Below are 72,089 nucleotides of genomic sequence, written 5' to 3' on the forward strand. Positions count from 1 at the left end.
TTTAATTAATTATTCGTGGACTAGTAACAGGCTTAAAGTGTGGCAATGGATGTGTGCATGTCTAGGATTGGATCCGTGAAGAGCTTGGTACTTAAGCAGTCCAACCGACTCACCTTCTCTTTTCTGGCTTCCTACTTGGTGCACATCTTCCATTCACTTTAACCTAAAATAGAACATTCTTTAAACCCTAAGAAAAGATTTTTTATAAAACATAACTTATTTAGTAACATTTCCATGTGACACGCTAAATTCGGCCGTAACGTCTGGGCTGGGTTTGGGGCGTTACATTTAGTTTAGGGTGTTACACTTAACCCTATTTCGGCGACGGATACGGGTTAAGGGTATTATAGAGGTCCTAAATTTTTTGTGGATACTCCACAGCTTGTGTGAGCAGAATCGTGTAGCTTACATTTCGGCCCACAGCTCTTGTGAGCAGGCCTATTTCACAGCTCATGTGAGCAATGATCTAAAGGAAAGGAAATGTTACAGTTATATGTTTAGCACACTTCGTGTGAACTATCCCGCGTATCTGATGATATTCTAAATGGTTCAACGGGCATGAAAAGTCAAGGAATGGTAAATATTCAAATGACTTATGTCATGAATCTATGAAAAGGAATGAAATGATAATGTTCAATGAAAGTATCTTTATGTTCATGAAATTGATGATTTCAAATGATGTTGTTCACGTATATGACTTAACTTATGTTATTTCAAGCGATTTATGAGTTGATGCTCTAACATGTGTTGTAGATAATGCTTAGGCTTGTGTCAAGTTTATGATTGGATTATATCATGCTTAATCTTAATGAAATACATTGAAATAGTACGTGTTCAAATGGTAATATGCTTATGTTCATGAAAAGGTGATATAAATCAAAAGATGTAATTTCTTATGAAATGGTTTATCATGGAGTTGATTCCAAAAGAGTTATGTTTAAATGCATTAGCTTGTGGTTACGATTGATGTTTATGCTTATGTCTTGTGTGTTATGCAAATGAAATGGGTGAGAAAAGGTAATGAAATGGTAAGTAAGTAAATGGAATGGTTCATTGTTTTAAGAAAAGGTTGATGATTATGTAATACAAATTATAAGACCTTATTATGTTATGAATGGAAAGTATTTGGGATGTTAATTGACCTACTCATTTGTGAGTTGATAGTTATATAGTTTGATAAATCTTGTGGCATTGGTATAGCTTTATATACCATATTTCAAATGTTTCCGATTTAGTCCCGAATTGTTTCTAAAGTGTTTCTAGGGCCTCGAACGCTCGATTAAGGGAAGTTATGCATGTGTATGAATGAACTTTGCTATGTTTAATGAAATGATTGGAAATGTATGTTTTTATGTCACGGTTTTACGGTAATGCTCTGTAACCCTATTCCGGTAATGGATACGGGTTAAGGGTATTACAAGTTACATATATGCGATAATTAATATCGATAGCATGTGAAAGATCATGCGAGCTAGCTAATGATTGCCACAATTTAGTGTGGCAAATTAAAGTCTTTTCAACATTTAACGATCTTGTTTTCTATCCACTTTAGATTATTTTGTTACATTTTCCAATTCTATTAGCTTATGTTTAATTTTAGCAAAATAAGCATTTTTATGCATATTTTGGCAATGTAATGACCTATTGGCCAATGCAAGCCTAGGGAAGGACTAACAAGTTGATTTAGTGTGCAGAGCACTGTTTCCAGGCTAAGAAACAAAGAACGACTCCAGCTTCGCGACACCAGCATGTGGTGTTATAACACCACACTTCAAAGCCAAAGAAATCACCTACAAGGTTCAATGTCGCGACACTGGAGCGACGATATGCAGAAATAGGTCAAAGGTGTTTGCATATGCACAACATATTTTATCTAGCCTATGGCTAGTATTTGACCTAGCTAGGGAATGAGACATTATTATATATATCCATATTTAGGTTAAGTTTAAGGAGGTCGTTGTTTAGATTGTTACTCTGCTGAAAATAGAGAGAATTTATTCTCAACTATTAAATAAAGTTTTCTAATTTTCGGTTTCTATTTGAGAAGAGAATTTTCATTTTCATCCAAAAGAAAAGAAAACTATTTCTAGTTCTATGTTTTGATTCGATTTTTTCAAGCCCACACTCAAAGTAATTCGTGGTACGAGAATAATAGAAAAGATCATTTGGTTGAAAGTCAGGAATAACAAGGATTCGTCTATCCAAAAACATAGGTATGATTTTGGTTTAAGGTTTATTGCAATAAATAACACAAATTAAATTGATTTTCAAAATTTTTAATTTTCGTTGTGCAATAAAATTGTTTTTAAACCATAATTTTTCCAACATAACACCTATCACATCATGCACCACAAAATAGCCATCGTGAAACAATATCACCGAGTGACATGTTGTGACTAGTTGTCTTCTTTGAAGAAAAACTTCTTTTTATATCGCATGATAATACCTACAACATGGCTGCCTAAGCATCATAATGATTACAAGATAATTCTTTCTACTTTCTAGAAGTCTCCTTAATGAAATCCACATGACAATCCTACCATGGGATAGTTAAATAGTCATGTCATCATAAGATACCATTGATGGAGGTCGTAGGTCTTGCTTAGAGACTTTCTCCCACTTAATCTTTAAAAAACATGCAAAGATTTTAATGTCCAATTTTAATCATGAATGGCTAATAAATGTATAACAAGTATATGCAACATTTTTTCTCTGAACTATTAGGCATGCTTATCTTACATATGCATGGACATACATTTGCATTCAAATAAATATCATCATGCTATCATAAATAAAAGCATAAAACTTAAAAGAAACTGACAAGCCAAAATTTCCATTATTCCATCCTAGAAGAATAATTAAATTACAAAAGTCACCCCAATGGAGATTTTAGGCCTTTAGTTTGCCATTATGGGCTTCCCTTGTAGGATCAGTTTACGTCGCTATTGTTTTACCACCATTGTCATCGTGTCGTCGCTGTTAGGCTGCCACTGACCATCGCCGAAACGTCGTTGGCCATCGTTGGACTATTTTTGGCCTTTCTCGTCGGCCACTACCGTCAACCATCACCATCGTCAGTCCTCTTCCATCAACCATTGCCGCCAGCAATCATCGGACTACCTTCACCCATCACCAGACCATAGCCAACTACCATCGTCTGCCATCGATCACAATAGTCAGCCTCTATCGCTGGCCACTACCATCGACCATCATTGTCGAACCACCGATAGCCTACTTTGCCAAATAACAGTCAGTCTTTCACCAGTTGGTTGGTTCAGGTTTGCATCGTTTTGATCAGCTTGGATGCATTTCGATTCTCCAGGTTTTGCCAAAAATATTGGTTACATAAGACTTATGTTCATTTTCGGCTCACATAAATTATTCTAAAATAATAATATAAATTAAATCTTGTCTAGGGATGATAGTCCACGATCTAATCACATATTTGAAAAATAATGATAATTACATTCAAATATCTAGGAATCACAACTTTGGCAAAATTACTTTATCATATAAATAACTGTTAAATATGACTCATATTTTAAGTCAAATTTGAGAAATAATTTTTCAGTTAAACTCTGTTTATTTGTTTCAATCAAACACTGATTAGTTTAGATTTTTTTTTATTATTTGACCTATGAATTTAGCCTATAAATAGGCTCTTTTACAACCTTAGAAAGTACACCCATTAGATATTAGAACTCATAACACATTTAGTCAAATTTGTGTTTACGTTTTAAGGGTTCTTTGTTTTCAGGTTTTCGGGGTTTAGTTTTTATCTCCATCTTTTGTACTCTTCGTTCTTTTGCTATTATAGTAAAATTACCTTTTTCCGTGGTTTTTTATCCTCTTTGGAGGGGTTTTTCCACGTTAAATTTGTGTGTTCAATTTCTCAATTTATTCCACTATTTTTTTTACGTGTTGCTTAATCGGGTCGATCTTAACAAGTGGTATCAAAGCTAGTTCAATTTTCATAGATCAGCTCATTCAGATATGGCAACAACAAGGTTTGAAATTGAGAAGTTCGATGGTGAGACAAATTTCAATCTGTGGCAAGTTCGGATGATGGCAATTCTAGTTCAATCCGGTTTGAAAAAGGTTGTTAACGGGAAAAAGCCTGAGAATCTAAATAAAATAGAATGGGAAGAGCTTGATGAAAAGGATTTGTCTGCAATCTAGTTGTGCCTCACGATACAGTATTGCAGGAGGTATTAATGGGGAAAACCTTATCCGTTTTGTAGAAAAGGTTAGAAACTCTTTATACGACTAAGTCTTTGGCTAATCGTTTAGTGTTGAAACAACATCTATTTACGTTTTGCATGAACGAAGGTGAACTTATTAGAGATCACATCAGTCAATTCATTACTCTTTTAAATGATTTAAAGAATGTTGAGGTTCATATTGATAATGAAGATTAGGCTATGCTATTATTGTGCTCTTTACCCCTTCATACAAGTCTTTCAGGGAGACCCTGATTTATAGCAGAGACAAACTCTCGTTTGAAAATGTAAAGGTTCATTTGTTGAGTAGAGACAAACTCGACAATGAGTTTCATTTGGATAGCAAGACAGATAGGCCAACTTCTATTTTGGTAGCATCAAAGAAATGAGACAAAAGGTGTCACTATTGTAAAAAGTTAGGTCACGTCAAAGCAGATTGTTATAAACTGCGAAGTAAAAGAACTGCTGAGAGTAACGAGGAAGATGTAGTTGGTGCTAATTTGGCTAATGAAAACGGTGATGATTTCTTGTTAGTGCCAATGAGCGATAACTCCAAGCTTACGTCCGAGTGGATCCTAGATTCGGGATGTTCTTTCCACATGTGTCCCAATAGAGAATGGTTCTCCACATACAGTTCGGTTGAAGGTGGAGTTGTGCGCATGGGAAATGATTTATCTAGTAAGGTAATTGGTATTGGTACTGTTAAAATTAGGATACAGGATGGGACGATTATGTCACTCTCAGATGACGGATATATACCTGATTTACGAAAGAATCTCATCTCATTGAGTATTTTACACTTGAAAGGGTGCAAAATCAACATCAAGTCGAGCGGCATTAAAGTATTTCGTGGAGCTCTCGTTTTGTTAAAAGGTAAAAGAACCGACAATCTTTATATTCTGGAAGGTTCTACAGTGACCGGTGAAATCGAACATCCCTCGTCCGTTATGGAGTCGAAATCAACTCGTTTGGAACAGAGGCAACTTGGTTATAGGAGGGAAAAATGTGTAACCGTTTCGTTGAAGAGAGGTTCTCTTTTGGATGCAAGTTTTAAAAAGTTAAGGCACTATGTTCGTGAAAATCAGACTTGTATTAGTTTTGATTTGGTAGTGTACAAGTCGAAGGCTAGAAGTCTTCCAGTTTCTAAGCACAAATTCAACTCAGTTAACTCCCTGTATAGTTCAAGATAGGCTATGGCGGGCTTTGGAAAAGATGGCATTGTGGAAATATTAGTCAAGGTAGAGATTTGTTAAATATGACTCCTATTTTTAGTCAAATTTGAGAAATAATCTTTCAGTTAAACTCTGTTTATTTGTTTCAATCAAACACTGATTAGTTTAGATTATTTTTTTTATTATTTGACCTATGAATTTAACCTATAAATAGGCTCTTTTACAACCTTAGAAAATACACCCATTAGATATTAGAACTCATAACACATTTAGTCAAATTTGTGTTTACATTTTGAGGGTTCTTTGTTTTCGAGTTTTCGAGGTTTAGTTTTTATCTCCATCTTTTGTAATCTTCTTTCTTTTACGATTATAGTAAAATTACCTTTGCCAATGGTTTTTTATCCTCCTTGGAGGGGTTTTTCCACGTTAAATTTGTGTGTTAAATTTCTCAATTTATTCCACTATTTTTTTTACTTGTTGCTTAATCGGGTCGATCCTAACAATAACAAAATAATAATGCACATTCATTCACATACACATCCTTAAAGATACTAATAGTGACAAGAATGCTTCATCTTATCAAAAATTAATCACACATGAAAAGAGAGAAGATTCCGGTATCAATTTATGCTATAAACATAGCACAACCTAAACCTGGCTTTGATATCAATTGTTGGAAAAAATTCAGTTTGAAAATGGTTTTCTTGCATAATAGAAAAATAAAATTATAAAAATCGAGCCAATTTATGATATTTATATACTTTTTCCTGAAATCACATTTGTGTTTTGGGCTAGATGGATCCTTGTCGTTCCTGACTTTCAATTAAATGACATTCCTCGCTATTCTCATACCACGAACTGCTCTGAGTGTAGGCTCGAACACATTTGAATCAAACACAAAACCTAAAAATATTTTCTTTACTTTTAGTGGGAAAGTAAAACTTTCTCTCTTATAGAAACCGGTAAAATTGGTATTATCAGAAAATAAAATTTATACTTTGAAATAAATTCTTACTATTTTCAAGCAAAATAGAAACATTTCAAAGTTGTAGATAACTTGTTGTATTTTTAACCCTGTCGATGCCATCTATTTAGAGGGAGAGGGAGTGAAACCCTAGTTGAATTAGTAGAATGCATTTAATGCCTAGTTGTGTAACAACCTGAAGTTTATGGGTATCAAAAAAGTTTATTTTCGGGTATCCATTTTCGTAAAACAGCTTCGTAAATATTTATTAGAAATATTTACAAAGTTAGTAGAGTGGTTAATTAGATTTGGTTAAGTGAATTAGTTAGAACTGAGTTTAATTTGGTGCAAGGACTAGATTGAATATAGGGTGGAATTTGAATTATATAATCAAGAAAAGTTGAAGGACTAAATTAGCAAATAAACCATAAATGTAACACCCCGTACCCGAGACCGTTGCCGGAGTCGAACACGAGGTATTTACGGACTTATTTCATTTATTTTCACAGTCCATTTTAAAAATTTCCAGACAAGCTGGCTAACTGCGTCACTGTTACCTTAAAAATCATATCTTGAGTTCCAAAACTCGAAAACCAGTTTCATAAATTTTACCTGAAACTAGACTCATATATCCATCTACAAATTTTTTCTAGAATTTTTTGTCAAGCCAATTAGTACAGTTTATTAGTTAAAGTCTCCCCTGTTTCAGGGTTCAGCTGCTCTGACCTTCATGCACTACGACTTATATATCTCCCTGTACAGGGCTTCTAATTATATGGAATGACTTCTAATTATCTCTGGTTAATTTATAGTGATTTCCAAATTCAGATCAGGGGATCCATAAATCGCTCTGGCCCTGTTCCACGAAAACTTAAATATCTCTTAAAATACGACTCATATGATCGTTTAGTTTTTTCCATATGAAAGTAGAATCATCAAGGTTCGATTACATAATTTATTCACTATTTAATTCCATTCCTACTATTTTTAGTGATTTTTCAAATCTACACCACTGCTGCTGTCAGCATCTGTTTTTAAGGTAAACTTTACCTATTTCATGGTTTTCCATGAATCAACTAGAACTTGTCATACAAAGCACCAAAATGATCATGATTAACCATTCCGATGGCTAATCGTTACCAAACATTTCCATACCTCTCAATGAAAAACATACAAAACGATTGTAATGCTATGCTCAAAGTATATATAAGCCATTTTCGCATGGCTATCCAAATTTATACAAAACCAAAGGGTACATGACCAACAACAAAAAGGGTAGTCCTATACATGCCATTTTCAGAGTTCAACCAAAAGTGTACCAAAAGGGCTTTGATAGTGTGGACGACTTCGACTTCGACAATCCCGAGTCCGATAGCTGACGAACCAAAATCTATAAAACAGAGATTCAAAGAACGGAGTAAGCATTTAATGCTTAGTAAGTTTTGAGCAATGAAATTAGGCACAACTGATGTATAGCATTCATATAACTAAACGGATAATTTCATATACACATATTCTCAAAAATCAGTCCTACTTCACATTTCCAACCCTTATATTCACACATAAGGGATTAACTTAACCAAAGGCCGGAAGCTCATTAATCGACTGAGCGAATAATATTTAAAAGGAATAAACTACTCCAATGCATATACGAAACGTACCTCATCGCTGGGATTTTACGAGCGTATTAATTGAAATTATTACAGCAAGATCGCTCATTCCCAAACCAAGTACCTTCGGAATTTAGCCGGATATAGCTACTTGCTCAAATGCCTTCGGGACTTAGCCCGGTTATAGTAACTCGCACAAATGCCTTCGGGACTTAGCCCGGTTATAGTAACTCGCACAAATGCCTTCGGGACTTAGCCCGGATATAGTCACTAGCACAAATGCCTTCGGGACTTAGCCCGGTTATCATCCGAATATCCATGCACATATCAATAAATCATGACACATCTATATTTCATTTTCATAACTAGAATTCAAACACAAGTCACTTATCAAGCATTATCATTTTCGGCTCCATAATTACATACAAAGAGCATGATTTTGATTTACTTAAAACATGATCTAATAGAATCATAATCTAAGATCCATTACTCAAAAACTTACCTCGGATGTTGTCGAACGATTTCGGCGGCTATTCGATCACTTTTTCCTTTCCCTTATCCAACTTTGGTCCTCTAAGCTCTTGAGCTAATTCAAACAAATTTAACTTATTAAAGTCTCATTATGCTAGCTTATGGCCGAATATGACAAGGAGTTCGATAGGTCATATGGCCACCTTTAGCTCAAATACAAAATGGTCATACGCATTTTTAATCACATTGAGCAATTTAATACAATTAATCTAACATTTCCTCATGTGCACCTTGATGACCGAATACACACATCATTAACCTAATATCAATTGACTAAACACTTTAACAAATTCTCCTTGAGCCGATTATCTAAGTCAAGATAAAAGCATCAATGTGCTTGCCTCTAACCGAATACATGCAACACCAATCTACCACATGTGGCCGAATATGCATGTCTATGTTGAGGCCAATTATATGCTTAATACTTCCTACAAATATGGTTACTTGTATTGACTACATACCATTTGTTTCAAGTTCAAAACTCGGCTAATACACATATATACACTAGTAATCAAATACTAACATTTGTACTTCATCTTAATAGCTAGCTTAGCAAACCTTAATTTAACACATAATTCATACATATCACATTCCAAGCATTCACTCAATTCTATCACTTAAAACACACATATTACTCAATAACTTCCTAGTTTAAATTCGACAACAACACCAATTCACTAGATGATTTGTTATTATTATTGTTCATTTATTCAAACTACTTACAATTTCCTTAAACTATCACAATTAACAACCATCTATCACTTCCATTTTCTACCATGGCCGAATGTTATAACCCAAGCCACACATATTGTTCCTCAAGGCCCTTCAATGACCACATTCGGCACCTCCTTAAGAACAACCCAAATTTCAACCTTCAAGAAAGAAGAAAAAAATATATGTACTAAGAGCTTCAAACTACTTGGCCGAATATCAAACCTCCTAACAATCAAAACTTAAGCCATGGAATGATTAGAACTTGAACTAACCACCTTCTTTATACAAAATTTTCCAAGAATTTCAAGGTACTTACCTCTTCCTAATCCTCATCCAAACCGAACATGAAGCAAGAGAACTCCTTTCTTCTTCCTTTGATTTTTCGATCAAGAAGAACAAAGAGGATGAAGCCTTTTTTTTTCTTTTTCTTCTTCTAGGTACGGCAAAATGGGGGAGCAAGGATGAAACAACTTTGGTTTCTCCTCTCACTCCCCTCATATTTTATTGTTCTTCCCACAACATGTTATCACAAATTGTTTTTAATGTGTTTTACCCATCACATTTTGTCTATCCTCAATGTCATGGCCGGCCACTACTAATTAAATGGGGGAAATTGACATGCAAGTCCACCCCTTTGATTACATGCACTAATAGATCCTTATAGATTAACCTATCACATTTCAAAACGGTCACACATAAGTCCTATTAACTAAATTCACATGCAATTAACTAAATCAAAGCTTAAAACTTTCACACATTCATATTCACATATTTTAGACAATAATTATCATATTCAAATAATTTGGTGACTCGGTTTAGCGGTCCCGAAACCGCTTTCCGACTAGGGCCACTTTAGGGCTGTCACAATAAAGGATTTAAGTGACAAATGTATGAAAAATATTGTTCCATGTGTATGTATAATATACATATATTTATACTTAATACTTAAGTATATAGTATAATAATATATTAATATAATAATATAATAATATAATATAATAATACATAAAGTAAATAAAAGAAACAAAAGATAGAAAAAGAAACAGAATTTGAAACGAAAAACAGAGGAAAGAAAGAAGAAAAAGAAAGGGAGAAATTAGGTTTTTGAGATTTTAAGTTCAATTGGTAAGTTAATTTATTCCCTTTTTTTATAATTTTGATGTTTTTGGAATTCTAGAACAAAATACTACTTGATTTATGTTGAAATTTTGAAATTCAGTAGATTTTTAGATGTTGTTTATGTTGAGCAGTTTGAAAAATTAGGGGTTAAATTGATAGATTTCAAGTTAGAATTGAGAAAAAGATTGAATTGTAAAATACATCATAAGTTTTATGTAATAGGGACTAAATTGAAATAAATTTGAAATTAAGATTTTATGATGAAATTAGAGAATTGAAATTAGTTTTAAGTGATAGTTGAATGAAAAATAAAGAATAAAATTATGAAGAAAATAAAGTTAGATTTGAATAAGGATTGAACTGGAATTTAGGAAAAAGTTGTGTATAAATTGAAATGTTTAATATGAAATTGTAGTGTATTGATAAATTTTAATTGTTTTAATTCCGTAGCTAACGTTGAGCCAGAGGCCTCGATTAGGAAAGGAAAAGAGAAAGTCAACGAGGAGTAATTTGGGAGATTACGGTTTGTATTTCTATAATCCGAACTTAATAATTATTTATTGTATTTATTAATGATATGTATGGCAAGTGAAAATTGAGGTAAGTGTTGATATTGTGATATTTGAATTGGAATTGTGAATATGTATGGATTATTGAATTGAAATGTATATTGATTGAAATTTTAAAGAAAATTGAAGACCCTATTAACAATGTCGGGCTAAGCCGGATATAGTTGGTATGCCATAGGATTGGAAGAGTTCAGGGATACTTCGACTTCGAATTGATGAGGTACTATGTGTCGTATTATTATTGCTTCAGATAAATCTGATGAGGTACTGAGTACCGTATTGTTTTACTTCGGCATAGCCGATGAGGCACTGGGTGCCGTACTGGTGTGTTTTGGTTGGATCCGCGTATCTGTTTGAGATTGAGTCGTGTTAATAGGGATATATGAATGAATTGACTGGATGATTGATATTGAATAATATTGAAAAAGAAATGAATATTAAAATTTAAATTGAAATTGAGAAATTTATTGTGAACTGCTATTGAATGGCAATTGTGAGATTGAAATAGAAGATAAGATTATTGAAAGTGATATGGATGATGAGTTTATGAAATTGATTATTTATTGAATGATTTTTGTTATGTATGATTATGTATATAAACATTATAATTTTTTGCTTAATAAATATTTGGATTATAGAAATACCACTGAGTTTATACTTAGCATACTATTTGTTTCCGTGAACAGGTTAGGTAAAGTCAGATCGTTGAATCAGCATCCAAAGCCGATCCCGAACTTAAACACGTGGTGAGGTATTTTCTCTTTTGAAAATGGCATGTACCTAGGTTGTCTTTTGATGTCATTTTGATATGTGAATATTGATAATGTATAAGATGATATTGGTTGATCTATATATACAAATATATGACTTATAATATGGTCATTTACATGGTTTTAATTTAAATTGGTTGAGTAGTATTTAAATGAATTGTATAGATAATTTATGTTAGATACCTATGAATATATATGAGTTAGATCATTATATTGATAATTTTGACCTGTTTTAAATGTATTTAATTTATGTTAGATAATTTATGTTAGATACCTATGAATATATATGAGTTAGATCATTATATTGATAGTTTTGACCTGTTTTAAATGTATTTAATTGTGTTTTGGACTGGTTGAAAGATTGGATTTTGAGTTGTTTATTGTACAAAGTTTGCAAGGTTGGTAAACTTGTTGTATAAGGTTCATTTTGAATCCACACGACCTAGCACACGGGCGTGTGACCAGACCGTGTGAGATACATGACTTACACATGGGTGTGTGGTTAGGCTGTGTGTCCCTTGCAACTTAAAATTTTAGAAACGAATGCTCAGGTATTGCCACACGGGCATGTGTCTCAATAGTGTGAGGTACATGGCCTAGCATACGGGCGTGTGGCTTGGTCGTGTGAGGTAAGTCAGAGAGTTACACGGGGTAGGACACTGCCTGAAGCACGGGATTATTTTAGGGTCACACGGGCGTGTCCTTAAACCACACAGGCGTGTGAGCCCTGTACATAGGAAAAATTTTGAAATTTCGCAAAAAAAAATCTTGAGTTTCCGATTAAGTCCCAATTCATTTTAAATACTCATATTGGGCCTTGAGAGCCCATAAAAGGGATAATATGATTATTTTATGATGTGTTGGCTATTTAACTTGTTTATTGTTCATAATAGATCTGAATAGTCTGGTAATGCCCTATAACCTTGTTCCGGTAATGGATAAGGGTTAAGGGGTGTTACAAGTTGATAGAAAAACAATCCCCTAGTTGAATTAAGAGAGAGAAATGCGACAACCCTAGTTTAAAATACTAGGGTTTGTTGTACCATTATATTCAATATGAGGGACTTTGGGCCTCTCTTATATCGGGTCCAATTATAAGTGCTTCCTAAACTTTTAATCCAGCACTTTATAATTAAATCCAACCCAGTACATGTTTTTATATTTTTTAAAATAAACATTATAAATTAATTTAAATTAATTAATTTTTCAATTAAATAATTTTCTCAACTCAATTCTGATTTCGTTAAAATCATGATAACTTTAACGTTAAAAAATCTATGAGAAAATATATTTAAGTTTTCTACATTCAACGGATTCACAATGACCAATTCATTTAATTCCATTTTCAAACTTCATTTCCAAATGTTATTCATTTCTTTAACTTTATCGTTTTTACCATCTTTGTTCATTTAATTCAACATGCAATTCATTTCTAGTTTCAACGAGCTAGCAGAGGGATCAATTGAACATATGTGATTAGGGCTCAAATGATTTATAATTAAGTTACAACTTTTCGCTTATTAATTATAAACTCATTTATTCACAAAGTCATTCTACTATAGTATCGTAGCAAAGCTCTCCCAAATGACATACCATTACGAAAGCTACTCGATCAGTGTTCGCCTAATGAACTTGTCATAAGTGTGTTATCCTTATAGGATATCTTTAATCTCTTTGGGATAAATTTTTTCTCCCAATATGATCTCATTTTATCTCATGGTAACCGTTACATCTTCCTTCATGAAAAGTCAACTGCTATCAAATAGTAATTAAGTCATTCATCACAAAGACAAACAACCCGTGGTCATGTTTTCTTTTCATCTATCATGTAATGCCAATGAGAGGATATCATTTACCCATGTCTTAGACTATAAATTTCATTGTTGTGAATGATGCTACATACTGCAGAAATCGTATACCCAACGTACCAACTTTCGGTTACTTATCTATTCAAACTCAGACTTTTACTTACATCAAAGTATACGAGTCACACATACATAACTCATCATCCACTTAGGATTAAGTTATGTCACACTATGAAAATTACAGATGAATAAATTTAAAAACGGGTTCAAAATTTATTCTGCTTGAGTCCAATCCGATGTACTGTTAATCTAGTTAGTCATGTCTATATCTCTATCTTTTGGGAGTCATTCGATGAACTTAATAGACGATATATTAGTCTTTTAATTAGTTTGCTCATTTTCAATTAGACTAAGGACATGTTTAGGTTCGTCTACTATTATAAATTGTCTTTCTGTATTACAATCCAACCATGTAATATTGTTTAGTATTAGTTAAATATTATACAACCAATGAGCTAATATTTGCTTCTATTTTGCTTTACATGCTAAAACTACATGAGACATTATACAAATGATATTAATGTAATTCATGAATAATTTTATTAACCAATTTGCTTGAAAAAACTACAAGTGTACAAACGAATATACTACACTTAGGGCACCATACCCAATAGACTTTTCTCTTGTGTTTGAAGCTTGGATATCTCTCTCTCGAGTCTTAAAGTGTTCTTGAATAGTATTTATACCAAGGAACAAGTTTGTGGATGTTTATGGTCATTGGGGATGAAAACTAGACATTGGAAGCATTAATTTTGGGCTAAAAAAGTGTCACTGCAGTCTAGGTTTCAATACTTGACAAAATGTCTCGAGACATGGTTGAAAATAGTCATTATATAACTGTTGACAAGTTATGTCTCGAGACATATATTCAAATATCTTTAAACCTACTAGCCAATGTCTCTAGATATGCAACCCCTAAATTAGAATTTTGCTTCGAAGTTTCACGTATTGAGACATATAGTCGTATGTCTTGAGACTTGCATGCCAAAGTCCCTTAAAAACATTTTAAACACTTATATTAACCCAAAAACATTTAGATAAATTAAAATACATCTAAAAGATGATTTTGTGCATATTGCAAGTCTTTGAAGATGCTTTGAAAATGTTTGATAAAATTTTTAATCATATTTTTACCAAATGACTTAGGAAATATAATACATATAAAATTTATCTTAAATTCTATTATATCAAAAGCTTGGGACATTAAAGGTAGCACTTTACTTGTAGTAAAATTAACTTCTAGGGTAAAGTACAAAAGTAGTCACTAAATTATGTCTTTAGTTCTATTTTGGTCACCCAACAATTAATTTTTCAATTTAGTCACTCAACTTTTCAAAATCAAATATTTTAATCACTCTCTCATTAGTTGTCGTTAGATGAGTGACAAAAAGCTGATATGGGCCTTTTTTGCTTAATAACCAATTTAGCCATTTAATGTTTATAAAATTTTATTAATTTACTTCTAATTCTAAAAAATTTAAAAAATCATTTTATGATAAAAAAATATAAAAATGGTTTAAAAATCTAAAAATTATAAAAAATAAAAAAACATATGTATTGAATTTTTTTTTAAATGTATCAAATGGTTAAAAAAAGAGAGTACGAAATAGATTGATAGTATTAGAGAGAGACCACGTAAAACATCCCTATGGGACATGGAATTGACAAATTTGTCTCCTTTGGTTGGTGACCACATTGAAAGTTTTAAAAGTTGGTTGACTCTTGCAGGAGAATTTACCCTTCTTAATATTTTGTCAAAAAAAAATCCAATTAAATTCAGTCAATCGTGCTGGTGAATGCCCATCAATCCAATTAAGCCGTTAACATCAATCAGTTTAACTTACAACTCCACAAAACCGTTTAAAACACGAAACATCATCTTAAATATCTCCTTCTTTCTGTTTGGTTCCCGAGAAAATAAAAACCTCAGCAATTTCAAAATCACCCCCCAAAGTTCTCTCCGCCGCCAAACACAGTCTGTTCTGTTTAAGATGACTTTAGTTCTAAACCATAGCGTCACCTCTTCCTTCTCTAATTTCTTCAAAATCTCAAGCCTTAAAAATCACCCACGAACCTACTATGGTAAGTTACAGATTAATTACTAGTTTAATTTGTTGAAATTATCGAATTTTAAGCTCTATAACTTATTTAGTTTTGTTTTTCAGGTAAATATACTATGGCAATTAATAAACCAACAGGAAGTAAGGATCTTTGCAATGAAATTGAGTCTTTGAAATTTACTTCTCTTGTAAATACTATAGCAGGTAAATCACTGTCTTCTTCCATTAGAAGAAATGCTAATCCTATATTATGATTTTTTTCTAATATTTTATTAAGCTATAAGTTACTTTGAGTTCTGGGTTTTTTTTTTTCATCTTTTTAGTTTTCATTTCTTTGTTCTTTAGTGGCAAATTTGGTTGCAATTGACTCTGCAAAGGCTTTAAGTGAAGATAATATTTTGGTGAGTTCAATGATTACGTCTATTTGTTATCTTGTCAAGTTCAATTTTCTTCAATCTAGTGTCTTGAAACTTTGTTTATTTTGGATTCTGGTATGTGCCATCATAAATATGTTCAATTTTTTAAATGTATTTTCCAAAGAGACCTTAGAGAGTCATATCCTCGTATTTATCCGTAGGATATTATTTAAAAAAAAATGAGGAATTGAATTAATATGTATCCTTTGATTTTGAGCATGTATCTCAAAGTTATATGTTCGGATAATGCAAGGAACTTGAGTTATTTGCCTTGGAAGTAGGAAGGAGCTGCTTCACTTTACACTTTGGCTGATGGAAGTTCTGGAGATTGGTTTGGAGGTCTACTATATTCAGCTGGCCAACAAGCTAATGAAGCCGTTCAGGGCCAATTATCAGCTCTCAGTTTTACTAGGTTCTTCTCCATGTTTTTCCCTTTGAATCTGTAGCTCTTTTGTGGTTGATGTTCGGTAACGTGTCATTTTCTTTTTCCCTGGCTTTTGCAGTTTGGCTGTTATTTTTGGGGCTGGTCTTGTAACAAGCCTTTCACCATGTACACTAAGTGTTCTGCCATTAACACTTGGATACATTGGTAAGTAATATGCATACTTTGCCTTAATCTCAATGCATGGTTTAAAATGAATTGATGCGGTTACTTTCTTGTATGTCCCTCTCGATTTTATGCTCTTCTGAGTCTGCTTCAAACCTTCCAGGTGCATTTGGTTCAGGCAAGGGCAGAACTGAGGTGATACTTGCTATGTGATTCATCTTCTTTGCTGCATGCATCTGCTAGATTTCTAGATAGAACCTTTTGTTTTTCATTGAAGCATTGGCAGTTGCAATGAATATTTTTGTAAGTCAATTGTAATTGCAAGCTCCTATCATTAGAAAACAGGTAAAGCTGTCAATAAAATTTTAGCTTGCAGATGACCTAAAATTTAAAACCAAAAGTTACATATCTTGATCAAAGTTGAGTTTTCAGCAGTACTGATGCAGCCTGTTCCATATTTTCTTTACATTTATTTTCTATGTTGCTCCAACTCTTAATTTTTTTTTTGAAGTGTTCAAATCAGACATTCATGTTTGGAATATATCCAGACATGGTATGGTGATATAACCCTCCAAAAGAGCTAAGAAAAATTTTAAAAATACCCGTGTCGGGGACATACCATGTCTATGCAGCTAAGTCCTATGTTGCTTCGACCCTTCATTTCTCTTGAAACTCCCATGTCCAATACATTATCCAAACACATGGAAATTTTTAAAGAAATGGAAAACAGATACCCGTATCCAACACTCACCTTTAAGTTTTACCAATATAGGCTAAATCTGATTGAAGCATACACAGGTCCTCCCTTTCTTGTACATGAGATACAGAATCACAAACACAATCATGGAAGTAATAAGTGTTTATTCTCAAATGACTCTGGGTTCTATTTCTGTCAGGTAATTGTAAATTCAATGGCTTTCTCACTAGGATTAGCGACTACATTAGCACTCCTGGGTATAGGAGCCTCCTTTGCTGGGAAGGCATATGGACAGATAGGGCAAGGGTTGCCACTGGCTGCTTCTGGTTTGGCTGTTATCATGGGTCTTAATCTACTTGAGGTATTGAATCAAACTACTAATGTTGTTATTTGGTTTATGCAGTTTTTCCCGGGTTAAATGTTTTGTTGATGGTAATTTGTCATCAATCATATAGTTTCTCTTGTTCATATGATTAGAATTATTACACTTTGCCTTTGAAGTTCATATTTTGTATCAGTGTGTATGAAACTCCTATATTCCTGTTCCTCATATTGTCATTTGTGCTCGTGTCTGTGTCTTTTAGATGTTTTTCCATTCCATCTAGTTCTTCGGAAGATCGGAATCAGCTCTTACAAGTTACTTGATGCCTTAAAATTTCTGTCTGGATTAGAAATCTACAACTTTAGATAGCTTCTAATACTATGCAGAACGGCTAACCAGATTAGCAATGTCTTATTCAACCTTGTACGGTTGTACCTGAGTTTCTTCCACTCAGACGTTCGCAATCTAATTCCTGTTCTTCTGCTCCAAACAAAACTTACAGGTCATCGAGTTACAACTTCCCTCTTTCTTTAGCAATTTTGACCCTCGCACTGCAGCTGCCAACTTGCCATCAGGTAAACGACTCAATTATTTTACCCTACTAAAAGAAAATTAATTATATGCATGAACCTGTAAAAGGTTTCAAAGTGTTAATTTTGAACTTGTTTTATATTTTAGGTGTGCAAGCGTATTTAGCTGGGCTTACATTCGCATTAGCTGCCTCACCTTGCAGCACACCAGTGCTGGCCACTTTGCTGGGATACGTAGCCACATCCAAGGTAAACTCGACAATAAAGAGACTACGTAGCTGTTGTTGAGTCTATAGAAGAATGAAATCTCTTTTTATTTGGCATAAATCCAATATGTAATGTGTTACACCTGTACAATAGGATCCAGTAATAGGAGGCAGCTTACTCTTGACATATACAGCCGGCTATGTTGCTCCTCTACTTCTTGCCGCTTCTTTTGCTGGAGCATTGCAGGTAGACATGATGCCATTCATTTTGAAATCAGAGCTGAATCTTGTTGGCTGTTTGTTAAAGGCTAGCATACATCCGTTGCTTGTACTACGGAAAAATCAGTCATAAGTCAAAAATAATTGCAGCCACCTTATCTTACTCCGACTTTTGCTTCTAAAATACTTCCTTCAATTGTTTTTAACTCGAAAATTCAACTTACTATATATGTACTGGCAGAATCTGTTGTCGTTCAGGAAATTCTCAGCATGGATCAACCCGGTGAGGTATGCTCAAAAATGTTCTTGACCACTATTTTTTGTCAAGTAATATTACTCTGCCGTGGTGAAGCATCTACGTCTTATTTCTACTTCATAATTGCTCTTAGATTTGCTGTATATTCGGTGTGACAGACTGTTAATACTTGGTTTCTTTTGCAGTGGTGCGCTTCTACTCGGTGGGGGTGTATATACTTTCTTGGATAGGCTTTTCCCAGCTACTACGATGGCCATGTAAAGGAATGTCATTCTCTGTGATCAAAATAAACACGAGGTAAAATTGAACTACAAACAATTATACATAAATGTTGGATCAACGTTATCAGTATTTCATGTTCTTTCTCTTTTACAGATCATTTGATTTTATAATGAATCTCTCTTTTACAAATATAGGTAATTAGGCATCATTTGATATTTTATATATTGTGGTTTTGATTATGCTAAGAAGCTGTAAGGCTTGATATTGCCATTGAATTGCTTATAAAGCCATAGCATGTTCTAAATAAGTACGAAAAAGGATGGTAATTAGAGGGGTTGGTCTCTTGCAGTAGGAGTCTCAAGTATCAAAAGATCTGTTATATATTTATTTAAAATTTTATCCACATACAAAATAATTATATATATTGTTAGAGCATATCATGTTGATATCGTGCTGGTAACTTTTTTTTTTAAATAAAAAGATGATTAATGTGAATATCGAAATGCAAAATAATGTTGTCCAAAGAAACTTGTTTGAATGAGAACAATTAAAACAATTCAATCTATACTCGTATATTTATTAAATGCTTGGCAAGCAGCTATTCATACAAATAAAGCCATCACTCAGATATGGAGAAATAAAAAGAAAATATAAAAAAATGGGAAAAAAAACTGAAATTGCTACATCTACAAATAGTTTACAATTGTGCCCTGGTAGAGGTAAATTCCCTGTAAAATAACTTTTTGTTTTTTGGTTTAGTATGACAAAAACAAAAGCCAAAATCATCACCTGGCTGTCCCAACTCAGCGTTTCGTAAACATCCCCTGTGTCAATGATGAAAAATCATAATCCTTTCCTGCTTGTGAAGAATTCGTTGATGAAACTGGGGAAGCCGATTGAGGCTTGCTTGCTCCATTAGTTGCAACACCGCTTGCTGGGGTACCTTGCCCCAATGCATAAAAGCTGCAATAAAAAGACATGGCAAAAGTTACGATCATGGAATATGGAGCAAAATCTAAGTGTAAAAACTAATGATTCATCAAATAGTTATTTATTAGAACATGTTCATGGCATGGGATTCTCCGAATACAATTATAAACCTACGTGTAATGCATAACCCAGAATTCGTGGCAATGTAGACCAGTATTACAGGAGAAACTCATCAATAAAACAAAGAATAAAGAGATTAAATATGTACCTGGATGAAGCAACATTGTTTCCTGTTTGTTGAGTCTGGCCTATTTGCATTGTCTAAAGCAGCGTATAAAAAAAAGGGAAAAAAAATAAGAAACTAGCAAGATATATTTCTTTAAAGAAACTATTGCAACTATAGTAGGAAATCTACCTGCATGAGTTTCTGCAGATCAGCCTGTGCACCAACTGGCATCATCATTCCAGGTATTTGATAACCAATGTTAGGCCAAGCTTGAGTGGGTACACTAGTGCTGGTGGATGGAGGTTGTTGCATATTTCCAGCAGCAGCCGCCATGAGGAGGGACTGTTGATGCGCTAGCAAAGCTAGTTGTTGTTGAGTGGGTAAGCTTGTGGTGGTTGATGGAGGCTGTTGACCGTTTCCAGGAGCAGCTTTAGCTGCAGCAGCCATAAGAAGGGACTGTTGCTGTGCTAACATAGCTAGTTGTTGTTGAGTGGGTATCATGGTGCCATTGGATGGAGACTGTTGAGCATTTCCAGAAGCAGATTTAGCTGCAGCAGCCATGAGAAGGGACTGTTGCTGAGCTAGCGCAGCTAGTTGTTGTTGATGCATTGCAAAAGGCGACGGCATGTTGGACTGAAATTGATTGAACCATAAGATAACAACATAAGACCCCACTAAAGAAAAAGAGAAAAAAATCATGTTCAAAGTTCAAACGCATGACAAGGGGGAAATGTTAAGGAATAATCTGATTAGCTCCAACCAGCAAATGGCGAAGCAGTATAGGCTTCTGTTTTGCACTAACTGTTCCTAAGATGCGAGAAAACAATGTTGAAAACATACATTTTCGAAAAGGCTCATAATATCATCTTTTATGTCTTTTTGTGGCTTCTCTGTGACTTGGTTGGTTGTTATTGGAGGCGAATCATTAAATAACTTCTCAATTCCAGTAGCAGACCGAGTATTCTTCTCACCAGCTTTTGGTGGATCATTTTGGCCAGTTGCAGAAGTGTCTCCAGCAGCTACAAAAATTATCATTTGTCAAAACCAGCAGCAATAATAAAATGATACCACCATAACTTTCAATACCAAGGTGGTTGGCACTTGGTAGAAAGATGTTAACATAATAAAGATAAAAGGTAAGGCAATTCCAATAACCAAAAACTATGGGGAAATTCAGGACATACACTGGAAACCTGCCCAATCATTATCATCAGTGGAAGCTGCCCCAGAACCAGAAGCATTTTCACTTGAAGCATCATCCATGGACATCATGTTGAAGAGGTCCATAGCATACTCAAATTTAGGAGGCGTGACAGGGGGAGGAGTTGTTGCCTCAACTGGTACCGCAACAACCGTTTCAGGCTCCCGGACAGGTGTAACCTTTTAGATCAGCACAACAGTACAAAAGTAAAATACTTGTTAGAACATTAAAGAGAGTAAATTACCAGAAGAAATATGATATAACGAGAAGAAAGAAAGCGAGTTGAACAATATGCAAAACGATATCAAGACCGTAGTTCTAATTCATACTATTTGTTTGCATTCTTTACGCATGGCAATTTTTTTATACTTTCACTCTTAACATTACTAGCTCTTAGCTATTCACATAAAATGCATCAAGAAAAACATGAATGATTGTGGTTTTCTAGACGAGTTAGAAATGAGAGTACATAACCAGCAAAAGAACTTAATACCTGATTAGGTCCCTTAGGAGGAACAGGAAGACTAATTCTTGTTGCAGGAAGGTTTTCTTTTCTGCTAGATGCTTGACTGGTTCTCCTTTCCTCGAATGAATTATCAGAATTACTAACATGCCCATGACCACTTTTTTCTGTGGGTCTCTGCCAATGCGAAGTAGCTCTTTCATCTAACCCTCTAGGTGGTGATTTGGATCTTCTATTTCTAGGAATCCATCTCTTTTCCTCATACCTATAAAAATATACAACAATATTGGAATAGTACAAAAATGCTCTTCACTAAAACTAAATACTACCCAAAAAAAGAGAAGAAGAACCAATGGCTACTTTGCACGGATGAAGTTCTCGATTCCAACTCTATCATAATGAGGGGGCAGCTCAGCTTCCCAGTAACTGTTTGCCTTCTCATTTCCCATCGCTGTATAATAAGACAAGCCATAGTCATATGAGTATGCTCTACTCCATCAATATCAATCAGAATCATACAGTTTCATGACCTAACAAGAAAGCTTACATTGAATAAAAGCAACCTGCTCAGGGAGCCATGTGTCCAGGGTAGCAGATCGAACCTGCAGCAGGAGACAATAAGATGCAAACATGCTCTGGGGAAACATAAAGCTTAGTCTGTTCACTGATTCTACAGAAACAGCCAGTCAGTTCAAAAAGTTAATTCCTAACCTCTCTAATCCTTTATAGTCTAAGATATTATCATAAAAATTATGCCAAGAATATATGTCAAGTGCATTTCTGAGGTACCAAGTTTTGTTTCTAAGAATGTAATTACACCAATCCAATCACTGGTGACAAACCAAAATGTACATGTGAATTAAGTATAGAAACTGAGACAGTGTCAGCAATTCAATGAGCTTTTCTGAGTCAGGAAGAACTGAAGTATGCATTCCAGACTCCAGAGATAAGAAAATCACCTTTGATATGTGCACCCCGAGACTTCTGTGGATCCCAGAACATTGCATGCATATAAAGACACCTAAATTCACACTAGCCCATCTCGGACCTCTGCAGAGAAATAAGAGACAATTATTAGAACCTGTGATAAAAATGAATGGTATCACGGCCGACTGATGCCCAATACAAAGTATCCCTTTTGTTAAGACAGTGTCTATTTTGGGTACTCCCTTATTTGATATTATGATATCCCAATAATCTTTCTTGATTTTCTTGTTACATACTTGGATTTGCAGTCAGCACATTCCTTATTCTCCGGAATTTTTAGAAGACCTTCCAAAATCTACATATGAGATCAAAAGATAAGAACTTTAATCCAGATAAGATAACAGGCTGACTGATCATCAAATATGCAATAACCAAAACCATCCATTAAATGAGTCTATCATACCATATAGGTTAACATATATGCAAAAGAATTGAAAGTACAGGACAATATGTATATATAATATATAATATATACATATACATACACGTACACATATGCATATACATGCAAAGAATACGGAGGAATTTAGCGCCCTCCAAGATCTAATTTATAGGCCTCTTTGCCACATAGGAAGATTGCATAAAATTGTTCCCGATGTCCAAAGATCAACCTTTGGAAAGTTTTAAAAATACGAACAAATCAATCATATTCAGCAAATTTGACGAAGATATTAGAAAGGAAATGCATAATTAGGCAAAATTGATTTAAGAAAACCCAAGTTCAGATCTGCGAAAACAGCAAAGCATAATATATGATACTATTTAAAATGCAATTTTTTAGTGAAGAAATTCCATTGATCACAATGAATATGATCACCATTTCATTGATAAAAAACAATTTTTTAAATCAGCTCGTACTCGCCATTCGACATTCGATTCGATCAAATCCATTAAACAAATAAATTCAAATCAAATAACCAACAAATTCAGAAGAAATAAAAGAAAAATCAGGTAAAAAGCAACAACGGAAAATGATACAACAAACACAGATCGAACCAATACAAGAAGGTCAAAAATGGTAAAATTAGGATCACCTTTCGGTGTTTCTCATTGAGTTCCTTTGAAACGTGGGCCTTCTCGTTCATGTTTCAAGAAAATTAAAAGGAAAAAGAAAATCTATGGCGCGCGCGCGTGCGTGAGAGAGAGAGAGAGAGAGAGAGAGAGAGAGGATGGCAATTACGAAGAGTCGAACATAAAGCAGAAAGGGTAATTTCGAAAGAAAGATAAGGTCAATTCGGTCTTTTTCCAGGCCTCTCTTTCTCTCTTTCTTTCCCTCTCTCTCCCCTTCCGGTTTTCTTCCTCCTCGGACTTTTTATGCGATTCAAAAGAAAATGAAAGCAGAATGATAATAAAAAAATTAAATGAAAAAAAAATGGTCTCCGCTCCTTTGACCTTTATTTTAATATTTTATAATATTATCTTATTTATTAATTTCCGGGGAATTTTCGGTTTCGAATTTTCGGGCCCCTATATTTTCTCTTTGGTTTTTCACGCGCGTGCGAGGAGTTGTTGCTTTGGTTGGCGCCGCGGAGTTTTACATTTACGGTTACCTCGTACGTGTGAATGCGTTGCCTGCCTTTCCGTTCTTTAATTTCGATTTTTGTTTTTAGTGAGTATTTTTATCTTAGAGATATTTTCGCATATTTAATACGCTTTTATTCAATAATTTTACTATTTTAAGCATCCTTCACGTCTAAAGATAGTTATCCTAGTTTTGTTTTTCTTAAATAAAATATTTGATATATTAATAATATTATTATTTTTAATTTCACTAATAATGTATTAAATAATTTTTCTAAATTTATTATCCATAATTTAAATTATTACTTGGATTAGCTAATTTAAAAAAATTTAAAAAAATTTTCTCAAATAGTATCGCACCCCGTGATATGATGAAAAAAAATTATCTATATAATTAGCATAGACCTTATGATATCTGAATTTATGGTCTAAATAATTTGTAGTTTTAAATATAAAAAAATTATATATTTAATTTAAAGAAAAACTTAGGATAAGCTATATCCTTTTTACAATACATAAACTAAGTAAAAGTTAATATATAATATATAAATTTTATAAAAAATTGATAAATTATCCAAAAATTTCATAACATAACTTATAAATAATATAATTTTTACCATAAATTTAGGAAACCTTTTTTTTTATAAATAAGATATGATAAAAAAATTATAATATTTTTTATGAATAAATATATTATTTTTATAATATATAACATGAACGAATATATAAGTTATATTCATATTTAGCCATAACTTTTTATAAATAAATTTATTATAATACTTTTATAACATGTCAAATATTTTAGGTCATAACTTTAAAAAGTTTTTAGGATTTAAATAATAATATTATTTTTGTTATAACTTTATAAAATATACAAATTATTTGTATTATGTAATTTTTTAGGATTTATAATATAAAATTTGTTTTGTCATAATCATCCAAAACATTAATACATGTTTATGTTTATAATATAATTTGTATAACTTGTATAGGAATAATTTTTTAAAATTAAATTTGAGTATAATTACCCATCCCTCTTTTTGAGAATTAAAAAGGGAGTTTTAATTATACTGAATTCGATAGAATCTATCAATTACAATGGTCACTCAAATATATTACGATTGTGTAATTACATCCCACCCAATTAATAAATGATTTTCCAAGCATTACCTTAATAAATTATTAAATTTTAAACAATTTTTAAGATATTTAATAAATATTATTTATTTATCTTTACCACAAAAATTAACACTTACAAAAAAAAATCGGGAATCTGATCGATTTGTTCCCTAAATTCTTTTTGAAAAGATTCCCTAAATTTAAATGATAATTTTTTTTAACCTTGTTATAATTCCACGAAACGCTGCGTTTAATTCAGTATGCGTACGTTATTTCACGGAATAACTCTCCCCACCTCCCCAACGTTGCCTCCTTTCCTTCGTGTGAGAACCTCTGTAAGTTCCCCTTTTTTGTTCCCCTTGTTTTGTAATTTCAACTATGTTTGTATTATAAAATGAAAAGTAATTAAATCCTGCATCCAATTTAGGTCTAATTATTAAGTATTTGGAGACACTTACGTAATAGGGTACTTTTAAAAAAAAATTTATTGGTTCCGTTTTTCCTCTTTTCTTTCGGAAATATTTTCAATTATCATCGTTATAAGAATGACACAGAAGAATATTGAGAAATCTAGTTCACATTAAGTAATTATTTTCCATAATTTTCTTGAATTTTGAAGCAAAATGGAATTTTTTTAGTTGCAAAGACTGCAGTCTAGGGATAGGGTTAGAAATTGTAGATTTTGGTATTGGGACCTTCTTCATTAATCAACTGGTTAAATCCAAGTTCAGAATTGGAAGTATTTGTTATAACCCGAATTTGATTTTTTATACTTGTTGGTGGGTTGGTTTGTTTAGTTCTTGTTCATCATGGAAAGTTTCGAACAAGTAAAGGGAAATGGTGGTGTTATTGATCAAACTATGGAGGACGCAGGGGCCACTAATCCCAGAGTTCTGTGGAAGCAAATGGGGTACGAAGAGAAGACCGTGGCTGTTCACGAAGAAATGAAAAGGATGAACCGACTTCCTGCGACTAGTTCTTATGTTACTCACCGCATGCGTGTTCTTAATAAAATTCTTCAACTCTTGTCTATTCAGGTAATCAAATATGTTGGCTTGATTGGTTTTGTGCCGATGCTTGAAAATTATAAAGTTGAGTTTGGAAGTTGCTTGATAGTTTTGTGAAAGAGAGGGATTTGATGATTTATTGCCTTTTTGTTTATACCAGAGAACTGCTTCACAAGAAGAAGAGTTGGAGTTGCTCTTTGCTGGGTTGTCCTTATGAACTGGCACAATGGTAAGCTTTTGAACTCGATATCTACTTCGTCCATAAAGATGGTTTTTGTATTTTCTGTTCTTAAATGATTAGTGTTAGCTTATGTGGAATTGGAGGTGGGACTCGAATAAGCCACTGATTAATCTGCATATGGTAATGCTCATTAAGTGGTAGCTTACGACTAGTTATGATGCATTATAAGATGTAATGACCATTACCCAATGTGGACTGATCAGTAGCTTTTAAAAAGATACGATGCATGATAAGATGTAATGCTAATTACATCTTGTACTGCATCATAACTTGTAAGTTACCAATTAATCTGCATAGGGTAATGCTCATTATTTCTTACAATGATCATAACTTGTTTGGAAGTTACTGCTTAATCCACATAGGATAATGCTCATTACATCTTATAATGCACCATAACTTTTCTAAGCTACCATTAATCCCGCCTGCCACTAGATTAATGAGTTATAGCTAACTAATGCCAGTTGTTGTTATATGCATTTTGTTGCTGGAGTAATTGTCTGAAACTGTTAAATGTTTCCTTTGTGGATTGATTAACATCATGGCAAAGCGTTAAATCAAGGATCTTTTTCTGCAGACAACTTTTCCCAAATGTTTTATACCGTGTAAAGTATATCTCTTAGTCTAATGTCTAATCACTGGTGCTTTGCAGATATGTCTTGTAAACCTTCCAATCACATGCTTTTTGGTATGTTTGGTAAGAGAAAAGGCTTTGTCGCCTTGTTTTTGTCTAATAACCTTTTGCATGTGTTACATTCTAAAGATATAAAAAATCTTAGTTACTTCAGAATCAATGTTGAGTCAGGTAGATTTTTAGGTTCTTTATAACTGGATTTTCTTTTCGAGGCTGGGCATGGGCTCAGGTTAAGAAAAGGGTTTCTCCTTGCATTGACTTTGGCTTTTTTCTATGTCATATTAACGCTTTACTTAGGCGGTGAATTCCGCAAAGATCACCTACCATTATTTTCTTTCTGATACAAAAATAAGCAGTTGCAGTTCTTCCAACTTCAATTTGAACCATTTGATGCTTTATAAAGTTACAACTTCTGCAGTCAATGGTAGAGCATTGTTTGGTGATTTGAACTGATGTACTTAAAGAAAGCAGGGAAATGAGATTTTCGAAGCACTGATGAATGCAAAGGGTTCCTCTGGGCAAAGGTTTGGATCTATATTGAGCTGACTTCTTTTTCTTGAAGTACTCAAGTCTGATACTTTTTCGGATATGAATACAAGGATATGATTGTCCAAGGATCATAAAACTGTTACAAGAATTGAACATGCTTGGACGCTCACATGTGAGTCCTAGAAACATAAGTTTGGATGAGTAAATACTGAATATGGTACTTCTAATAGGTGCTTCAAATATGGGGTTGAATGTGAATTAATGGGAGAATTGTTAACACCACTGCATGCAATTGTGTAACAATTGTTCATTGAGGGTTTTAATATCACAAATATTACAATCATGATTCTTAACATCCTTAGCGTGTAAGGTTGGGTTTGAGTGCAAGTAACTCCACTCATCTCCCATTCCCATATTAAAAGGTGGGGCTATTTTTTTTCCTCCGACTTCGATCAATTATTTATATGTGCATGCACGAGTCAAATTTTATTTTATTTATTTCTTTAATGCATAAAAAAATTACTAAATATATAATTATTTTAAAATTTTAATTAAAACATATACAAATAGTTGTAAAATTAAAATAAGACATTTTAAATTATTTAAGATGATGGGTCCAAAAATTTCAGTATGTTATAATTGAATTTGTTAGTCATTTAGTGAAAGAGTATATATAAAACACCTAAATCAAATAACAAAAGCCTTTGGTGTTAAAATAGCCACCGGGGGTGTCTCTTGCAACTGAGTGTTGGTGATGACTGCTCGATAAGTTATTGGTGGGATCACGCCAATAACCTTTGGCTCGCAGTTTTCTCTCCCTTTTGAGGGAGATTTTTTTTTCCTTTTCTTTTTATGTTTCTGATTCTGGGCTTTTAGCCATCCGACTAATGTCGAATCCAAACTTTGATTTGGGGATGGTTGGTATTATCGTTGTGTGCCTTTGGGCTCTCTTTTCGCCCTCAGGCATTTTTAAAGACCGTACTGTATTGTAATATGTTTGATATTTGGTCACCTCATTATGGGAAAATATGATTGACCCATTTCTTTTAAAAGGACCTGTTAAAAAATAATATCGAGGACCATTTGATAGGTGTAAATATGTTATTCATCATATTCAAGCTTACATTGTTAATAAAAAGAAACTCAAATAAAATTTTTTGAAATTTGCGGACATTTGATGCAGTTAAAAGTTACACGTACACTGCTAGAGCTAGTAGTCAAGTCAAGCAAATGAATAAAAAATAAGGGTAAATTACACCAACAGTCACCAAACTTTGGGGTAAATGACAGAACAGTCACCTAGGTTTCATTTCAGTCACTTAATTTTCAAAAAGTAACAAAACAGTCCTTTTTGCCGTTTTCTGTCACAGACGTCACAGTAAAGTGACGTGGCAGGTGACGGAGTCCTAGCTGTCAACCTTAAGTCTAGCTGGCCGGTTACTAACACTTTAATAATAGTACTAGCACCATTTTAGGGTTTGGAAAAAAAAAAGAAGAAGAAGAGAAGCAGGAAGAGAAGAAGAAGAAGGAGAAGAGGAAAAATGGATATGCCTGAAGTGATTCCGGTGTGCTTTTGTGGAGACCCAGCCAAATTAAGCATGTCTTGGTCTAATGACAACCCAGGTAGGAGGTTTTTTGGGTGTAACAAATTCGGCAGTCGATTTCGAAAACCATGTCGATTTTTCAGCTGGTTTGATCCACCATTGACGCCCCGTTCAAGAATGGCGTTGTTGGGTCTTCTGAAAAAAACTGAGGACATTAGAGGATGCAAGGAAGAGGGAGAGAAGAACCTGGTTTTTTGGTGCTTGTAATTGTTACTATTTTGCTATTTTCAAAACTTTAAAAATCATTTTATGTTAATTGAAAACTAGCTTATGTTTTGTAATTTTGTTGCTGGTAAATTGTTGCTTATGGTGGTATAGATGGCTGTTGTTATACATGGCTAACCATCTCATATTGTTTACAAACACTTGAATGAAATGGAAATTTTTTGTTGATTACAAATTGTGTTGGAATATTTTTGTTGCTGAACATGTGTTAAAAATGGCTGCTGGTATACATAGCTAACCAACTCATGTTGTTGTTTACAAATTGCTTAACATTTGGTATACATGGCTGCTGGTTAGAAAAGATAACAATTGATATACAAATTTAACAGTTGGTATACATGGCTGCTAGTTAGAAAAGATAACAGTTGGATAACAAATAGCATGATAAATTGCTCATATATTAAGGCCAATATGCCAAACTGTAAACTGTTTACAAAAGGAATGAGGGGCAAAATATTGCCAAATTTTCCTACAATTCATTACAATTGAACAGATTTGAATTATAGGAAAATTTACAAAAAGATTCAGTGACTATGCCTAAGTTTATCAACAGTAGCAATCATAGGCAAATTTCTCAAAAAATTATCTGTCTAAGTTAATAATCAGTAGCAGGCAAATTTACACAGTTTTAAAAGGTTAACAAAATGCAGTCTGTTCACATCATCATCAATGGTCTGTCATGGATGACTCTTGAGTAGAAGGCATCCATCTAATAGTGGTTGTGGTTGATTTTCTTTTTAATGGGAGCTTTTGTCTTGAGGCAGCTTCTTGATGAGTTGGGGCAGTAGGTAATTGAGTTGGGGCACCTTGTTGAGTTGGGGTACCCTCTTGCTGACTTAGGGTAGCCTCTTGCTGGGTTCGGACACCAACTTGATGTCTTTTAACCTACAAGAATAAAAGAAATGTGAAAAATAAACAAATTCATAGATAAAAGTATATTATAAGTTAAGGCAAATTACTTATTGGAATGTTTTGGCTAACTTCCCCTTTGCAACTCCTCTTATTATGGCCTATTATTTTGCATTTACTGCACCTCATCTCCACCCCTCTCTTGCTCAACCTTTCTGTTGTTTGTGGTTCATTAGGTTCTTTCCTTCTCACTTTAGTAGGTCTGTTAGGTGGCCTTCTTAGTAGAGGAGGTAGTATTGATAGCATGTTTGACCAGTGAGCAGTGAGCAGGGTTTTTCTTCTTCAACCAGTCATAAGCATGGTGATTGGTTTTTCTCAGTTCATCCATGGCATTATCGAACTCTCTTGTAGTGCTTGCTTTTGCAGCTTTCCAAAGAAAATCTTTCAGCTCCTTTATTTGGAAACCAGCATTCTTGATATTAGAATGTAGGTGTCTAACACAGTGCCTTGTTTCTGCATTAGGAAACAACATACATATTGCTTCCAAAAGTCCCTACAATTTGGAAAAAAATAATTTAATTCTTTGACAAACCTTAAATAGAAACAACATAAAAATATATATATAAATAGAGTTTTACCTTTTGTTTGTCAGACATGAAAGATATGTGGTACGAGCTCACAATTTCCAAGTCCATTGCAAGCAACTCCAAGAACCAAAGCCATGATGCTTGGTTTTCACTTTCGACAGCAGCATATGCAAGTGGATAGATGCCATTATTTGCATCTATCCCAACAGCTGCAAGCAAGTAGCCACCATAGTAGCCCTTTAAGAAACATCCATCTAAACCTACTATCCTCCTACAACCAGCCCTATAGCCATCTTTGCATGCCTGTAAACAGACATACATCCTTTGAAACAATCTGTTATCCAAATAAAAGATTGTTGTTGTTCCCTCATTTTGGGTCCTAACCTCCAATAAGTACTCATAAATCTTCTCATATTGAGCCTTATGAGCTCCTTCAATTAATTCCAATGCCTTAAGTTTAGCCCTCCTACATTTGGTTAGTGAGACCAAGCAACAAAAATCTCTTTTGACATCTTGCTGTAATGATTTCAAAGAATAATCAAAATCGGCAATTAATTTTTCTTTTTACTGTTCACCTATCCAAGCTGAGGTTACATTCCTATTTTTATAGACTTTAGAACAAGTATGGTTAGGGTTTGAACTCCTAATTTGCCAAGTTTGGTCAGTAGGGTCATTAGGGTTTAGCCTAGAAACCCATATGAACTAAGAACATTTTTCATTGCAGACTGCCTTTAACCTTCTTAAATCATTTTTGGGAAACTTAATAAAATAACTATTCAACCTACCATACTGCTTGGTAGCTTCTTTTAGACTGTGTTTAGACTTAAATAACATTCCAACCTCAAGTCTAGGATTACTCATGTCATTCTCTAGGTTGAACTCAGGCCAATTTTGGCCATCTGAGTCAGATCCTTGTGCACTATCTAACCTCCCAGAATTATCACTATCACACAGTTCATCTACTCCTATACCATCCATGTTTAAACCATCTAAAGTAACTCTTTCAGATGCATCACTATCACTACCAGACATATCACTACCAGACACGTTTTCTTCATTCTCATTAAAATTGTCATCAGTTAAACCTGCCAAACAAAGTACTCATCAATAAAGGCAGACAACATAGGCAAACAGTTTAACCATTTTTGTCAAACAATAACCAATACAAAATACCGAATAATTTAATACAAACACTTCTGTCATGCCCATGGCAGACAACAACCAATATAAAAATTAATTTAATCAAACACAACCATTTTTCTCATGCACATGGCAGACAAAAATAGGCAATAACCAGTACAATAAAGAAGGTAAATAACAATAGGAGCCTGGATACAAACAATGACAGATATACACAATAAACATCAGTTTAATAATGTATAATTTAATGGCAGATACAAACAATGGCAGATATACACAATAAACATCAATTTGATAATGACATTCATACAATGGCAGATACAAACAATGGCAGATATGCACAATAAAGATCAGTTTGATAATGGTATTCATACAATGACAGATACAAACAATGGCAGATACACACAATAAAGATCAGTTTGATAATGGCATTCATACAATGGCAGATACAAACACATCAAAATCAAAATCGAAATAACCTTAAACAATGGCAGACACAATACAGTACACATTATATGTCATAAACTTTAAAAACCAAACCCTAATCTGTCATGCAAATTAATAACAAATAAAATCAAAATCGAAATAACCCTAAATCGAAATCAAAATCAAATTCTAATTCTAGATTGAGATCGAAATCGAAATTGAAATCAAAATCAAAATCAGAATCAATGAGTGTTTCAAAATTGAAATAGAAATCGAAAGCAAAATCAAAATCGAAATTAAATTTGAAATCGAAATATCCCTAATTAACCCTAAATCGAAATAACAGCATTGAAATCCAAAAAATTTAAAACTAAATGCAAGAACTTACCCGTTAAAGTGGATGTAACAGCACTGGTAGCTTCCCTTCTACTGCCCATTGTCTCTGACAATCAAAAACTTCCGGTTCATCTTATTTTCTCCCTAAACAAAATAAACCACCCTAAACCCTAAAACTTATACCCTATTAATCGATTATTGAACCGATTTCTAACCCCAAATCAATTTTCAATTCAGTTTAAAACCTAAAAAACCCCAAATCCCGATCAAAATTTCCCAAATAGATTTTCGTCCCCCCCAAATCCCCCTAAAGCTAATCTATTTCTAACCCTAAAACATAACCCATTAACCCTTCAATTTTTTTCCCTAAACCCGTCCCAAACCTATCAGCCGTCGCCAACGTGGCAAGTTAACTTGCCACATCAGCGGTTAACTTGCCACATCAACAATCCCGTTAATATGTGATGTATGGAATATATGACAAAGGTGGAGTGTTGGAGTATTTCTATTGATCGGTCATGTCATATAGGCCCGAGTCGGACATCCAATTGCTTCGATTTGAAGTATCCGGAGGATGTCTATATTAAGATTATATTAAATATATATAGATTATATTAAAAAGATGGACAATCAAACCTATTTATTTCTCGATTCAATAGAAGAAAAAAAGAAAAGAGGTGAATAGGGTCCCAAATAACGAGAGATATGTAAAAAGAAGGCCGATTACGCCCATTCCTAATCCTACCCTAATGGTAACTGTTAGTTAGTGACTGATTTGTCACTTTTTTATAACGTTAGTGACCGTTTTGTTATTTTTTGAAAGTTAAGTGACTGAAATGAAACCTAGGTGACTGTTTTGTCATTTATCCCAAAGTTTGGTGACTGCTGGTGCAATTTGCCCAAAAAATAATGGAAGACAAGTCACCTAATCGTCCGTTTTCGTGTTTCTCTCGAATCTATTACTGCAGCACAAGAGAAAGGAAAGCGAAAGTACCAAAAAAAAAAAAGAAAGAAAAAGAAAATGGGGATATGGGACTTGATTTCATGGTCAACCGACTCAGTGAAGGGCTTTTGGCAGAGCTCTTGCGATCATGGTTCCACAGTGATCACAAAGGGAAAGGAAGTATCAGTTGATGCACTGCAAAAGGTGAACCATCATGGTTCCGCAGCCATCAGCAAGGGCAAGGAGGTGTTGTGTACTGCACTGGAAAAGGTGAACCATCACCTGTCTGACCCTGAAACCCGGTCAAAGATCTCCAAGGTAGCTACCGATATTGCCAAGAATGCTACCGTTGAGGGCCTTAAAACCATCCCTGGTATTCATTATTGGGTTGTTTATTTCTAATGTTTGCAGCTGATAGATTGTTGATCAATTTGCATTTGCTAGAGCTTAGCCCATGGTTTAAGGGTATTTTAGCATTTAACTATGTTTGCAGGTGCATATCCAACATACAAAATTGTATCAAAGTCGATAAGTGATGATGATCAGAAGTTCAAAAGTGAGAACAAGTCCAAGAAACAGGAAGAAGCTTTGAAGGCATTGCAAGCTACAGTAAGCAAACTGGAGAAAGAAGTCGATGTTCTGCGCGAGCAAGCAGCGAGCAAGCTGTAAAGACAAAGCCTCGAAACAGAGTTCAAGCTTCTGAGAAGCCAGAAGATGAGATGCAATTCCATTGGTTCATCCTTGACCATTTCTAGAGGATGAAGGAAGAATGTCAAGTATAATCTGTACTTCATTGATCATTTTGTGTGAAAATGTTCTTGTTTCCAACCTTTTTGTTCAAATTACAAGATATGTTTTATGCTGTATGAACTATGTCAAGGATGACAATGATTGTGAATGTATCGTTCAAGTTTAGGCACAAAAAGAAAAAGTGTTTCAAGTTCAGAGTTTAATCTTAAAGGATACATTAAAGTAACTTTCACAGATTCCTGTTCTTTTTTACCAAATACTATCACGTTCTTCAATGTTTGAGTTGAGCTTTCTTTTCTAGATCGCGTTAGCAAAGTCCAAACAATCGTCACAAGTCAACTAATTTCCCAAACTTGAAAATTGACAGTTTCGATCAATGAAATTTAATAAAATTCACCCCATTGTGCATATATCAAAAGGCATTTCACTTCTAAGAACTGTTGGACTGCATTTATCTGCTAGCAATTTTAGCAATTTGCAGAATAATATGTTTGTTTTTACTGTGATATTTTCATGACTAGTTTCCCTCTTCGAGGTAGCGCAAAATTTGCTGAATGCTAGCTCTTGTGGGTGCTTGCTTGAACAGATAGAGTATAATTGCATGAACCAGTATGTTACAACCTATGCTTGGGCTCTTCCTTTTTAATGACCCATATGTTTAAGTAATAGATCTTCCAAGGACCTTTAAATACATGGAAATCTTTGAAAAAGTAAACGCATTTGTATCCAACACTCACCCGAATGGCATAAGTTCCAAATGCTTTTGACTGCTGAACGTATGGTTTCATTTTTGTTAAGAAGCATGATGATTATCCACCAACAGTTTCTAAACCTAATTGATCCTTTTGGTTTCTCTAGTTGCAATTCATGTATATTGCATCTGATACTTTGCCTCAATGAATTCTGATATGCTACATTCTTAGCTTTTCTTGCAAAAGAAGAAAAGCTTATAGCAGGAATCTTCATATAAGCTTTTAGCAGGAATCTTCATATATCTTTGCACTTCTCTCATTTCGACTTGTTTTTGTTTCCTGGTGTTTTCCTCTACAAACAATTTGGAGCATTAGCCAAAGGTAACAGGTACTTACAATTCTTCTAGATTTTTTCTTATAGGTCTACGCTAGGAAATGAAATGAACATAATTATCAGTATCTTTACAACTGCTTTTAGTAGCATATGTGAAGATGTCTATTTCATGAGAAGCTGGACTCGAAGGCGATTATGTTTTAACTTCTTTTTCCAAGTGTTTTTTTTCTTTCTTTTTATGTATTTGAAGAATCATGTCTATGTCAAATATTTGTTGAACGTAATTCCCATACAGGTACTTTAAAGAAAACGAAATGTTTGGGTAATATAACTTGGTTATCCTCTTTCTCCAATCAAATGAAAATGAAATTGCAATATTTTTATTCAATGATATGCTAGACTTGGAATGAATTCGATTAGAATACCACAGCATTTAACTACTACTACTACTACTACAGCAATTAGTAAGGATTTTTTTTTCTATTCTTTTCTTTTCAGCAAAATTTATGTTATACGTGTATGTATATATGCATGTTTGTATATACTATGTTGCTTCAGTTTTTCACTTATCTTGAAGTACCAATCTCCGACATTCATCTTCGATGCATGTCAAGATATGAGTATAAACCTCCAAGTACCATCCAAATACATGAAAAGATAATTTAGAAATAAATGAACATAGACCTATTCGCGTATCTGACACTCACACCTGTATAGAGGAATGTATGCATTGGTGCAGACAGATATGAATGTAACACTCGTCTGTTCGTTATCAAAATCTTTTAAATATAATTATCTATGTATGTTCAACTTAGAGCCATATTCATAAACTTTGAATATTAAGGAAAAACCTAGCATAGATTTGGTTAATTTTAGTACATTTTCGATCTTTTTAGTTTTGAGCTACTTTCTGAGCTACGATTTACTTTCTGTTGGATTCAGGTATTTACCAGATACTTGCCAATGGCTTCTTCGTTCAATTTGGTTATTGGAAGTGCAAAGTTTATATTTGCCCCCATTGAAAGATGTTTGAACTGTAAAAGAAATTTCGATGAAAATATGAAGATTCTGCAAAAACTGTTGAAAGAGCTGAACACCGTTAAGGAAGTTATTGAACTAAGACTAAGTGCAGAGATTCATGGTGGGACAATGCAAACAGAAGAAGTGAAGAACTGGTTGGATGATGTTCAGAGGATCAAAACCGAAATCGAAATCATTGAACATAAGACCAAAGAAAAGAAGTTCCTTTCACGGGCGTTTCTTGGAAAAACTGTTGAGGAAAAGGTCTTCGAACTCAAGGCATTTCTAAGGAAAGGCAAAGCATTTCTTGGCATGGTTAAGTCCTTCAAGTACATAATTGTTGGTGGGGGAGTTGCAGCTGGGTATGCAGCTAGGGAGTTCGATAGGCAAGGCCTTAAACCAGGGCAGTTGGCAATTATTTCAAAAGAGTCAGTGGCTCCTTATGAACGTCCTACTTTGAGCAAGGGATATCTGAATCCGAATCCAAAGGCAGCTGCTAGACTGCCTGAATTCCATGTCTGTGTGGGAAGTGGAGGTGACAGATTACTTCCTGATTGGTACAAAGAAAAAGGAATCCAATTGATCCTTGGAACCGAAATAGTTAAAGTAAATCTTGCTTTGAAGACTCTAGTAAGTGCTGCTGGAGAAATTTTTAAGTTTCAGACATTGATAATTGCAACAGGTTCCACTGTAATAAGGTTGACAGATTTCAAGGTCGAAGGAGCTGATGCCAAGAACATCTTCTATCTGAGAGAACTCGAAGATGCTGATAAGCTTGTTGAATCTATTAAAATGAAGAAACATGGAAAAGCTGTTATTATCGGAGGAGGATACATCGGTCTTGAAGTTGCAGCAGCCATGAGAATCAATGATTTCGATGTCACCATGGTTTACCCCGACCCTTGGTGCATGCCTAGGCTTTTCACCCCAACCATCGCTGCATTCTATGAAAGTTACTATGAAAATAAAGGGATCAAAATCATCAAAGGAACAGTGTCAGTTGGCTTCAATGCTAATGCAAATGGGGAAGTTAAGGGAGTGAAACTCAAGGATGGCAGGGTGCTTGAAGCCGACATTGTTGTCGTCGGTGTTGGGGCGAGACCGCTGACAGCATTATTCAAAGGACAGCTTGAAGAAGACAGAGGTGGAATTAAAACTGATGGATTCTTCAAAACAAGCATGCCTGGCGTATATGCAGTAGGAGACGTGGCCTCTTTCCCTATTAAATTATACAATGAAACGAGGAGAGTCGAACATGTTGACCATGCCCGGAAATCGGCCGAGCACGCTGTGAAGGCTATCAAAGCAAATGAAACAGGTAAAGAACTTGAAGAATATGATTATCTTCCATACTTCTACTCTCGAATCTTCGAACTTTCATGGCAGTTCTATGGAGACAATGTTGGCGAAAGTTTGTTTTTCAGAGACAACAATCCATTATCACCAAAGCCGAAATTTGGGTCTTATTGGATCAAAGACGGAAAGGTTGTTGGAGCTTTCCTTGAAGGTGGGACACCTGAAGAAAACAAGGCTATTGCAAAGGTTTCAAGACTCAATCCTCCAGTTGAGAACTTAGATCAACTTAAAAAGGAGGGGCTTTCATTTGCCAGCAAGTTTTAAAATGTTTATGAATCACTTTAATGGGACAAAATTCAAAGATTGTCATTGTAACTTGACCTATATACAGTTCATGGCTTGTATTTACATTTGCTTGTTTAATATTTGTGTTATTGATTGATTGCTTCAATGTTTCCATAAGTCGGTTTCAATTCAACTTTATTTGTGTTATATATTCCACTCTTTTCTATGCCCGTACTTAACAGAAGAATAGACCTCGCACTCGGTGCATATTTTTTGGTCTTCATGCTCTTCAATACATACAATATATAAAAGGAAAACTTGATGTATTTTTCGTTCATATGACATATACATGCACACATATGGCTCCTGGAATATATACGATGCATCAATAAGCCATTTCAATGGAGCTTGACACGGAAAAAGTGCATAAAATCAATATCTTCAGTGATTTGAATCATGTGGATACACCAACGATTGAAGATTTTACTATATGCAATATACAGGATACAACAGTACTAAGTTTTTAATATGGAGTCTGGTTATGGAAATACAATGACATTCAATCACAACTTAAAACTACTACACCTACATAATGGACCAATGGATCCTTCAATTAGCAACCAATTTGGCCAACTGATCTACGTACTTTGGCTAAGAAAGAATTTACTACATTTAGTAACTCTGACAAAGCCATTACTCTAGACGTCAATGGAAGAACAACCTACCTAATTAGTTCTATGTACATGCACCAGAGAAGACATTCTATTTTTTCCACTCATGGAGCAGTACTACGCATCAATAGGTTTCATTTTAACAAAGAGTACACAAAACTTTAATGCAATGACACTGATAGCTCATCTAAACTGTATTTAGCAGTGGCGCAGATATACAGTACCTGCTCCTACCTTTTCTTGCACTAGATATGCTAGTAACCAAGGAGTTATATGTGATTCCAAGAGCATTAGCTCCCATAAGCTTTAATCCAATATTATTTATCAAATAAACCAACTTACTTTCATCTTCTCCAGTTACCATCTGTAGCTCATGTGCCTGTTCACGGGACAATGCTGTGTACAGCTGCAATGATTGATTCGATTGGGGGTCACAGCTTTTTTCCAGCACCTTCCTCGTATCTTCTGTGCAATTATCAAAAGTAATTCTCAAAAGCCCCAATGATTTAGGGTCCTCTGTTAATGGATTGAACACAAAAGAGAACTTCCCAAATACTAGATCAGGCCTCTTGAACAGATCACCCAATTGATCACTGCTTGGTCCAACATTCCGCTGCACAGACCTCCTAAAGTAGTTTTGGCGACCTCTTGTGGCACGGAGAATACGCGAAGCTTCCCTTAACCCACTCAAATAGGCACCATGCATGGTGGCTGGATATTGCCGAGTTGTGGCTTCACCAGCAAAAAACAACCTATTGCCTATACTTTCTGCAAGTATATCATAATCCCTGCCGGATGACTGTACCCTAACATGAGAGTATGAACCATATGAAAAGGGATCATTTCCCCATCTTGTACAAATTGTCTGTATAGGGTCGGGTACATCTACACCTTTTGGACCATATATACCTGCAAGGAAAATCAATAGATCACAAGGCTGCTTTCCCAATATAGAGACAGAAAATACCAGAGCATAATCATTAAAAACGAGGCTAAATAATATATAGCACCTCTAAGTTTGCTTAGAACACGATGGAGCAAGAGTGAAGGATCTGTGCGCTCAAATGTTTGTGCAGCTTTACCAGCCACCAGCGCAATCAACACTGGACCCCCGGAAACAGTGTGGTAGCTGTAGAATAAAAAGAACTCCCCACGGTTATCACTGGTATCATTGAGACATCCAAATGTGTCCAACTCTTCTCCCCAAAAAACATGAGAGAAAATCATGGCAACTTTATTCAGGAGCCCAAAACCTAGTCTGTCAATTGCAGCTAGCTTTCTTTGAGGTAACTCTGGCTCAAATCTAATGGTCCTTCTCTTCAAGACTCCAAGAGGCACAGTACAAAGAACCATATCTGCTTGGAATGCTTGCTTACCGGTAACAACCTCAACTCCTTCAACACCATATCTAATAGCATCAACTGTTTTCCCATAGATTATGGGAACTCCATCACATAATGCTTTTATCAATCTCCAGTTCCCTCCAGCAAGAAAACAATGGTCTCCACCCATCTCATAAGGATCATCCTGGTCCCAGTAGGCAGCCGACAAGTCAGAAAGACATCCTGCATTTGCATATTCCAAATTAGCAAGATGCCATTCCAAAAGTTGTCTCTCCTCTGGGCTTCTAGCCACACCATACAACTGTCTTAGCTTTTCCAGAACTGATCCAAGAGAAATATAATTAGCAAATCCACCCATTATTTTTCTCAGTTCATTGACTTTGTCAAGCAACTTGTTAAAGATCATTTCAGTCTTGGAATCGATTACCTTATTGACAGGCACCCCATCAGGTTTATATAAAGGGCAATTATCTCGGACCTTATGAAGTGGAATAGAAAGTTGCCGGGCCAGAACTCCAAGAGGATTGGCATGGATGCCGGTGATTACACTACCACCAAGATCCACAGCACCACGCTTATCCTTCTTACCCATCAGTTGAGTATAAACTCTTCCCCCAGGTCGATTCCTCCCTTCTATAACAACAACCTTGAAACCAAAGATATAAGTTGCCTTGCTGCTGCCAAGCCAGCAAGTCCAGCTCCAACTATTATCACAGAACCCTCAGTTGCCTCCGCTGGGATGTAAGAGGAAAAGGATGGTGAAACTCCAAAATTAATATACCCATTATACAGAAGAAAATCATAAGCAGCAGACAACAGATGTTCATATTCATTACTCACGGTTTCTCTTATATGTCCTTTAGATAACCATATCCGTACATTACTCCTCCATCGAGAGAGGATATGATTCCTGAGAACAATGTAATCATTCTGCTCTTTTCCACCTATATCTCTTACCACTCCTGCTTTAATTTCATCCTCAATCAGTGCATCAATAGGGAAACCCAAAGATAATGCTATCATTGCCTCAGTTTCAGTCTCTTTCTCCAACTCCTCCTTTGTTCTAATCTTCCTAAACGAACCACCTATATGCTTCTCTATGAACTCATCCATTAAATTCTCATCATAATTCTTCACTGCGGATTTCTTCCTCAACGACCTCTTTGAAACCAACCCTTCTGAAACTGGCGTCTCCATGTCACTTTTTCTTAACAAAACCAACTCCTCAAAATCCTTCAAAATGTATGAAAGCTACCAGTCCAATCAAAACCAACATTCATTTCATACAAAATCTGACATGAAGGCATTTCTTTGTCCCTACAATTCCAAAGAACTCAATGAATTTCTCAACTCAAAAACTAATGGGCATTTGGTCTTTCCACGAATTTATGAAAAAAAAACACATCAAGAACTGAATCTACCAGTATTTTAACCAAAACTTCTCTATTTTCTGACAAACTTGAAATTACAAAAAAGAAAACCAAAAAATATTGAAGCCCTAACAACAAAAACCCATTTCTTTTCTTATAGTCTACTACTACTACAACAACAAAAAAAGAAGAAAAAGAAGAAGAAAACAACCACTTCGAAATTAGAGCTTTGAACACTCAATTTGGTTCATAAAAACCAATAAAAAATAAACAACGAAATGGATGCAAGAAAATCTTGAGCAGGAAGAGTGGGTGACTCACCTTTACAGGAGGCCGAGTTGAGTGGCGAATTCGGGGAAATTTAGACAGCTAGTGGGAGTTTAATTAGGGTTTTTTTTTTTTTTTCCATTTGGTGAAAACCTCGAGAAATGTGAAAAATAATTTAGAAATTTGGATTGGAGGGAATTGGGAACGAGGAGGTTGGTTTGGGTCTTAATGGGCCGAAATCGGTCAGAAATGGCTCACCAATACATGGCTTAGAAAACTCATTCCATTCATATTAGCCTAGTAAAGCTGGGTGAGACAGATGCTATTTCATTATTGTTTCACAATTCACACTAGGGATGATAAAATCCAAAATCTTCCATGAATTTTGAATTTATCTGCTCTAATTAAAGTGGAATTGTTTTGGTTGGTGAATTTTTTTAGAATGATTACGGTAATTGTTTATATTTATATTGTCTTAATCTGTTTCACTATATAAAATTAGAATTGTATTTTTTGTTATAAAATAAATAGAGTTGAAAAGAATAAAGAACAAAGAAAATATAAAAGCAATAGGGAATGTACTTTATTGATCAATAGAGATGATTACAATACTTCATTAGACTCTCTATTTATAGGCATAAGAAGTATAAAAGAACTAGAGATCTAATCCTAATAACTATTAGAATGTAAAGTACATTAAAACTTTATATTGATCATGATGACATCCACTTAATAAGATATTCATAACACTCCCCATTGAATGTCCATTGGTACATAATGTGCCTCATTAAAACCTTATTAGGAAAAACCCTGTGGAATAAAAACCTAATGAAGGAAAAAGAGTACACAATCTATAATTCGCATAATATGCTGTCTCATTAAAAATCTTACAAGAAAAACCCAATGGGACAAAACCTCGATTAAGGGAAAAAGAGTGCAACGCGTATTTACTCACCCTTATGAAAACATCACATATTTTCTCATATTCTACGTATTCAATCTTGAATACTAGTTTTTCAAATGACTATTTGAATATATTTGTTAAGCATTTATATTACCATTCTTTTAAAAGTTATGAGTGAGGGAAATTTGGGGAAATATATTTTGATCTCTTCAAGAGATTCAACAATAGTCATTACAAATTTTAATTATGATTCTTTTATAAAAACACAAATAGTTATTCTGGATCATTTTATAATCCTCCTTCTACTACTATTCACTAAGTCAAATTTACCACATATGTTCAAATTATTTCAATTCATATAAATGAATAATTTCTAGAGAATTTCAATATGCTTCTAGCATCTTAAATCCTTCAAGGATTTTAATATAAACTTTATTATATAGTGATTCATAAAAGGTTGTAACAATAACCATTAGACGTAAGTTAAATCTTTTATGAATTGTCAATTTAATAATATATCTAAAAGTTATTGCATTCACCACAAAAGAATATTATATCTTTTCAGAATCAATGCTAGTACTTAGTGAAAAACTTCCTATTTTTATTTTACTTTTGTAAAACTATTTCATTTGCACCCTTACTAGTTTTATACCTTTAGATATTTTCCGGTCCAAAAACTCCACGAATTTAATTGTACTTGAGTTGTGTCTTTCTATTTTGATCAATTAATTCCATATCTATATTTCTTAATAGATTTATTTAATATCTTCCTTTTCTTTCATTATTTCAATAATAATATTGCATGCAAAATCATTGTCGACCACTTTTATTATTCGGTTCCACGTTTTCTCGAATTGATATAACTTATCGAAATATCTTATTTTCATTAAAATTTAGTTTCAGGTACCTGAATCTCTTCTGAAGTTTTACTTATTAGTTATGTCTTGAGTTTCTTTTAAAGCATCCGCTTCCACTATATGATCATCTAGAGGGTTTTTTACTAAAGAAGTACAAAAAAATAAAAAAAATTCCAAAATAATACAACATAAAAAGTAATTATGGAAATGGTATGTTCAAGGTGGTCACGCCACTGTGAGAGGGGGGCACCACCCTAATTCTGACATGAAACAGTAAAAAAAAAAGAAACAGTAGAAAGAAAAAAAGAAACAGTAGAAGGATGCTGAAAAAAAAAAGCTGAAGTAGACTAGTCATGGGCCTGCCACAGGCGGCACCAATGGTGCTAGTGCCAGAGGCGGCACCGATGGTGCCACTACCATCGGCGGCACCGTGACATGACCAGTCATGCACAAGGGTTTTGTCTTCTTCTCTGTTTGGGACCATATATTATGGTCTCCTAACTCATTTGGGGAAGAAAGGAGAGAAAAGAAAGAAAAGAAGAAGAAAAGAAGAGAAGAAGAAGAAAGAGCAAGCAGACGGTGAGGGAAGGGAAGAAAAAAGAAAGAGAAAAAGAGAATGAGAAGAAGAGGGAGGGAAGGAAAAAGAAGGAAAAAAAGAGGTAAATTTTTTAAGTAAATAATTTATTTCTTTTAGACACTTTTATTATTGTCGATTTGATTTTGATTTAATTTAGATTTAATTTATAAATTTATTTGTTTGCAAGGTGTTTTTTTGATTAAAAAGAGATATTAAAGTATGTTTGTATTTATTTTATATTTTCATTCATTCCTAATTTATTTTTAATTTTTATTTAAGTAAAAAAGCTTATGTATTTTATGTGTAAAGAACGTTTTATTCTTATTATTTTATGCAATTTATTTGTTAAGGGTCTTTCAAGTTGATTAGATATATTATTTTTTATAAAATTTCTTTGGCATGTTATATTCTGATTATTTTAATTTTTTTATTTTTTATGTGATGTGAAGAAAATATGAAAAAAAATAAAATATGAAAAAATAAAATATGAAAAGAAATAAACTATGAAAAAAATAAAATAAAATACAAAAATAGTATAAAAATAATATAAAAATAAATTACAAAAATAATATATTTTAAAAAATAAAATCTGAGAATTTTAGAAATACAAACAAAGTGACAAAATCAAGGTTATTTAAAAAACACTAAAATAATATATTTGAAACATTATGTACTAAAATAAGATAAAAAATAAAATACGAAAATAGTATATTTTAAAAAATAAAATCCGAATATTTTAGAAATACAAACAAAGTGACAAAATCAGGTTTATTTAAAAAAACACTAAAATATTACATTTGAAACATTATGTACTAAAATAAGATAAAAAAATAAAATACAAAAATATTATATTCTAAAAAATAAAATCTGAATATTTTAGAAATAGAAACAAAAGGACAAAATCAGGGTTATTTAAAAAAATTAAAATAATACATTTGAAACATTATGTACTAAAATAAGATAAAAAATAAAATACGAAAATAGTATATTTTAAAAAATAGAATCTGAATATTTTAGAAATACAAACAAAGTGACAAAATCAGAGTTATTTAAAAAACACTAAAATAGTACATTTGAAACATTATGTACTAAAATAAGATAAAAATAAAATACGAAAATAGTATATTTTAAAAAATAAAATCCGAATATTTTAGAAATACAAACAAAGGGACAAAATCAGAATTATTTAAAAAATACTAAAATAATACATTTGAAACATTATGTACTAAAATAAGATAAAAATAAAATACAAAAATAGTATATTTTAAAAAATAAAATCTGAATATTTTAGAAATATAAACAAAGGGACAAAATCAGGATTATTTAAAAAATACTAAAATAATATATTTGAAACATTATGTACTAAAATAAGATAAAAAAATAAAATACGAAAATAGTATATTTTAAAGAATAGAATCCGAATATTTTAAAAATTTTAGAAATACGAAAATTTTTTATTTCCCAATGAATTTAATTAAAATATTTTACTTATTAAATAAAAATATTATATGAAATTATTTTATTTCCCAATAAATTAAATTAAAATATATTGAACTACATGCCGGGTGTATTAAATATATTATATTTTAAACCAAAATATCTTACTTATTATATATTTTAAATTATAATAAAAATATTTGTATTTGAGTTGGATATATTTATTTTTTAATGTAGTATAGCAAAAAAATATGCTGTTGAAAAAACTGTTTTCTATTTTTTTGTAATTAAAAGTAATATATAAAATTTAGTTATTCTAATAAATATTTAAAATCCATCAAACATTAAAATTAATAATCGAAATTTATTTTGATAATGCAGGCATCGCAATAGCTTCATTGATCAAGAAAGATGTTCCTCACATATGTGACACAGTTAATAATATGGTAAAATATTGTTTTTTGTTAATCACAGGTTCCATTTAAAAAAGATCTACGTAATTTAAGGAAATAAATTATGTTATTATAACTATTTTCTGTATTTAACACTGTTTGGACTCATACCGCGTATTAAGGGGCTGGGTGAATGGTTTAGGATATTCCCCAGATGCACGACTGATGCCCTACTTGAAGCTAGCTAGATTCGGGTCAGCAGCATTGACCCAAACGTTTGATTTGCGGTATGATTTAATATCCGCATTGGTCGAGCGTTGGCGACCGGAGACCCACACTTTTCATTTGCCGTGGGGAGTGCACTGTCATTCTGGAGGATGTTGCTGTCGAAACCATCCCTTTTTCAATCTTTAATATTTTAAAGTTTAATGAAAATACGGGGGATCGACTTTTGGAAAACATAACATGGAGTCGCCACCGATCCTTTTGTTTTGGTGCGATCGGATCACCTAAGAATTTGGTTATTTTAATAAAACATTTTTGGTTTACTAAAACAACGATTCTGGTCTACGAAAATATGAGAAAACGGGTTTGGGAGTCGGTTGCGTATGAGGAAGGATTAGCACCCTCACTACGCCCAAAATTGGTACCAAATCGATTAAATACTGTCCTTATGTCTAAAATTAAAAATGTTTTTGAAGTGGGGTTTTTTTTTAATAACATTTGAATAACCCGAGTCAGTTACTAAAAATCTTCTTGTTTCGACGTCCGAAAATTTTTAATTTGAAAATCACAAAAGGATGCTCACTATTTAGTCCAACGGAAAACCGAAACCCAGTACAGTAGGGCACGATTCCTCGAATTTCCAAACATTGATCATTGCCTCATCTTAGAAAATACGAGTGAAATTTCAAAGAGACATTCGATTATTTTGAACAAACGGGGGATTGCAACCCAGCACGATAGGGCACTATTCCCCGAATTGCCAAACATCGAACATTTCTTCCGTTTTCAAGAGTTTTTAGAAAACGTGAGTGAAATTCCAAAGGGATCTTCGATCGTTTTGAACAAATGAAAAAGCGCAACCCAGCACGATAGGGCACGATTCTCGAATTGCCAAACATCGAACATCGCATTTGTTTTAAAGGGTTTTCTTAAAAAAACATGAATGAAAACTTAAAGGAACGTTCGATTATTTTGAACAAACGAGAAATCACAACCCAGCACGATAGAGTATGATTCCCAAATTGTCAAACACCGAGTATTGCCTTTGTTTTAAAGGATTTTTAGAAGACCTGAGTGAAATTTCAAAGGGATATTTGATTATTTTGAGCAAACAAGAAATTGCAACCCAACACGTTAGGGCGCAATTCCGCGAATTGCCAAATATCAAACTTTGCCTTCGTTTTAAAGAATTTTTAAAAGGCACGAGTGAAATTTTGAAGGGATATTCGATTATTTTGAACAAACGCGAAATTGCAACCCAACACGTTAGGGCACTATTCCGCGAATTGCCAAATATCGAATCTCGTCTTCGTTTTAAAGAATTTTTAAATGAATACTTATAAAACTAGCTTAAAACGTATTAATCCATTTTTTGAAATGAGACGAAATTAATCATAAAGATTTGAACTTTATAAAAAAACCACATTTCGAAAACAACGTTGAAAACGATGATATGAGATAATAGGCGCATATTAGATACCATACTTGATGAATGAGAGTATTAATTGACTAAGAAAATAAGCGATTAAATATAATTAATCTAAAAATCATAACCAAATCTCAATCACGTGCGAAGAACAATTAACAAATCACTAAGACGAATACCATGCAATGATTATATATATTCATGCCATAAGATATTAAAAAAACAACAACAAGATACGCACGAAGCAAATGAAATGTAGAAATCAAAATGGTATAAGATTAATAAGCTAGAGATATATATAGGTTGACAAGCTTGAATAAAAAATAGGGATATATATATAATTTTGAAATGGATATTAAAGAATGAAAATTTGAATCAAGTTGCATGTAAAATTTTTTAAACACAAATATATTTCAAAGTTGACAAACTACATGACGATTTAAATAATATGTCTAATATAAAAAAATAATGAAGACATATGGCAAAACATAATACACAAAATACGTTCATAAAACATATGTACATATAGATAGCTTTGAAAATAATCATTAGATTAATAAAAAGCTTTAAGTTAGTCTAAAAAGTATATACATGCCTTTATATCAAAACGTTTAAAGAAGGGACTATATAAAACACTAAGTAATTTAATACAAAGGAGCATCCAAAAATAACAATTTTGTAATTACAAAAAAAGAGGTTTCTAAAATTATTCCATATACATGCATAAAGAAAATATTTGATAACTCATGTAGCAAAAAAAGAGTGTCGTAAGTAGGAAAACCTATTCAAGTAATAGTATATTAATATACACATATATACACATAATTTTTCTTAAAAAATACATGTAAAATTACATAGAAATGATAATATGCATAGGGCTAGATTAATTTTATTATAAATTACACAATAGTTTTAAAAAAAAAACATGCTTAATTGTAAGGAGGACTACATGTATAAAATACATGGATTTAATAATATATATAAAAATTAAAAATGAGTATCAATAAATATGTACATATGTATGATAATAATTTAAGAGATATATTATGTTGAACTACATAATAAAATATAAGAATAAACTTAAAAAAAGAAGCCAAATGTATAAATAATATAAGGTTAATATATATATATATATGAAATAAAGAAAAATAACTTTAATATAAAGTACATATGTATATACAGTAGTGTATGTAAAAAAAAAACGAAATCAAATCATTAAAATATATAAAGAAAAATAAGAAAACAAGGATAAAAAAATATTGAATGCATCTTAAAAAAATGATAATAAGCCATAAAATGAATAAATAAAGAGGAGGGATTCAATTAAAAGAGAATTATAACAAGAGGGACAAAGTATAAATGGAAACAACTGCCAAAATGACAAAGGGGTTAGCATGTAACAAGTGCGAATGCGCAGGGACTAAATGAAAATAATCCAGACCCCCCAAAACGCAACACCTTGGAGCGAACTAAAATGAAATAGTGTACAAATTTTTGGGGAAAAATTAAAATAAAACACATGGATGCCAATGGGGTCTGCTGAAATTTGGTGCAAAAAACGAGGGATTAATCGTGGAAATTTCCCATTTGACACACAAATGCACAAATTGAGTCATGGCATAGGTCAACACGTGGTCCCCACCCTTAAACATCACCGTTTCTATTTATTTCAAAATGGCAGGAAATTGAATGGCAATTGGCCATTTCTTCAAGCCACAATTAAGGCAGAAAACCTAATACCCCATACTTTCCCCTCATTTGGCCGATTCTCTCCCCCCCTCAAACACTAAGCTACACATTCAAGCATGGGGAATGATCTTTCAGCCTTCAAATCTCTTCTTGGCTTCGATTCAAACAAAGCAAAAAGGAGATTTATGGCATATTTTCCAGGTAAGAACTTCTTTCTTCTCTTTTTATTTACTTTCAAACATTAAAACTATGAACCCAAAAGAATGAAAAACAAAAAAAAATTACACGGAGATTTAAATCGAAAATCACCTTCCAAAAAAATTACTTTTGAACTCTCTATTCAATATGAGTATGTAGTATCGCCCTCCCTCTTACAATGAAAATAAGGCTTTTATATAGCTGAAAATAAAAAGAAAAATACAAAGAATTTCATTTTTCATTCTTTTTCTTTGCTGCTGTTTTTTTTTGCTTTGTTTTTGCCTGTCCTTGCTGTTGTGTTTGTCTGTTTCTTTGCAGGTGCGGAGGTACAAGGCCAGCTGTGGCGTACAGCTCGTTGTCGTGGAGGCGTGGACGTGGTCGTGCTGGAGGGTTGCGACTACTAGGGAAACCCTAGGTTTCTGTTTAGCTGAAGTTGTTTTAGCTTTGGGCTGTTTGGGCCACGGGTATTTTGGGCTAGGGTTTTAGCTAATGGATTTTAATTGGGTCTTGAGTTATGTATTTAATTTTAGCTTTTGGACTGTAAAATGGGCTGATGGACTGTTAAATAATATTTATTGGGTTATTATTATTATTTTTTGTTTTTGTGTTGTAACGGACCGTGCAAATTTTGGGCCTTACAGTTGCATTGCACTTTGAGCTCCCAATCGATGGGGATGCCGTCACGGGCGTAAGTGCGATAGCTGAGCTGGCTGCACTTTGTTATAGCCTACTAGGAGCCTCGCCCGGCGATGCTGATTCTACTTTTTTGGAGTTGAAATTTACATGGCTAAAAACCAATTTTCAGCATTTATCAGTTAATGCCACTGAAGAAGAGTTGATGTGCGCAGCTCGAGCGTACATTATGCATATCATAGAGGGTGTACTGATGCCCAATTTGAACAACAATAAGGTTTATCTTCAGTATTTACCTCTGTTAGCTGATTTGCGTAATGTTCGCTCGTATAGTTGGGATTCCGCAGTTCTAGCTATATTGTATCGTGAGTTTTGTTAGACGACAAAGCCTGATGCCGTAGACATGGGCGGATGCTTTATACTGTTGCAATCATGGGCTCTTTATCGGATGTCATTCATGGCATCGGTTAGTCACCAACCATACGTATTTCCGCTAGTTAATAGGTGATAAAACTTAAATTGTTAGTAATTGACAATTTCTTTATAATGATAATATTCTAACGATAATACATTTACTTGAAAATTATTTTCGTAGATGGAGTATTTATCCGGGTATCGGGAGGTCGTATACTGTCCCGATATATCGTCTGATGATTGAACAACATACCAGGGAAGGGGTAAGCTATTCAAATATTCGTGACATGTAATTGCTTTTTATATCTTACTCAAACCGTATTAAATTTTAACCATGGTATTAATCATACAGTTTATATGGATGCCATATTATAGATTAGAAATTACGGCTATTATACCCTCATCTGCCTACGTTGATTCTCAATTGTGGTGCACTAACGCACCAATTATCAGTTTCAATGTAGTCGAGTGGTACCACAGGGATCGAGTACTACGACAGTTTGGTTGCATCCAGTATATCCCGGATCTGCCAATATAGGTGGGGGAGGTTCACGGCATCAACAAGAGAGGGAAACATGGACAGCATTGGGGGGTTACGCACCGGAGATTTTTTGTGGTGTGGGAGAATGGATATGTCTTCTGATTTGCAACCATCGTTAGAGTACATACAGTGGTACTCTAGTATGGGGAAGCCATATTTACTTGGTGGGCAGTCGACTATAGTCCTCCAACATGTGCAGCGATCTGGGGCATACAAGTCAGTGGCCAATATAGAGCCCGATCCACAGTCAGATCCCGAGCCTGACCTAGAGGGGGAGCTCGAGGCACAGCCGGAGCCGAGTCCGAACGATCACATTCACATTCGGCTGATAGTTCTTGTCATCCGGATTTGTCGGGCAATGACTATTTCCCTGGCTCGTCAAGGGGCGGATGCCATTATGGGTTTGATATCTTTGGGTCACATCCACCGCAGCACAACACTTCTCCGGGCCCATATCCACTGCATTATAGCACTACCCCTGTCCCGTATCCACTGCAGTACTCCACTCCTATTGGGTTGTATCCACCGCAGCATGGCACTCCTCCCGGCTCAAGTTCATCGATGCCATTCGAGCCATATGATTTTTCTTCCATGTATTAGGCACCCTCACCTGCGACTGAAGAGGATGTTGGTCGTCGCGATCACCCACAACGTGAACGTTGACCTCCGTAGAAATATACCCCTAGGACCACACCATCGAACCATCAATTTTAGGGGTTTCTTGGGTTTTGATATTAAAAAGTTTGTATTTTTTTTGTATATATTTAATTAGATTAATTGGAAATTTGAAAAGTGGAACAAAATTAGACCATAACGTAAATTAGATTAATTTGGCCATTTTTGAACATTAAAACACTAAAACTTGTAACAAACTTAGTCTTGTAATATAAATTGGAACAAACTTTAAATACATGACAACATTAATCTAATTGGAACATTAATTAAATTGGAACATACTATTACCGCGATATATAGAGATTTTATGGACATATGAAATAGATGATACATATGTAGTTATATATGCAAGTTGAGCAAATGTAAACTCAACCATGACCTTGTTTGTATATGTGACTAATTCGTTGATTGAGTGTAGGTAATTGGTAAAAATTACCTTGATCGATGGAATGTTTGGTTATGTGTGCTCATGAGAATTGAATTATGATTATATTAAGTTTTATTGTGTAATTGAGCATGGGATCCATGAAATGGTGAGTTCATGATTAGTTGAAAATGATATTATGATAAATATCATTATTTGTACAAAAATAGTTTGGACAGTAGCAGTAGTCCGAATTTGAAAATTCAATAAAAATTGTAGAAATTGAATTAAAGGCTGGATAAAATATGGAATTAAAGTATTGAGTCTAGTTTCACATATAAGAAACGGTGTAAGTAAAAGAATTTCATATTATGAGATATTTGAATTCTTGTAAGATAGAGCCACAATGATTCTAGAATGCCCTATTCTGATTTCAGAAAATCATTAAAATTTTTACAAAAATAGTTATGAGTTATAATTTATTTGCTTAGAATCCTTAATGAGTCTATTTTCAAGAGAAATAGATGAGAACATTATCCAAATCCCGTACTGTAATATAATTTATTTTTAGTGAATAATGGTCGGAGCTGTAGAACTCAAAACAGGGGTAAATTTAAAGAATAAACTGTACTAATTAGCTAAATCAAAAGTTCTGAAAATTTTATGGTAAGAAGATATGTGAGCTTAGTTTCTGGAGAAATTAGCGGATCTTAATTTGGAGCTCTGTAGCTCTAGATATAAATAAATTCGCAACCGTGACTTGAGAAAACAACTTGACTGGAATTTGAACAAATAGAGGAATGTTTGCAATATAATTTTTTTTATATAAAATAAATACATTACAACATAAGCTCAATTCCTACCTGATCTTGACAATTGTCTGACATGATAGTTTCACTGCGGGCATTTACTCCGATTATGACCAGCTAACCTGTATAATCCACAACGCGTACCGTCAGATTTCTCCCTAATGTCCATTTCATTACGGATTCTGGTTGATTGTAGACGACCTCTCGGATTCTTACGTAGCCCTTTGTCTGGGACAAGTTTGAAAGTCGTTGGAGGCACTTCCCATGTAGACAGGTCGGCCAGGACAGGGAACTCATTTTCCCATACATGTAACGTGCGATTGAGTGTGTACACATCATTGACAAATTGTTCAACATTAAGGTTCACTTTAGCACAGGCTGCCACGACATGCGCACACGGATAATGAAGTGTTTGGAATCTCCTGCAATCGCATTGTCTATTCCGGAGATCAACTTCATAGGACCTAGGTGGTATACCGGGTTGACAACCAATGGCCTCCGCAACTCGAAACGTTTCAAGGCGTCGTGAATATATTTATATATTCATCGACCTCACCATCTGACGGTTTGCAACCATTGCATCCCTGACATCTTCGAAAAACACGTGTCCCGCCTCAATCTGGTTAACTTGTTGCTGACCCATTCTTGGCATCAAGGTAGCCAACCTGTAGAATGTAGTTGTAACACTCCTAACCCGTATTCGTTGCCGGAATAAGGTTATGAGGTATTACTTGACTGAACAAAACTTCTATAAGGTCAAAGATACTTACCAGACATAAATTATCAACATTGCAAACCTATCTCATTGATTTTCCATAAGAGCGCTTATAAATTTCCAAAAAGACTCACTATCAAAACATAACCGAATATCTAATAACAAATTAACTACTATTAAGTTATAACTAAAACATTTCAACATATTAGTTCAATTATAAGGCTTCTCTAAACAAAATGAGCAAGCCATCTTCGCATGGCTATAAAGTATACAAAGTCAAAATATCATTCTACCTATAGTCTATCCTATACATGCCTTAAACCATGATGATATACAATCTTCTCAACTCACATAATGACTCGATAGTGTGATGATATCTCCGGCTCTTCCAACTCGAGCTAAAGTATAAACCTATAAGAAATGGAAAAGAGAACACGGAGTAAGCTTCAATGCTTAGTAAGTTTTAAGCAATGCAAACAATTAATTTACTTATAGATCGATTATTTCAAATTTTCAAGAAATCATTCCTAGATAATTGCCATTTTGGCCAAGTATCCATGAACATAATGCATTTTTTAGAAAATTCACCTCACTTGAATCTGAACTCAATTAAAATCAAATATTGAAATCACAAATAAGATCATAAGAACTCAAAAAGCATCTCATTAACTAGTTTTAACCATGTTTGCAACAAAATCACAAATTCACTACAAGCTGTCTTCCTAAGCAATAGTCACTAAAGTATTTATAACTGGAGCTAAGAAACTCCAAATCAAGTGCCGTTAATTTTCCCTGAAAATAGGCTCATATATCTTCCATCCATCAAATTTTTATAATTTTTGGTTTGACCAATCAATACCAGATTTTTATTGAAGTTTCCCCTATTTCATTGTTTGACTAATCTGACCACTCTTCACTACGAATCAATTTTCTCATTATACAAAATTCGAAATATGTTATCGTTTATTTCATTTGAAACTAGAATCATTGTGAAGTATAAGAATATAAATTTTATCTTATAATCATCATTTTACAATTTACAATGATTTTATAAAAACAAAACAGGGGATTTCAAAGTCATTTTGACTCTATCTCACGCCACTTCGAATATCTCATTATCTAAAATTCTTTTGTTTACACGGTTTCTTTTATAAGAAACTAGACTAATTAAGCTTTAATTACATAATTTATTCAGCTTCTAATTCAATTTCTACAATTTATGGTGATTTTCCAAAATCACGCTACTGTTGCTGTCCCAAGCAGATTTATTACAAATTTGCTCTTTCACACATTCCTTGCATTCAAATTATCTAAACATGTATATCATGTCATTCAAGATCGAACTCATATAACATAGGCATTAAAATGCTTCACTATCAGCTTTAGTTCAATTGAAACGAATAAAATACAATATCATATTCACATTTAATTTTCCATGATCGTAATCACCTAAAAATAAAATCATATACTTCCACAAACTTTTCCACAAGGACCAAGTGTTTATATTTGAATATAAACATAGAATCACTTCACATAACTTCACACATTTACAGAATATATCACGATCACATTTATAGTCATAACACTTATTCACAGATGCATCACTTTATATATTTATAATTTAATTCAAATCAAAATCGTATATGAGTATATGATACATACCTGGCCAACTTAATATGTAATGCACTTTCAATTTGTCAACTTAGTGTAGGATCTTGTAATTGTATACTTTCATCAAATTCATCGGCACTTGGCCTGCTAGGTATAAAACCCGAAATTATATTACCAGCACGAAGCCTGCGGGACTTTAGCCCGAATACATTTCCAGCATGAAGCCTGCGATACATTTCCAACATGAAGCCTGCGGGACTTTAGCCCTGATACATTTCCAACACGAAGCCTGCGGGACTTTAGCCCGGATACATTTCCAGCACGAAGCCTGCGGGACTTTAGCCCGGATACATTTCCAGCACGAAGCTGCGGGACTTTAGCCCGGATACATTTCTAATGTCTTGCATATTTATTCACATGTAAACACATTTCACATAACATATCACATTAGCAATTCAATTGCTTCATTCGAATATAAGCGCAAAATGTACACCTACCCTTTAACTTTCGGTTCAATAATCATACACAAGGAACACATAATCTTTCCACTATCCCAGTTTCACTTTTAATAACCATTCGGCTATAGGCCATATTCACAAATTATTTCACACACAACCTCGATCAAGTAGGAACAATAGTCACAATTCATCTATTATACAAATATCCCATTCTTTGACTTTGTTTCATAATAGCTATTCGGTCACCACATATATACCATTCAATTCACATTCGACTTTATACAAAAAAGTACAATAAAATTGTATACACATATTACACACTTTCACATGATCACTTAATAGTCATTCGGCCACATTATATACATAAAGCATCCATTTCATATTCGGCTTTATAGCCTAAATACAATATACTTATTGCAAATCGAACTTGTAAAGGTCAAATAATTACTTATCATTTTATATAATCTTAAGCGCGCAGCAAATCAAATTTAATTACTTAAGGACTTACCTCGGACAACGATAATCAGAACGAGACGACTAATCGACCACTTTGATTTTTCCCCCGATCCAAATCCGAATTCCATTTTTTCCAATCTAATTAATATCAAAATTAACTCACTTATTCAACATTTCATTAAATTTTATCTAAAGACACATAATTTGGGCATTTTGCATTTTATCCCCTAACATTTCACATTTTTACAATTTAATCCCTATTTCAAAATAACACAAATTACTCAAAATTTCATCAAACCCCTGTTAGACCAAATTTACCTAGGTCTCTAGCAACCCATATCTTTTATTTATTTCATGTTTTGACCCCTCAATTTACAAATTTCTAAATTTAGTCCTTAATACACATTTTTATAAAAAAAAATCACTTAATTAAACATGAAAATCAAACATCAAAGATTTATTAATCATCATCAAACAACAATTTCATCACATAATAAACAATGGAAAATCTCAAATTCTTCATTAAATCCAAATATTAAGGCATGGGTTTACTAGTACTAGAAGCAACGATTTCAAAAACGTAAAAATTATAAAAAACCGAGTAAAACACATACCCGAAATAAGCTTTCAAAGTGCCGAATATTCAAAGCTTCCAAACTCATCTTTTTCTTTTCACATTCGGCTATGGAGAAAGATGATAGCATAAAAAGACCAAAACACATGGCTTTTGATTTATTTAATTAAATTTTTTTAACATTTTACCATTTTACCATTAAAATAAATTCATATATACACAAATGCCAAACCAAATATCATCCACTATCTTATAAATGGGCTATTTACCATTTAAGGCCATCATATTAAAAAGCCAAGGCCAATTGACATCTTTAACTAATAGCATGCAACTTTTACGTTTTATGCGATTTAGTCCTTTTTATTAAATCAAGCACACAACAATAAAATTTTCGTACGAAAATTTCACACATATCAATTCACATACTTTAAACACAAAAAATAATATTAAAATATTTTTTTTCTCGGAGTCGTGGTCCCGAAACCACTGTTCTTACTAGGGTCTAAACTAGACTGTTACAACTCTCCCCCCTTAGGGATTTTCGTCCCCGAAAATCTTACTGAAAAGTAGATAAAAGATTTGTTTCCAAATAGTATATTTCAAATTCACGCAGGGCTGCCCATTTCATATCTATTAAATCTCACGACTAAGATTTTAATCTGTCTTCCGCTATACATCATATTAAACCAAAATTGTTTATAACTGTACTGAATTACTTTCATTTTCTGCTTTATTTCGCTGATGATATTAATCTCATGAATCAATTATTTACAAAGCTCGATCCTGAACAACGGAGTTAGATAACTACCACATACAATACCTCATACAATATCACTTTTATACTCACCTGATAATTTGTCAAATAGCAACAATTTTTCTCAGTTACTTTCAAACTTTCAAACATAAGAATAAACAAATATTTCAAGAATTTTCAAAACAACCCCGTACTCATAGCTTACTGTAGTTTCTCCCAGATTTACCATATAAATTTTAGATTTCAATCTAAAACAATGATAACTAGCACCATGTGCAAACTGACAGTCTCTGAAACAAATAACTCACCTGATTTATCAAAAGAGAAATCTATGTGTACGGAAAGACTTATTCAGACAGTTAAAAATGATTCAAATAACATCTATCTTTTTCAATGATAAGAGATAATCCTGATACACAATTCATCAAAATTCTATTTCACCATTATTTAGATGTCAAAGCATGTTGAAGTAGTCTTGAAGACGCTTAATAGTTAACTTTAACCTGTTGAAATTTCAGACATTTAAATGCGAGGTCAGAAATATTACGTTTTATACCTATTATCAATACCACTTTCTCATATTATCGTGCCTCTTATTACTCCTGTATAAACAGTCTAATTGACACTATGAGCCTTTTGGAACAATGGTTATACAATCTCAGACTTCTTGGTTTATACACTCTATTTCAAAGCAACAAGCAATCATCACTTTCACATTTGAAATTCTAAATCGGAAATCAATTTAAGCTGAACCTCTTTCTAACTTATAACTTGATAACACCTTTCTAAGCTTCACGAATTCACTTAGTGCATCAATTTAATTTCTAATCCAGCTAACATATAATCATCCATTGGTAAGATCAATTACGTATTCATCGCTCGTAGAGCACACCAAAGTTTCTTATTCAGATCATTTGAAACTAAAATCATTTCTCTCAGATAATATCATTATCTCACTATTTAACTTTTTAATCTTTCTTTGCAAACTCGTTCTATTTCGTTTCATTGAAACCTTATAATGATATCACTGGTAAGGGGGTGAGGTCGTTAAGCCTCGAAAAGGGAGTTTCATATTCGAATACACAGATAAATTCATCACTCAACATCATAGTATTACACACCTTGATTCAAACACTTCATTCAAACATTTCAACTTTTCATCTTGTTACAAACACATTTTCACATATCTCAGTTTCACATGCAACTTTATTTCATGCGAGTATTAACAAAACATAAGTGAATTTATCACGATTCAAACTTTCATTTCTATTACTGAAATTACCAAATAATTTCTTATGAAATTTCCACTTTTAGTCTTGATCATTTGTCAGTATTTATCCCATTGAAAAACATCTTACGGTTTTGAGTACGTCGCTTACTTGATGCCATAGTCCAACTATGGTCTTATACTAACTTTGCTCTGCCCATGTTGATGCCTATTTCCGATAGGTCTTACACTAGCTCATCTGTCTCATGTATTGCCATGGTCCAACCATGGTCTTTTCCATCAATTCATTATTGAACGATCGTACTCATTCCCTATGTTCTATCCAATTTGATCTTTCATTACCATTTACTTTATACAATCTCATACATCTCTTTACACTGATGCATACATATCATAAAATTCTTTTCATACCTTTTCAATTCCATCATATCACATATATATTACAATCAGTTCAATATCAATTTCAGATCAATTAATAATAACTCAGTTGGAACACATCATTACCTGAGCAAAACAATTTATAAGAGCCAGGAGACCTCACACTATCACACTTTACTTACGGCATGTATAGCTAGACTCTTACACTTGCTATGTTATTCCGAGAACCGACTAAACCATAGCTCTTATACCACTAAATGTAACACTTCTAACCCGTATCCGTTGCCGGAATAAGGTTATGAGGTATTACTTGACTGAACAAAACTTCTATAAGGCCAAAGATACTTACCAGACATAAATTATCAACAATGCAAACCTATCTCATTGATTTTCCATAAGAGCTCTTATAAATTTCCAAAATGACTCACTATCAAAACATAACCGAATATCTAATAACAAATTAACTACTATCAAGTTATAACTAAAACATTTCAACATATTAGTTCAATTATAAGGCTTCTCTAAACAAAATGAGCAAGCCATCTTCGCATGGCTATAAAGTATACAAAGTCGAAATATCATTCTACCTATAGTCTATCCTATACATGCCTTAAACCATGATGATATACAATCTTCTCAACTCACATAATGACTCGATAGTGTGATGATATCTCCGGCTCTTCCAACTCGAGCTAAAGTATAAACCTATAAGAAATGGAAAAGAGAACACGGAGTAAGCTTCAATGCTTAGTATGTTTTAAGCAATGCAAACAATTAATTTACTTATAGATCGATTATTTCAAATTTTCAAGAAATCATTCCTAGATAATTGCCATTTTGGCCAAGTATCCATGAACATAATGCATTTTTTAGCAAATTCACCTCACTTGAATCTGAAATCAATTAAAACCAAATATTGAAATCACAAATAAGATAATAAGAACTCGAAAAGCATCTCATTAAGTAGTTTTAACCATGTTTCCAACAAAATCACAAATTCACTACAAGCTGTCTTCCTAAGCAACAGTCACTAAATTATTTATAACTGGAGCTAAGAAACTCCAAATAAAGTGCCGTTAATTTTCCCTGAAAATAGGCTCATATATCTTCCATCCATAAAATTTTTATAATTTTTGGTTTGACCAATCAATACCAGATTTTTATTGAAGTTTCCCCTGTTTCACTGTTTGACTAATCTGACCACTCTTCACTATGAATCAATTTTCTCATTATACAGAATTCAAAATATGTTATCGTTTATTTCATTTGAAACTATACTCATTAAAGAGTCTAAGAATATAAATTTTATCTTATAATCATCATTGTACAATTTACAATGATTTTCTAAAAACAAAACAGGGGATTTCAAAGTCATTTTGACTCTAGCTCACACCAATTCAAATATCTCATTATCTACAATTCTTTTGTTTACATGGTTTCTTTTATAAGAAACTAGACTAATTAAGCTTTAATTACATAATTTATTTAGCTTCTAATTCAATTTCCACAATTTATGGTGATTTTCCAAAATCACGCTACTATTGCTGTCCCAAGCAGATTTATTACAAATTTGCTCTTTCACACATTCCTTGCATTCAAATTATTTAAACATGTATATCATGTCATTCAAGATCGAACTCATATAACATAGGCATTAAAATGCTTCACTATCAGCTTTAGTTCAATTGAAACGAATAAAATACAATATCATATTCACATTTAATTTTCCATGATCGTAATCACCTAAAAATAAAATCATATACTTCCACAAACCTTTCCACAAGGACCAAGTGTTTATATTTGAAGATAAACATGGAATCACTTCACATAACTTCACACATTTACCGAAGATATCACGATCACATTTATAGTCATAACACTTATTCACAGATGCATCACTTTATATATTTATAATTTAATTCAAATCAAAATCGCATACAAGTACATGATACATACCTAGCCAACTTAATATATAATGCACTTTCAATTTGTCAACTTAGTGTAGGATCTTGTAATTGTATACTTTTATCAAATTCATCTGCACTTGGCCTGTTAGGTATAAATCCCGAAATTGTATTACCAGCACAAAGCCTGCGGGACTTTAGCTCGGATACATTTCCAGGACGAAGCCTGCGGGACTTTAGCTCGGATACATTTCCAGCACGAAGCCTGCGGGACTTTAGCCCGGATACATTTCCAACATGAAGCCTACGATACATTTCCAACATGAAGCCTACGGGACTTTAGCCCGGATACATTTCCAGCACGAAGCCTGCGGGACTTTAGCCCGGATACATTTCCAGCACGAAGCCTGCGGGACTTTAGCCCGGATACATTTCCAGCACGAAGCCTGCAGGACTTTAGCCCGGATACATTTCTAGTGTCTTGCATATTTATTCACATGTAAACACATTTCACATAACATATCACATTAGCAATTCAATTGCTTCATTCGAATATAAACGCAAAATGTAAACCTACCCTTTAACTTTCGATTCAATAATCATACACAAGTAACACATAATCTTTTCAGTATCCCAGTTTCACTTTTAATAACCATTCAGCTATAGGCCATATTCACAAATTATTTCACACACAACCTCGATCAAGTAGGAACAATAGTCACAATTCATCTATTATACAAATATCCCATTCTTTGACTTTGTTTCATAATAGCTATTCGGTCACCACATATATACCATTCAATTCACATTCGACTTTATACAAACAAGTACAATAAAATTGTATACACATATTACACACTTTCACATGATCACTTAATAGTCATTCGGCCACATTATATACATAAATCATCCATTTCATATTCGGCTTTATAGCCTAAATACAATATACTTATTGCAAATCGAACTTGTAAAGGTCAAATGATTACTTATCATTTTATATAATCTTAAGTGCGCAGCAAATCAAATTTAATTACTTAAGGACTTACCTCGGACAACGATAATCGGAATGAGACGACTAGTCAACCACTTTGATTTTTCCCCCGATCCAAATCTGAATTCCACTTTTTCCAATCTAATTAATATCAAAATTAACTCACTTATTCAACATTTTATTAAATTTTATCTAAAGACACATAATTTGGGCATTTTGCATTTTATCCCCTAACATTTCACATTTTTACAATTTAATCCCTATTTCAAAATAACACAAATTACTCAAAATTTCATCAAACCCCTGTTAGGCCGAATTTACCTTAGGTCTCTAGCAACCCATATCTTTTATTTATTTCACGTTTTGACCCCTCAATTTACAAATTTCTAAATTTAGTCCTTAATACACATTTTTATAAAAAAAATCACTTAATTAAACATGAAAATCAAACATCAAAGATTTATTAATCATCATCAAACAACAATTTCATCACATAATAAACAATGGAAAATCTCAAATTCTTCATTAAATCCAAAAATTAAGGCATGGGTTTACTAGTACTCGAAGTAACGATCTCAAAAACGTAAAAATTATAAAAAATCGAGTAAAACACATACCCGAAATAAGCTTTCAAAGTGCCGAATATTCAAAGCTTCCAAACTCATCTTTTTCTTTTCACATTCGGCTATGGAGAAAGATGATAGCATAAAAAGACCAAAACACATGGCTTTTGATTTATTTAATTAAATTTTTTTTAACATTTTACCATTTTACCATTAAAATAAATTCATATATACACAAATGCCAAACCAAATATCATCCACTATCTTATAAATGGGATATTTACCATTTAAGGCCATCATATTAAAAAGCCAAGGCCAATTGACACCTTTAACTAATAGCATGCAACTTTTACGTTTTATGCGATTTAGTCCTTTTTATTAAATCAAGCACACAATGATAAAATTTTCGTACGAAAATTTCACACATATCAATTCACATACTTTAAACACAGAAAATAATATTAAAATATTTTTTTACTCGAATTCGTGGTCCCGAAACCACTGTTCTTACTAGGGTCTAAACTAGACTGTTACAGTAGCCGAGAAGACTGTTGAAATCGAAAGATGTCGTGTTTTCAACAACACAACATTGACCCCCTCCACTAAGTTTGTGGTCATTTGACCATAACGAAAGCCCTCGTCAAAACTTTGAGCCTATTGCCACGGCTCCATAGTACCCAACCATTGTCAGAAAGATGTATTCGTTTGACCCTCCATGTCACTCTTAAGTCGAGTCATTCTTTGGCGAAAAATGTGTGGCTTTAGCTCGTACGCTGTATATGTATTAAGAAAAGATAAGTTACATTATTGCCCTAAAACATTAAAACTTATATTGAAAAGATAAGGCAATCATTTACCTATTTTCAAAATTGTCTCTTCCAGTCTATATTCTTATAGTCTCAATGGAAGTTAGCCGCGATGTGACGGATGCAGTAAATGGATCTCCATGGTACACCGAAACGTCTAATGGCAGCAATTAGTCATTTCCATCTATCGAAGATAATGCAAATATTATCGTTGCTAATAACATACCTCCGCAGGTTGGTAAGGAAGAATTCCCACGATTCCATGTTCTTTTTATCTACAATGGCAAATGCTATCGGGAGCACATTCCTGTTGCCGTCTTGAGCAACCGCAAGAAGTAAGATCTGTGTATATTTTCCATATAGCCAGGTCCCATCCACTTGCATAAATGGCTTGCAGTGGGGAAATGCGCGCACACATGGATCAAACATCAAGAACATCCGATGGAAAATTCTTTTTCACGGCTGTAGTTGGTTATCCGGGCCGTAATAAGGTCGTGTCTGTAACTCAATGATGGTCCCCGGTACATACTCTTGCATAGCGGCTATCCATCCTTGTAGCTTATTATACGACGCATCGAAATCCCCATACAATTGCTCCATTGCCATCTGTTTTGTTATCCATGCCTTTCGATATGATACTCGATACTAAAATCGTGCCTGCATTTCGGCAATCAGTACCGAAACTTTAATGGGCGACATGTCCTTCACCATTGGCATGATACATGTACAGATAGTTTTAGAATCAAGTTTTCAGTAATCTTCTGTCATACGTGTTGATGTGCATGTGTGAGGCCCAAAAAATTTGCGTATCTCCCACACCTGCGAATTTTGAATAAATGCAGCTCATACCTGCCAATTGCAGCCTTCCGCCGACTTCCAACACTTCCCAATATATAATTTCGGTTTAGACACTGCAACTTTGTAATCTATTGATATATTCATGCTATGCCGCTTAATAGCAAATACGCACTCTTCTTTACTTTGGAATCTCTGGCCGATGAATAACTCCTCAGGATCAGAATTTACGACCAGTAGGTGAGCAAGAAGTATTTCTGTAACACCCCTTACCCGTACCTAAGGCCGGGATAGGGTACGAGGTGTTACCGGACAAATATACAAACATTAAACTAAAATACGGGCCATAAAATTTCATTCATATTTCAAAACGTTCATTCACTTACACATAGTCCCTTATTTGAGTCTACGAAGCCCAAAACATACTTTAGAAAGGGTTCGGGACTAAATCGAGAACTTACGAAAATCTTGAAAATTTCATGCTTTAAGGCTCTACACGCCCGTGTCCCAAAGTCGTGTTCCATACACGGATGAGACACATGGTTGTGTTTCTGCCTGTGTGGAATATACCTAGGCTATTTTCCAAGCTTTGGTTAACCTTAATCTCTTACACACTTGTACAAAATCAAAAGCATATAACATGGTATTCATTTAATGATTAAATATTCTCAATTAAACCATAAACATAGCATTTGTATGTCATCATACATGTGTCTCTCATACTCATTTTACCTTGTTTATTATTGTAACGTCCCCCTACCCGAGACCGTCGCCGGAGTCGAGCAGGAGACATTACAAAACTTATCTTAGCACTTAAACAGTTTTCGTAGTAAACTATCCATCTATGTCACGGTCGCTAAAAAAATCATATCTTGAGTTACGAAACTCGAAATCTAATTCCGTAAATTTTTCCTGAAACTAGACTCATATATCTACTTACTAATTTTTTTCTAGAATTTTTGGTCAGACCAATTAGTACAGTTTATTAGAAAAATTCTCCCCTGTTTCAGGGTTTGGCTACTCTGACCCTTGTGCACTACGAATCAAATTTCTTCCTGTACAGAAATCCAATGACTATAAAATTTGTTTCAATTAAAAATAGACTCAATAAGGAATCCATACAAATAAAATTTGAGTCCTAATTCTTAATACACAATTTATGGTAAATTTCTAAAGTCAAAATAGGGAATCTAGAAATTGTTCTAACCTTGTTTCACCAAAACGTAAATATCTCATAAAATACAACTCTTTTACCTATTTTATTTCTTCCATATAAAAATAGATTCATTAAGCTTCAATTAAAAATTTTATTCATTATCTAATTCACTTTATACTATTTTTGGTATATTTTCAAAGTTGGACTACCGCTACTGTCCAAATCTATTTTAGTATAAAATGTTGATAATTAAGTTTATAACATCTTCATTTCTTCTCTCTACAATATTTACCAACACTTCCTCTTATTACTCTTCACTAACATATCAAAACATACCATACTTAAGGTTTTGGTAACATTTACAAAACATACCAAAATATCACTTAACAACTTAGATACTTTCAAAATGACCAAAAGACATCCTAGGTACAATGCCATTTTCCAAAAAGATAGAAACTTCACCAATTTGAGTTTGGGGATTGGCTTGTATGCTGAGTCCTTATACTTTCATACCTAGCCTGCGCACGGAAACAAACCGTACGCTGAGAATACTCTCAGTGGTATTTCTATAAACAATAGCTTAATCAACTTTAAAACATGGTAATTCAAACACATTATTTCTATTATTCAATATCAATCAGTACTTTAATAACCTTTACTTTATTTACCCTTATTAACATAACTCGAACACTGACGGATACACGGATCCAACCCACACTCTAGGATAAGCACATAGTGCTTCATCGGAATAAATCCGAAACTTTAACATTATAGTACACAAAGTACTTCATCGGAACAAATCCGGAACTTTAACAGTAGTCGACGCATAGTGTCTCATTGACTCAATGTCGGAATATCCCAATACTTCCAATTCCTATGACATGTCAACTATATCCGACTAGCCCGACACTGTTAATAGGGTATTCAAAATCACATTCATTTCAATATGGTAAAAATACTTACCTCATTCACATTTTCATACAATATAAATATCAAATATAGCAATAACGATTAAGCTCGGTTTATAGAAATACAAACCACTATTTATCGAATTTAGTCAATATCTTTGTTCACTTTCTCTTTTCCCTTCTTTGATGACGTATCCGGTGCTACGTTTGCTACTAACAATCATACAATTAAAAACCATCAATATATTAATTCATAAAACACATTTTCACTTTCTACCAAACTTTTACAAAAATTCCAATTTCATCCTTTTTCCATTACTAATCTTTTTTTCTTTAACTTAAGCTTCATATTCTTTTTTAATCAACTCATTAACAATTTCTAACTCATAAAATTCATTATAAAACATAAATTTTGAGCTCTATTCAACTTAGCCCCTATTTAAACCTAACTTAGAAATTCCTTTAACTAATCACTTCTAACTTCAATTTCTATCAATTTAACCCATAAAACCTCAATTTATTCAACTAAATCAATATCTAAAAATTCTCTATTTTTCTTCATTTTAACCTCATACATGTAGAACTTTGAATTAGGCATCCATAAACATAAAAATCATAGGAAAATGAGCTAAAACAACTTACCAATCAAACTTTAGGACCTTAATCCTGAAATTTCCCTTTTTTTATTTCTTTCTTTCTTTCCTTCTTTCTTTCTCACATTTGCTCTCTGTTAGTCTTTCTATCTTTCTTTCTTTCTCACGTTTGCTCTCTATAACTTTCTATTCTTTACTCATTATTCTTTATTCATTATACTATATTATATTATTATTAACCTATAATAAATATGAAACTAACATGTGTAATAGCTATAACATAAAATATCTTATAGCTATTACACATATATACCAACTATTACACACGTTATTCAATATTAACACACACATGGCACTTAGGGTCTAATTACTAGATTAGTCCCTTTTACTTCTTTAATCTATAATTAAACTTTTATTCCTTATGCAATTTAATCCTTTAAACTAAATTCAAGCTACTTCACTTAATTAAACACTAAATAACCATTCAACTATAATTCATAAATATTTCTAATAAATATTCATGAATAAATTTCACGGAAACAGTACTCAAGACTCAATTTCTGATACTGTAACTTTCGGTTCATTACAATTATAGTACCACTTATACATTTATACCAAGATTATCATCTTACCAAATATCTTCAGCTTAATCATCAAGCATTCATATTTAAAACTAGATCATATCTTTATAAAATACCACAATTCAGATGCGCAAAATAACATGTTTGCCTGAAACATTTCAATTCAACTCCATACCCAACAAGCATTACATTGAGACTAGTCATATATATATATACATGTCATGATACATGTCATGATACATATCATTCTCTTTCTGTTTTCTTATAAACACATATCATTTATTTCATTATATCAATATTTCATATACCATAGTTTCCATGTATTCCACATATATTTATTTTCCTCCTCCTCATCTCCATTCCACATCCTTAATGTATATAGCATTCTTGTAAGTACGATTTCACAATGTACTAATATATGATCACATCAAACTGTCCACACGAGTCATAGTCACTTACTTATTTATAATTCGAGCTACAGAGCTTCAAATTAAGATCTGTAAATTTCCCCTGAAACTAGACTCACATATATTTCCACCATAAAATTTTCATAATTTTTGGTTCAACCAGTTAGTACAAGTTATTCATTAAAATTTCCCCTGTTTCACTTTCTGACAGTTCTGACCTCTCTTTACTAAAAATTAATTATCTCACAGTACAGAACTCGGATAATGTTCTTGTTGATTTATCTTGAAAATAGACTCATTAGAGATTTTAAAAATATAAGTTAATCCTCTAATTATTTTTATCCAAATTGTTTTGATTTTCCAAAGTCAGAACAGGGGATCACGTAATCATTCTGAACCAGTCTCACAAAAACATAAATATCTCAAAATATAGAACTCCTTTTCTTGCTTTGTTTCTTTTATATGTAAATAGAGGCATTAAGCTTTAATTTTATATCTCATTCAGTCTCTGATTCAATTTCTACTATTTTTGGTGATTTTTCAAAATCACATCACTGCTACTATACAAAACAGTTTTATTGCTAATTCACTCTTTCACACTTTCTTTATATTAACCTCATTTTAACATACATATCACAAATCATTTTCACCACATTTCATACATCACAAGTATAGGCCCATGATCACAAGGTCACCATGAAATTATCCTCATGTATAACTTACTTGTTTATAACCTTACCACATCCTGGTCACTTAATGAACACATCATTCACATAACCAAGTTCCTGCACTTATTCATCACAAAACTCACAAAACAATACATAGAGAGTCTCCCGTTGAACACTTCGGATCTATCCTCGATACTTGGTGGTTTTAGCACATAGCTCCACCCATCATATAGTTCGGCTCTCTTGTACACATGGTGAACACTCAGTACCACCCATGTGACCTAGCCAATTTATCTCGTAGCTCTCTTGTCTACATGGTGTCCTTCACCTGGAACCACGCATGTGACCTAGCTACATATATTCCGTAGCTCTCTTGTCTACATGGTGTACACATAGTATCACCCATGCGACCTAGCTACATAATAATGTCTTGTAGCTCTCTTGTACACATGATGTGCACCCAACACCATACATGTGACCTAGCTACATACTATCTGTATCATCCAATCTTGCCAAAGGATCAACCGGGATTTCTCTCTCTTTTCCAACAATTTCACTAATCAAGTAATTATCCACAAACATATTTCCAATATTATTATAAAATATCATAATACAAGTAATATTTATGTATTACTTACATATAAACTTACATCTCATTTAATATCAAGGCAATAACATTAAATTACACATTGCCTTATTAAAAATCATATGAACTTACAATTTCCCATAATATCCATAATCATAGAAATCACATTTATGTATGATAATTCAATGCACTTCATGTACCATAGACATATTTTTAAATCAATTCATAAACTTGGCACCATAATCATTTAATTTAACATAATTCAATTAATTCACTAAATTTAACTTTCAAATATAAATTATAGCATTATTGCTGTATTATTATCAAACCAACTTACATACTTTCAACACCTCGGAAATTATAATAAATATATCAATTTTACATTGAAACATGCATAAATTAATGCTTATTATACATATGAACTTACCTTGATACTAAAATGACCATTTTACCAACTTTCCTAATTTTCGATTTTTCTTTCATTCTAGGTTCAAATCATGTTTTTTGGGATCTAAAACATCATATTTTACTTATTTAATTAATTTAATATTCAAAACAGTCAATAACTCAAACTTTGGAAAAATTACAATTTTGCCCCTAAACTTTTGCATATTTACAATTTTTCCCCTAGGCTCGGAAATTAAACTTCATCCCTTATTCTTATGTTTTATGACATGATGATCACTTTTCCCTTCTATGGCAACATCAAATTCTCACTCTAACATATACTTATGACTATGAGGTATTTTTACCGATTAAGCCCTTTTACTCGTTTTCACTCAAAACCGAGTAGCACAAGTTGTCTAACATAATTTAAAACCTCATATTCTATCATAAAACAGAAAAATAAACACATTTCACCTATGGGTATTTTTCCAAATATGAACCCTAGCTTAAATTATTGCTAGAATAAGCTTAATCAAATTACCGGGATTCCAAAACGTAAAGAACTTGAAAAACGGGGTTAGAACGGACTTACTATTGAGCTTGGAAAGCTTGAAAACCCTAGCCATTGCTTCCCCCATGCTAATTTCAGCCTCCATGAAAAAGATGAGTCAATTTTGGCTTTATTTTCCCTTTTTATTTCTTTTAATTACCAAATGACCAAAATGCCCTTCCTTACTAAACTTTCAAAAATTCCATCCATGTCCAATTTTTGTCCATCACTTAGAAATTGGTAAAATTTCTATTTAAGACCTCCTAATTAATATTTCAAAGCAATTTCAAACTAGAAACTTCTAGAATGCAGGTTTTGCAACTTATTCAATTTAGTCCCTAGCTTCAAATTGAGCACTTTATGCATAGAATTTCTTCACGAAATTTTCACACAATCATGCAATCATATCATAGACCTCAAAATAATCATAAAATAATTATTTATATCTAGGATTTTTTGGTCCCGAAACCTCTGTTCCAACTAGACCCAATTTTGGGCTATTACAATTTCAGTGTACTCTGGGAACTCAGTTACATACGCCGCGTCGGGGTCTATGAGTGACATGTGTGGCCTAGGATTATTGTGAATCACAACAGTCGCATCTGGTTCCCAACCGAAGACGCATTCATGTTTCCATCGTCATTCACGTCTTCATCATCAATATCATCGGGGACATCATCCACATCGGGATCACTATCACTATCGACCTCTTGATAACAATGATCACTACTATCGTAACCATTATCACCAACCACATCCATATCGGGTGTAACATTAATATCGATATCGAACCCACGTATGTCGATTCACTATCAACGTACGATATTGGAGCCACCATGCACGGTTCTTGAGCTCTATGTTCTTCACCATATGCAGTGAGATCTTCATTTTCCTCCATACCGGCTAACTCAGCAAATAAGTGAATCGGTGCATTTTTGTCACTCTCATTCCCACAGTAAAGAGCGATCATTGTCTCCACGTCGTTGTCATCTACAAGTTCTATTTCAGTGAATTTGATGGGATCTGTCGAAACTGGAAACTTGTAGAAAAGTTTCGAGATCCTTCTCCCACAACGTCTAACAATTTTGCGTTAATTCTTCCCTTCATATCATCCAACGATACATTTCTATTAAATCTCATTGTTATTTGTTGCCGACATTCAAATATGCATCCAACGGTTGTTGTCAAGATGATTCCATCGAAATAAAAGCATACGAAAAACTGATTATCCATCTTCAATGCTCAATCTGTTAAAAAATAAACAAACTTTCTCAAAATAATTTCGAACACAAAATAAACTACTTAAATAAAAAAAAATTAATTAATCAATATGCAATTTTTTTCATTCATAAGCTCATAGTTTTTCAGTTCTCATTTTATACATAACCAACATTTATCTTTACATTTAACTATTTAAATTCAGTTCTATGTTTTCTTCCATCTCCGACCCTATATCTTCCTCTGGGAAATACTGTACAATCCATTTAGATATTCTTGATTCTGTTCATATTCATTTTCTACAATCCAATTTGGTAATTCCTCGAGATCTTCTTCCTCTTCAATCTTTATAACGGGTATTGAAATTAGAAATTCTCTTGGTAATTTCCTAACATCTAATTTATCCATCCATGGTATGTCAATCACATTTTGCTTCCCAGTCAACTTTCGTGAACCTATACTTTGTCTCGCTATTTTCCTTGCTCTATAAGAGATTATAAACTTTACGAAGCATATAACTAGATTCCAATAGGTTCGTGGTACCAATGTCTTCCAAAGTTGGTCTAAAATGATTTGATGTTCCTGTTCTATTAATGTCCCTCTAAGGGTTAAGTATTGTACTTTATTCTTCTAATCATTTCATAACCTTTGCACAACACTTCTTGCATCTTTTTATTTACTGTGATAACGTGTTGAACA

The 72,089-nt window shown here is 33.4% G+C and overlaps 6 protein-coding genes across 13 annotated transcripts; 4 read left to right on the plus strand and 2 right to left on the minus strand.

Annotated features, from left to right (window-relative positions):
• Nucleotides 1-15,339: 15,339 nt before the first annotated feature.
• On the plus strand, nucleotides 15,340-19,444 carry LOC107895296 (cytochrome c-type biogenesis ccda-like chloroplastic protein 2). Its single transcript, XM_041085340.1, has 12 exons — nucleotides 15,340-15,616; nucleotides 15,700-15,798; nucleotides 15,940-15,995; nucleotides 16,292-16,422; nucleotides 16,514-16,599; nucleotides 16,721-16,752; nucleotides 17,454-17,615; nucleotides 18,079-18,151; nucleotides 18,255-18,355; nucleotides 18,467-18,559; nucleotides 18,773-18,819; nucleotides 18,973-19,444. Exons 1-12 carry the CDS (start codon nucleotides 15,526-15,528, stop codon nucleotides 19,046-19,048), a joined length of 1,047 nt encoding a protein of 348 aa, XP_040941274.1. The 5' UTR covers nucleotides 15,340-15,525; the 3' UTR covers nucleotides 19,049-19,444.
• Nucleotides 19,445-19,556: 112 nt separating this feature from the next.
• Nucleotides 19,557-24,207, minus strand: LOC107895295 (ADP-ribosylation factor GTPase-activating protein AGD5). 2 transcript variants are annotated; one of them, XM_016820598.2, is made up of 11 exons: nucleotides 23,851-24,207; nucleotides 23,053-23,111; nucleotides 22,789-22,879; nucleotides 22,377-22,431; nucleotides 22,190-22,280; nucleotides 21,860-22,094; nucleotides 21,350-21,545; nucleotides 21,006-21,184; nucleotides 20,355-20,798; nucleotides 20,208-20,260; nucleotides 19,557-19,972 (listed from the first exon to the last, which is right to left on the minus strand). In XM_016820598.2, the coding sequence occupies exons 1-11, from the start codon at nucleotides 23,899-23,901 to the stop codon at nucleotides 19,813-19,815; spliced, it is 1,614 nt and encodes a 537-aa protein (XP_016676087.1). In that variant the 5' UTR covers nucleotides 23,902-24,207; the 3' UTR covers nucleotides 19,557-19,812. The 2 variants fall into 2 exon arrangements, with proteins under 2 accessions (XP_016676087.1, XP_040941273.1); XM_041085339.1 differs by lacking the exon at nucleotides 23,851-24,207 and having other exon boundaries at nucleotides 22,377-22,499; nucleotides 23,053-23,114.
• Nucleotides 24,208-25,584: 1,377 nt separating this feature from the next.
• On the plus strand, nucleotides 25,585-28,179 carry LOC107895293 (uncharacterized). Of its 6 annotated transcripts, none has more exons than XM_016820593.2 (4): nucleotides 25,585-25,791; nucleotides 26,254-26,493; nucleotides 26,624-26,692; nucleotides 27,354-28,179. In XM_016820593.2, exons 1-3 carry the CDS (start codon nucleotides 25,717-25,719, stop codon nucleotides 26,678-26,680), a joined length of 372 nt encoding a protein of 123 aa, XP_016676082.1. In that variant the 5' UTR covers nucleotides 25,585-25,716; the 3' UTR covers nucleotides 26,681-26,692; nucleotides 27,354-28,179. The 6 variants fall into 6 exon arrangements, with proteins under 6 accessions (XP_016676082.1, XP_016676083.1, XP_016676084.1 ...); XM_016820594.2 differs by having other exon boundaries at nucleotides 25,649-25,791; nucleotides 27,692-28,179; XM_016820595.2 differs by having other exon boundaries at nucleotides 25,649-25,791; nucleotides 27,754-28,179.
• Nucleotides 28,180-33,928: 5,749 nt separating this feature from the next.
• Nucleotides 33,929-34,910, plus strand: LOC107895292 (uncharacterized). Its single transcript, XM_016820592.2, has 2 exons — nucleotides 33,929-34,307; nucleotides 34,428-34,910. Exons 1-2 carry the CDS (start codon nucleotides 34,013-34,015, stop codon nucleotides 34,601-34,603), a joined length of 471 nt encoding a protein of 156 aa, XP_016676081.1. The 5' UTR covers nucleotides 33,929-34,012; the 3' UTR covers nucleotides 34,604-34,910.
• Nucleotides 34,911-35,604: 694 nt separating this feature from the next.
• Nucleotides 35,605-38,471, plus strand: LOC107895291 (monodehydroascorbate reductase, seedling isozyme). Of its 2 annotated transcripts, none has more exons than XM_016820590.2 (2): nucleotides 35,605-35,764; nucleotides 36,653-38,471. In XM_016820590.2, exon 2 carries the CDS (start codon nucleotides 36,674-36,676, stop codon nucleotides 38,348-38,350), a length of 1,677 nt encoding a protein of 558 aa, XP_016676079.2. In that variant the 5' UTR covers nucleotides 35,605-35,764; nucleotides 36,653-36,673; the 3' UTR covers nucleotides 38,351-38,471. The 2 variants fall into 2 exon arrangements, with proteins under 2 accessions (XP_016676079.2, XP_016676080.2); XM_016820591.2 differs by having other exon boundaries at nucleotides 35,605-35,757.
• A 303-nt stretch (nucleotides 38,472-38,774) lies between these two features.
• Nucleotides 38,775-42,174, minus strand: LOC107895290 (lysine-specific histone demethylase 1 homolog 2-like). The gene is given in 4 exon segments (XM_016820589.2): nucleotides 38,775-39,891; nucleotides 39,993-40,985; nucleotides 40,988-41,642; nucleotides 42,017-42,174. Coding segments are annotated over 3 exon segments (2,250 nt in total). The 5' UTR covers nucleotides 41,523-41,642; nucleotides 42,017-42,174; the 3' UTR covers nucleotides 38,775-39,169.
• Between the last annotated feature and the right edge of the window lie 29,915 nt (nucleotides 42,175-72,089).

Source organism: Gossypium hirsutum, chromosome A13 (genome assembly GCF_007990345.1).
Source record: "Gossypium hirsutum isolate 1008001.06 chromosome A13, Gossypium_hirsutum_v2.1, whole genome shotgun sequence".
Taxonomy (NCBI): Eukaryota; Viridiplantae; Streptophyta; class Magnoliopsida; order Malvales; family Malvaceae; genus Gossypium; species Gossypium hirsutum.

Excerpts from the sequence above, each read along its gene's own strand:
- LOC107895292 (XM_016820592.2), top strand. The coding sequence starts at position 34,013 with ATGGGGATATGGGACTTGATTTCATGGTCAACCGACTCAGTGAAGGGC. Across the intron at positions 34,308-34,427 it reads GGGCCTTAAAACCATCCCTG|GTGCATATCCAACATACAAA; the intron begins GTATTCATTATT and ends CTATGTTTGCAG.
- LOC107895291 (XM_016820590.2), top strand. The coding sequence starts at position 36,674 with ATGGCTTCTTCGTTCAATTTGGTTATTGGAAGTGCAAAGTTTATATTT.
- LOC107895293 (XM_016820593.2), top strand. The coding sequence starts at position 25,717 with ATGCGTACGTTATTTCACGGAATAACTCTCCCCACCTCCCCAACGTTG. Across the intron at positions 25,792-26,253 it reads TCCTTCGTGTGAGAACCTCT|TTCTTGTTCATCATGGAAAG; the intron begins GTAAGTTCCCCT and ends TGGTTTGTTTAG. Across the intron at positions 26,494-26,623 it reads TTCAACTCTTGTCTATTCAG|AGAACTGCTTCACAAGAAGA; the intron begins GTAATCAAATAT and ends TGTTTATACCAG.
- LOC107895296 (XM_041085340.1), top strand. The coding sequence starts at position 15,526 with ATGACTTTAGTTCTAAACCATAGCGTCACCTCTTCCTTCTCTAATTTC. Across the intron at positions 16,423-16,513 it reads TCAGCTCTCAGTTTTACTAG|TTTGGCTGTTATTTTTGGGG; the intron begins GTTCTTCTCCAT and ends TGGCTTTTGCAG. Across the intron at positions 18,152-18,254 it reads AGCTGCCAACTTGCCATCAG|GTGTGCAAGCGTATTTAGCT; the intron begins GTAAACGACTCA and ends TTTATATTTTAG.
- LOC107895295 (XM_016820598.2), bottom strand. The coding sequence starts at position 23,901 with ATGAACGAGAAGGCCCACGTTTCAAAGGAACTCAATGAGAAACACCGA. Across the intron at positions 22,095-22,189 it reads GAGAACTTCATCCGTGCAAA|GTATGAGGAAAAGAGATGGA; the intron begins GTAGCCATTGGT and ends ATATTTTTATAG. Across the intron at positions 21,185-21,349 it reads TGATTGGGCAGGTTTCCAGT|CTGCTGGAGACACTTCTGCA; the intron begins GTATGTCCTGAA and ends TAATTTTTGTAG.